Consider the following 72089-nt stretch of genomic DNA (forward strand, 5'->3'; position numbering starts at 1 on the left):
GCCAGTTGGACGAGAAAACACTAATAATTAGCCACACGTCACTTTACACCTGAATAGCTGGCGGACGGGACCAAACAAGAGGGCCCACCTAAATACAAGGTCTAAATAGGGAGCGACTTATTCCTCCTCCAATGTATATCATTTTTATCCTGATTAACTATCTCATCGTACGAACACTTACTTTAAGTATCAGAGTGTCTGTGCAGGAGATCCTAACCGAAAATTGCACTCTTCCTCATAAAACTAGTGCCCAACTGAATACCAAGTATTTAAAGTTGTTTTGATTTTTTTTAACGAGAGTAGTCTCACCATTTCAAGCTAATTTTATCAAATTTGTATTATTAACAATCGTGCTGGTAGAAAGTCGATGTGTCTTAGGTGAACAAACAATTTTCTACTTGAGAAGATGAAGTTTTCTAACCAAATAAGCTCTCCCAGACAAAATTGTGACAAATGTTGTCAATTCAATCAAAAGAATAAATTGAAAATCCTCTTTCTTTGATCTACCATGTAATAGAAGTACTCTCAAATACTTACTAGTAATCTCATCAGAAGAATATTTCTAAGAGCACGCTTCCTCTCCAAGTTTATATCCTCTACAAAGAAAACAAAGGACTTTGTAAAATTTGTCTTTTATCTCTAACAAAAAAAATCTAAAATATTCATAATTGCCTTAATCAATTCCCAAAAATTGTAACCGCAAACAAAATAAATTGAAAAAAATGCTCAATACATAGGACAAATAGATTATAAAAAAAATGAAGAAGTATCATTTTAAAGATGTTGATATCATTTCGATAAAAAAAAATAACAATAAAAGATTAAATTAATCAAGTTCTCCACAATATTTGTCTTAAAAAGTGTATTTAGTTAACTATTTTTTTTTTCTTTAAATAGCTATGTCTTTTTAAATAAATGTTTTTATTTATGAGTACATTATTAAACATACTCGGTTCCTAATAAATTCAAAAAAGAATAGAGAATATTTATCTATAGTTGCAATATTATATAAAGCTAATATTCGAAGAAATCACTTCCTATTAACGTTTGGAGTCCACTACGATCTTCACCTATTCTCTGTACATGATCTAGTCCTAAATAGTGTTTGGGCCCTAATTAAATCCTTAGTCTGAAGATCTAACCCTCTAGTAATACTAATCTTTCACCACCTCCAATTCCAACCACATACCAACTAATAATGAAACAATTATGATCACAGGACTACTCTCACTCTCTCGTCATATAAGTGAACTAACATAAAAAGAACAAAATAATTTAAAAAAAAATCAAAGATGTTAATGTATACTAATAATAACAAGCCATATTGATAATAACAAGAACAAGAACTATTACTAGGTACTACTTACTTTGGTGCAGTGTACATAAACTATAATATATCTCAATCTATAGTTCTAGCACAATGTGTAATGGCACTACATCCACGTCTATAAGGATTGGCCTTTCCTGGTCTTCCACAACCATAGTAAGATCTTCCACGTCTCTTACAAGGTGCTTTATCTTTCTTCAAAGCATCATAACTTATGTACTTTGCTTTTTCACCTATATTCCTTCTCCTTCTTCTGCTTATATTATCATCTTGGTGATAGTTTTGGTGACACTCTCCCAACAATCCATTACATATCTCTGGCTGTGGCGCCGTCTCCGTCGAGAGCTCTTCGACACCGTTAATAAGCGAAAGAGTGTATGAATCTGATGACGATGACTTACTAGAAATAATGGCCATGGCCAAGAAGAATATCAAAAGGAGATTGCCCATGAAAGAAGGGTGAGAGAGGAAGAAGTGGTGAGGTAATAAAGGTTAGTTAGTTAATTTAGTACAAATAATTAAAGATTCTTATGAGATTTAATTAACTTGCTTGTTTTAAGGTTTGGTGTGACATGTGTAAATAAAAGGTCCGTTTTCTACTCCTTATTTCTCTTTTATTGATGGAGTGATCATAGCTTGAACATGAAACTGGAGTTTGAAAATTGCTTATTAGGTTCCTAGTACTACAGTCAAACTCTTATGCTGAGGTAAGATCCAAATCATCATAGAAATAGCAAATCCGTTTTATGTTCTGTTACAGACAAAAAATCAAACAGAAATGATTAATTTTGGGGTTTACAGGGGGCCGCCATAGGCCCAAAATCAGTTTCACACAAAGTGTGTATGTAATTTTTTGTGGTATTGGAGTGCAGTGTGACTTCCATCCACTTTATTTTGTATATGAACTCAACTTTGTTTTCTTAACTCTCAAATATTTTGTTAAAATTATTGCATGACCAAACAAAATTTCAAGATGAGATTTGAAGCCTTGTCTAAGAAGAAAAAGATACTGCTTCACTTCCACCAAGTAATAACATGATATTAAAATTATAGAAAAATATTATTTGTACACCAAAATCAACCACTAATATATTTATATATAAATACATGTGTGGTTTAATTTATTTTCAATGTGTATTTGTATTCCAGCATATATTTTATAGGGTTAAGTACGATTTTAGTCCTTAAGATAAGAGTTGAAATTTTATTTTTTCTCCAGCCTTTTTTTCGCTACAAAATGGTCCCAAATGTTTAACTAAGTTTTAAAACCCTCTTTTTTACTAAATTTTTTATTTTTATTCCAAAAATATCCTTAATTAAAAAAATTAAAAAAAAAAGAAAGAAAAGAAACACGGGTCAAGGGAAAGGGGAGGGTATCAACTGGAGGGGGGTTGGGTTTTGGTTCAGGGAGAAGAGAGGGGGAAGGGAAGGGAAAGGGAAAGGGCCATCGCCGCTCCTCCTCGCCGCTGCCGCTCCTGCTCCTCGTCGTTCAGTCCTCGTCGCTAGATCTCACCGTGAGGGTGGACGTCGCTGCTCCCCGCCCTCGCCGACGTCATCGCCTCACCCTCGCCATCATCGTCGCCTCGCCCTCGCCCTCATCTCGCCGCACCTCCTTCTCATTGTCGCACCTCTTTTTTGCCGTTGCACCTCGTCTCGTCGTTTGTTTTGGTAATTATATTTATGGATTTTTTGGTTTTTGTAATTGAAGATGAATTTGAGAATTTTTTATTATTGTAATTGCATATGAGTTTTGTTAATGAAAGAGGAAGAATTTTAGTTTTGAATTTTGTTGATGATTCTGAGTTTTGATTGTTCTGGTTTTGTGAATTCTGATTTTTTGAGTTCTGGGTGGGAGTGGTAGTGGTAGTGGTGGATTTTGAATTTTGTTGTTCTTCTTATGATTCCATTATCATTGTTGTTGTTCTTCTTCTTCTCATATTTCTTCTTATGATTCCATTATTGTTCTTCTGATGATGATGATGATGATGATGATGACCATGATGATAATGGTAGTGGTGGTGGTAGTAGATTTTGGTTCAGCTTGGATTTCTGTTTTACTTCTAGTTGATTTTGGTTGATTTTGAAGAAGTTCTAATGATGATGATGATGACCATCATGATAATGGTGGTGGTGGTATAGGGTTATGGTTCAGCTTGGGTTTTGTTTCTTAAACTTGGTTGATTTTGGGAAAGAAGGGAAAAGGGTGACGATTTTAAAATTTAGTTAAATTTTTGGAATCATCTTGTAGTGAAAAAAAGATTGGGGATAAAATAATCCTACCTTAAGAACCAAAATGATACTTAACCCTATTTTATACTAGTGGTTGACTTTGGTGGCTAATTTTAATATATACGTAACATAACTCAAAATTAAATATGTCAATAATAATAATATATCATACACTAGAATGGAAAAAAACTCCATTGATAGTTTGATACTAATTAAATCTTGACTTCAATTGGGTCAATTTTTTAATCATATATATATATATATAATCTTGCTTAAAATATTTGAAAAAATGGGTTTAGAAAATTAAAGTAAATAAAAAAATAACTAAAGTATTAAAATTTACCATGAAAAATACACACGGATAAAAGTGGCTACAAAAAATTTAAAATTTAAGTTGTAATCGTAAAAGATAACTTCTTTTAGATAAATTTAATCAGTTGCTATCAATTATACAGTAGCATTTTTGGGGCTTTAAGTTTGAGGAAAAAAGATGAGATGAAAGTTTGGAGCTTTACATTGGATGGTTTACTAAAACCGATATTACACAATTGACAATGGGTTAGATTTATTTAACTAGTCTTTTATTGTTAAAATTTAGTTTTATTGACTATTGGTTAGATATGTTTATCAAGTTTTTATAGTTAAAATTTAACTTTATATCTTTCATGCTCAGATTAGTTATTTTGGTTTTTTTAAAAAATAATTTTGATTCATAATTTATGTATATATTGATCTATTTAATTCAATTTTATAAGTATAAACTCCACAATAAATTAGTTATAAAATCGTTCACTCAGACAAATACTTCAACAATAATACAACAATATATTAAGAAGAAGAATCATATTACAACAACAAAAAATATTTTTACCTTCTAGTAACTCTATTATTAATAAAAAAATAAAAAGGGTAAAAACTCGGAATCTAAACTTATATTGATTTATGAGCTTCACTCAAAGAAATACAATATACATACCATTATTTTAGGTTGTGTTTATTTATAGTTCTAGATTATTGAGATAAAGATATATAGACATAAAATTATATTTGATAAATAAGATATAAATAAAAATATTGTGTACTAAATATGTTTATCCTATAAGTAAAAATATAAAGATACAATTTATTTTTTATGTATACTAAAAATATTGTGTACTAAATATTGTGTACTAAATATGTACTAAAAATATTGTGTACTAAATATGTTTATCCTACACACACTAATGCTACTTGATAAGCATGCAAACTTATTTTAATACTAGATAAACAAGCTTATATAATTTTGATAAATTTTGATTATTTTTTACAAGAATTTGATTTTAATACATTGTTAATATAAAATAATTTTACACGTGCATTTAATTACGTAATGTTTACATAAATAAAAATAATTATCTTTTATATTAATCATTTTGTCATATAAAAAAACGAATATAATTGATGTAAAAAGAAAAATTATGATAATAATATTATGATCGTTAAAAATTTATCGCTAAAAATCTTTTTTTTGTAATAGTACAACATTACATCAAAATTAAATTTCTTTTTATAATTTGACTAACTTTAACTTGTCAAAATTCTATATTTTTTTTCGTAACTTTCGATTCTTACAAATTCTTTCATAAAACTTTCACATCTTTTATCATTGCTTATCCTTATCATCCATGTACATTTTAGAAATCACATTGTCATTCACAAATATTTTAACATTTTTATAGGAGTTTTAATGCAATTATAATTCTTTAACTTAATTATTAGTAATTAATAAATTTAGTTTAATTTCTAACAAATTTTAAGATATAATATAAAAGACATTTCTTAAAAAGTTTAATTTTAATGTAATAAAATATTTTACAATCACATTCGTTTTTTTAAGATAATTATTTACATAATTAAAATAAAAAATAATTATTTTTATTAATATGATATTAATTAATTTTAATTTATAATGTATTAAAATAAAGATAAGTATATTTTATTTTGACTTATAGAAAACACGATTTTTTTCCTTATAATTTTGAAATTAGACAATTAAGTAAAGGAAAGTAACTAAATCAAATTAATGTTGCGTGTTTTTTTTCTAGCAAATCGAGCATAAAAGAACACCAAATTAATAATGTTGGAAATCTCATTGGACTCCCATTTGACTCTCGCTTTAAGTTTTTTATTTTGTATTTTTAAAAAATTAGAGCACTTTTAAAATTATTTAGACTTAATTTGATAAAATTTTTAGTTTTTAAAAATAACTTAATAAAAATTAATTTTTAAGAAATAACTTTTTAAAAAGTATAATATTTATGTTTGATAAATTAAATTAAAAATAATTTTTAAAATTTAAAAATATTATAAAAAAATATAAATTTAAACGTTAAATTTAAAAATTAATTAATATATAAAATTATATTAGACTTTTAAATTTTAAAAACTATGCACATCACACGCCCCTCTTTTAAAATTATATTAGAAACAGCACTCCGATCTTTTAAAGACTATGCACATCACACGCCGCTCTTTGAAAGTTGGTCAAAATTTAAAAGTCTAATATAACCTTATATATTAACTAATTTTTAAATTTAACATTTAAATTTATGTCTCTTATAATATTTTTAAATTTTAAAAACTATTTTATCAAACATAATTATTGTTATTTATATTTATTAAAAATTATTTTTAATTTATTTTACTAAACATAAAATACTACTAAAATACTACGCTTTTTAAAAAGTCATTTTTTAAAAGTTTTATCCTAAGCCTTCTTAGTAATCACTAATCACACAATTTCGATGATAGTAATTTATAGTCACATTTTCAACTAAAAGAGACAATAACGTACCAAAAAAAATTTTAAAAACAACAAATTATGTATTCTCATTCAAAGTTTCAAACAACAAGAATATAAACGGCCATGGTTTAAGGGCATAACCCTGCACTAAATCATGGTAACAACAACCAAGAAAAAAATAACAGAATTTAAAACATCTATTCAAATTAAATTATCCCACTAATAGTGCCCTTTAAACTAATTAAGGGGAAGAAACTTAGATCAATAGTGCCACCACAAAGCTAATTATTCCCAAAGCCACACCAAAAGACCTAGACGAAGCGGCGTTTCCGGCCGGAGCAGGAGCTGGAGCCGGAGCCAATCCCGGAGAATGGACAGGAGACGCTATCCATGGGGAAGCTTGAGGCGGCTTCGATGGTGTTGATGACGGCGGCTGCGTCGGCGGAAGAACGGCGGCGGAGACTTGAACGACGAACTTCTGGCCTTGCTTGCAGTTTTGTTGGTTACCGCTGACGAAGTAAAAGGGACCAGACCTATTCAAGGGGATCGTAGATCCAGATCTTCCTCCTCTGAATCTGTGTAAGGGTTTTTCTGTGTTGCATGAATCGTAGTCTTCTTTACTCACTATCAGCACTGAATCTTTTCCTCTCTCGAACTTGAAATCTGCATTCTCCAAAATTATATTCAATTTCTGTATCCATCAATCTATTTCATTTTCTTCTTAACTAATAATTTTTTATTCATAACTACTCACAGAAAATTGTTTTCAATATAAATATATAATTCTTAAAAGATGTAGAAGAAACGAGAAGGGTTTGTAAAGTGTTTGACTGACAAAGATAATCGTTGACTCGGAAGGTATTTCTCTGAGACCAGTGATTATAGTCTTCTTGAGGGTTGACAACCCATCCACTCTTGCCACCAACGTTGAATGTAGTTGCTGATGCTTCAAATGATGATGAACTCACCACAATAACAACAACAAGAAGCACTACAAGCCCTTTAATTGATGAATGAATTGCCATTGCACACACCTGTTGATCAATATAGTGTATGGTATGTGAGATATATAATAAGATTTAAAAATAAAAAGAAAAGGTGTCTACCTGAGTATTAATATTGTAGAGAGAGATGATAAGATTATTGAAGGAAATGGGGATATGGGGGATTAGGGATAATGACGTATATATATAGAGGGGTTATGAGTTATGCCGACTTATCATCATCATCAACAGCTATATACTCTCTATGTAGAAAAAGCAATTTTGTTTTGATTCTTTTTCTTTTTTTCGATGATTCAAAACGGATCAATTACATTTCAAATTAGTAATTATTGATTATAAATATTAATAATTATTTCTAGTCAAATAGCAAAGCATTTTTGGGGGTCAAGTTGTACAAGTCAATTAAAAGCTTTTAATAATACGTTTTGAACACAGTAAATTGGGGTATTCTTTACTCTCTTAAGGTTTGAATTTGAATACATTAACAAATAAAAAGTTAAAAGGTAAAACTTACAAACCTATATGTATATATATTATATATTAAAGCAATATCTTAAATGAGAAATGCAAAATTATATTGATTTTTCTTAACATAATGATTAATTTAAAGTTATATAATGGATAATTCAATAATAAATTATACATAAAAAATAAGAATAATCCCTCTGTCAAACAATATCTGTTTCAACTTTCAAATAAAGTGATTGTACAAAGCAAGAGAGAAAATTATATAACTTGATACAATTGTTTCAAGAAAAAAACAAAATTCAACTTATACATATTCTTGCTTCTTTTTTTGTTTCTTAAAGTTATATTATCATTAATAAAAATATATTATCACTATTAAGAATAAAGATAAAAATAAACAATACTATCTAAATATATATTGCTTAGAAAACACAAACATATATAACACTTATTCTAAAAAATTGGGATAACAAAAAAATTGTATCTAAAATATACAAAGCTTAATTTTAATATAATTATTTTATATTTATTAAAAAGTTAAAATTCTTTACTAATAATAATCTTTACCTTGTGCCCTATTAGTTAAACCCTAACAAAAATGACCGGGTTGAAAAGATTCACAAAAATCAGAGATTATTAGAGTTTGTTTGAAGACGAATTCTATTTCTTTTAAAAAAAGAATTTATTTTTATTTAAAATTCGATTCTATAATTTAAAATAATTATAATATTTAAATAAAATAAAATAAAATTTAATTTTTTAGTTTAGAATAATTTTTATATGAATTAAGTTTTTTATAATTTTATTATTGACAAAGTTATTTTATTAATTATTAATAAGAATATTTTTGATATTTGATATACTAAGTTTAAAAGGTGTGAGAATTAATTTAAAAATTAGATTTTTTTTAGTCTGATTTATAAATAAAAAAATAAAAATTTTTAAACAAATTTAAATAATTTATTTTTAATTATTTAAAAAAAAATTAATTTTTGTGTGAATTCTAATTTTTAGCCTTCTAATAAAATTCCTAGTATTTATTAGTAGTGAAAATGAGGTAGGCGATGCATGTATCTATACCAACTACCAAGTAATTAAGATTTGATTATTTTCCTTATGTACCCCCTTAGTGCATGTAAGTCCTTAATGGACCTTTTTCTAGTAATGAAATCACTATCTTAAAAAAAAAAAAAAAAAAAAAAAAGATTTGATTATTTTCCTTCCTTGTATCGCTCTAAAAACGCAAATTTTGGATTGACACCGAAAGGTCCGGGCAGCCAGCATGCGCAGTCAAATGTTAATTTAATTTCTAGCTATAACGATATTTTTTAAATTTGTAATCAATAATATGGTTTATTGTAGTAATAATAATTTGAAATATTTTATGTTAACTCCAAAATTGATTCTACTTAAACTTGGAAAGTAGATATCCTCAATTCAAAAATATACTTAGTTATGTTAAATCTTAAATGTATTCTTTTGTCATTAACTTAGTATTCTTGTGAGATTCAGACTATGAATATCTTATCAATTATGAAAATATACATCTAGCACAGTCATGTCAATTGACTAATCGATCTATTTTTAATTAAGCAGGTTATTTACCAACACAAATTGATACAGATGAATGAGGGTCTATATTCCTTAATTATTTTTCTCAAATTTAATACTCATAAAAAAATAAAAATAAAACTTACTTATTTAGAAGAGTCATCCATTTTATTTCTGTAGTATCCAAAAAATTAATCATTAAACTTTTAACATAATAAATACTCTGGTACAAACAAAAAAAAATTAACCAGATTATTTAAAAAGAATTTTACTTACCAGAACACTGATAAACTAAAATATCTCTTGCTCTCCAAAAAGTATAATATGTAAACATATTTAAAAAAATAATTATTAATATAAAATATTTATTAAAATACAAAATACATATTAAACATAAATTAAATTATATATATTTATATAAAAATATATTACGATTGATTTTATCATACAAATAATATTTTTTTAGAAAAAAAAAAAAAAAACTTGCTCATAAATTAATAGTTATCTAGATCTAGAATTCTAGATGGATCGTAAACTAATAGTTATCCAAATGGATCCTAGATGATTTAGAGTCTTATTCACCTAGTAGCTAGATTTGTAATATCTAAGCTTCATGAGACCATATGGAATCAATTCATATATCTTTATTTAGTTAGTAGGTTAAAGTTTTGGGTAATGAAAAATAAAAGTACTATCCGTACATTAAAATTAATTAATAATATATTTATGTATAAATATATATAATTTTATTTAAAATAGGGTAAAGTATACTTTTTGTCCTTGAAGTTTGACAAAAGTTTCAAAAATATCCCTAAGTTTTATTTTATTTCAATTTTGTCCCAAAAGTTTTCGATTTGCATCAAATATACCCCTAACGACTAATTTTTCAAAAAATTTAAGATCAATTCAACAATAATTTCATAAGAACAACCCTCAACACAAGTAAATCAAGCATAATTTTCATGCATTATTGTTAGATTGGTTTTAATTTTTTTGAAAATTTAGCTGGTAAGGGTATATTTGATGCAAATTGAAAATTTTTGGGACAAAATTGAAATAAAATAAAACTTAAGGATATTTTTGAAACTTTTATCAAACTTTAGGGACAAAAAATATACTTTACCCTAATATATATTTTCTATTTATAATTGATTTTGATAACTAATTTTAGTATACATGTAACATAGTCAAATAAAAATATTAAGAAATTAAAAATAAATAAAATCATAAAAAAACATAATATTTTGTCTAAAATCATACTTAAATATATATACTAAAATTAACTATCAATATAAAATACACATTAAAATATAAAATATATATTTAAAATATATAATAACTAATTTAATAGTTAAATTTTAGTGTGTAAATAACATTTTTATTTCTTCCAAACCATATATATGTTTTCTGTTTTAATTAGTGGTTGTTTCTTCACAAATTGTTATTCGTTCTAACAAATAAACAAATATATCTTCAATAGCCATCACTTTTGAGGGTCTCATTGCATTGGCCTTTTGTTTTATGGTTGAGATGATTATTAAGGTCACAAGAGGTTCATTGTCGTTACACATTAACAACTTATATTAATTTATAGCGTTTGCTAATTTCATGCATGACTAATTATAGTAGGAAAAGAAAAGATGAACATAAAAATAAAACGTTAACTAATTATTTAATTCAAAAGAATAAGTAATTAATAATAAGCAACTCATTGGATACCATATATCAAAGGAAAAAATAATGGAAGTGTCAAGATCACTTGTGGTTATGTTCTTTAGTGCCATCATCATGGTTGGGTCTCTTCTTCCAAACAATATTGAGGCACGAACGTCTTTTATCACATATGGAGTATTGAAAAGGAATATTGCCCCCGGATGCAGCCCTAAAAATCCCTCCAGCTGCCGTGCGCCGGCACCAGCAAATCCATATACTGATGCCACAACAAATAAATCACTTACATAATCAATCGTATATAGTTTGTTGTATAGTTCATCAGTGTCACCATTGTTATGTAATGTTTGTAGATTTAGAAGTGGGATGTTTAGAAACATCTAATATGTTTTAATTGTGAAAAAAACCTTAGAGTTTGAGTAGCAAAGTATGTTATAGCATTGATTATGAAAAAATATTTATTCTGAAATAAACATATTTAATTTGTGTGCAATAGTAAAATCCAAACACGACGTATCATATTTTATAGGTTAGGGTTGGATATTTATATGTGTATCATTGTTACGTTCATACACTCTCTTAGGGTCAAAATGCGTCAAACTCATAATCGGTAGGTTCACTCAATTAAATTGATAGATTTTGCTTCTACATCGATTTAAATTTTGGATTGAATAGACTGAGAATTAATCCAGAAAAAAAAAAAGAGTTAAACGAACTAATTTATAGATTAAACGAACAGTTTATTTTTTTTTTTTTGTGACTAAATAAGGAAAGAAACAAAGCAAAAACTATTCTAAATCCGAGCGGATGATTCGTTGGAGATCAACACCAGGCTCAGACCAAATAACATGATTAGAGTTATTCTTGGCACCATATTTAGCCATCTAATCCGCAGCTCTATTTGCTTCTCGGGACACCCATTCAACGTGAACAAGCCAAGGACGAGATAAAAGCTCCTGAATCTTATGAACCAAATCTGTTACTTCAGATGGATACCCACTTGTAAGCTCATACAAGATGGGCAGAATGTCAAGGCAATCTGTTTCACATATAATATCCCTCAAACTGCAATCCCAAGCTAAAAACAGCCCCCTCCAAGCAGCAAATAATTCACATCTGATTATAGGCCAAGGGGGAATGCTTCCAGAGCAGCCCGAGATCCAATCTCCCTTAGAATCTCTAATAATACACCCAAATCCCGCTAAATTTGAATCCATATACAAGCTTGCATCACAATTAACTTTAAAACTATTGCCTACCGGTGGTTCCCAACACAGGCAATTTCGGAGAGACCTAAAGGAATTGCTTCGATTCCTGTAAACCTGTAAGTCCTTGGCGGTAATTCTGGCCAAGGCAACAACCTTATGGTCTGTCCAAGGGTTGTCAGTGTTGAATATGTCATTGCACCTATGTCTCCATACCCACCAAAGTCCTGCACCAAAGGACGCCTCATTGTTAGCCAAGGCCTTCCGAAACTACTCTTCAAGAGCAGTACCAGCCGTCGAGTTCAGGATACTAGGATCCAACATATACCAGATTGCCTTTGATCGTTCACAGTCTCTAAGGCAATGCTCCATAGTCTCCTGCGCCTTGTTACATCTCTTACACATATCTGAAGAAGCTAAATGCCGCTTGAATCGAAAGGTCTCAGTTGGTAGAGCATCATGTAAGCTAAGCCACATAGTAAATTTGAACTTCTCTGGAATGTTTGTGTTCCACAACCAGTTCCAATTACTGTTGGCATTCCAATTTAATGTTTTCTTTAATAACCATCTGTAACCCTCCCTTGCACTATACTTTTTTGTTGCTGCAGGCCACCACTCCCACTGTGGCTCCAACTCAGTCAAACTAGGATATCTCAGACCACAAATAAACTGCTTAATCTCATGCGGAATAGGCGTGGTAAGACTATCAACCTCCCAAGACACCCCTTTCCACAAGTCAGCCACCATGAAATCTGATTCAGAAATATGTACATAAGGAACAAGGTTGCAAAGCTTACCAAAAGGAGTCCACTCATCATACCAAACTGATTTGTGGACATCTCCAATATTCCAATGAAGCCCTTCCTTGAGATGCTCATAGGCACTAACAATGTTCTTCCAGGTAGCCGATGAAGAATTTCTACTGTTTCCGTTCATACCAGATTGATTCCTGAGATATTTATGCTTCAGAACCTGCACCCATAACTTCTCACTATTATTTAGACAATCCCATACCAACTTTCCCATAAGCGCCATGTTAGCACAGGAAGTATCCCTAATACCCAATCCTCCTGCCTTTTTAGGAGTTATGGCGACCTCCCACCTGACCAGAGACAGCCCTTTTCCAGTCACTTGGCCTTTCCACAAGAATTGTCTCATCAAGGAATCAATTTTATTACATGCATACTTCGGGAGAAGAGAAATTTGCATTTCATAAACTGGGATAGAGGCCATAACCGATTTAACAAGACAAAGCCTCCCTGCCTTATTCAGTAGGCGTCCTTTCCAACTGAAGAGCTTTCTCGAAATTTTTTCAATAATCTCCTGAGCCGTCTTCCTGAAAGCTCTGGCATGACCGATGTTAATTCCCAGGTATTTACCCAAATCATTGTAGAACCGGATGTTAGAGACCCCTGAGAGAACCTCTTTTCTCCTCTCCGACACCCTCTTGGAACACTGGGCCTTTGACTTATGAAGATTTACCTTTAAACCTGACGCTCTAGAAAACAAGTCCAAACAATGCATGACCTCTATTACTTGAGCTTTTGATGCCTTACAAAAAAGCAAAAGATCATCTGCAAACATCAAATGAGAGAGTCGTGGTCCATTCCTAGAAACCGCAACTGGGTTCCACAAACCTTGGGAAACTCTATGAGAGATAAAGCAGGCAAGCATTTCCATACAGAGTACAAATAGATAAGGAGACATAGGATCTCCTTGCCTCAACCCTCTCTTCGGATTGAAATTTTGGAGCCTGTTCCCATTCCACAAAACTGCCAACGAAGAGGAAGTCACACAATTCAATATAAGATTAATGGTAGCCTTTGGAAACCCAAACCGGACCAAAGTAGCTTCCAGAAAACGCCAGTCTACCCTATCATAAGCTTTTTCCAAATCAATCTTGAATGCCATGGTCCCTTTTCGAGACTTGGTGTTCCTCATGAAGTGCATAATCTCTTGAGCAATGATAATATTCTCTGTGGTTCCTCTTCCTGGAATGAACCCTCCTTGCAAAGGACCAATGATCTCCGACAGGAAAGGTCTGAACCTGTTAACTAGAACCTTTGTGACAATTTTATAAATTACATTACATAAGCTAATAGGCCGAAACTCCCGTAAGGAAGAGGGAACTTCCACTTTAGGAATTAGAACAATGAGAGTATCAAAAATAGCCGCATTCAATGGCTCACCCTCAAAGGCTCGCTTGACCAGTCTACACACATCGTTGCTAAGAGAGTCCCAGAACTCTTTGTAGAAAATTGCTTGAAATCCATCTGGCCCTGGGGCTTTAAATGAACTCATGGTCATCACAGCTCTTTTAACCTCTTCAGACGTCACCGGTTCCACTAACTTTTGACAAGCCTCAGTACTAAGAGACGGGCAAGAAAAAGGCCCCATGGCGTCCAAGTCAATATCCTCCCTTGTAGAAAAGAGCTTTTGAAAGAAAGAATTTGCCGCCATTTCTAGAGTCGTAGTCTCCGTGGCCCAAGACCCATCCTCCAAAAATAACCCATGAATTTTGTTCCTCTTTCTCCTGATAACTGTCTGCAGATGAAAAAATTTTGTATTTCTGTCTCCACATCTCACCCATTGTTCTCTAGATTTTTGATACCACAACAACTCTTCTTGAAGAAGGACAGCATTCAGTTCCTGATGCAAAACTTGCTCTTTGATCCTAAGCTGTTGATCCTCCCGACTTTCCAGAGTAATCTGAACGTCATTCAAAAGCCTCTCCAACTCCCTTTTCTTAACAAAAATATTGCCAAAAACCTTTTTATTGAAGCTAGTTGCATCTTTTTGAACCTCCAACAAATATTTGACTACATCCGGAGCTCCTCTATTCCAAGCTGTATCAACAACATTCCTAAAAAGAGGATGAGTCATCCACGCAGCCTGGAATCTGAACGGACGATGGCCCTTGGTAGCCCTCTTTGCCATCTTGCACCTAGTGAATAATGGGCAATGATCAGAGTGAAGGCGCGCCAGCACCTCAGTATAAGCCTCCGGAAACATTAGTCGCCAGTCCTGGTTGATGACTGCTCTATCAAGCTTCTTGGCCACCTGCACCCCACCTTTCACCTTCCTGTACCAAGTGAATCTTCTCCCAATAGCCCCCATATCAAACAGCCCACAATCCTCCAATGTTTCCGCAAATTGTTCTGCTCTGGCAAGTCTAAATTGCCCCCCTCTAACTTCACTCTGCAACAAAACATCATTAAAGTCCCCTAACACAATCCAAGGTCCGTGGATCATATTAGCAATCCTTGTCAAGTCACCCCACAGTTCTTTACGCCGATGTATATGCGGATTAGCATACACCGCACTGCAGTAACTAGATGTATTGTGATTTCAAAACTGATACATTGATCAACTACATCCAATACTCTCACAGAAATATTTGAATTAGAACATAGAACCCAGATACCCCCACTATGACCATTAGCCTCAACAATACCAACACCCTGGTAACCTAGATTATTCCAAAAAGATTTCATCCTCTCGAAAGCAATATGGTTTCAAACAGAATGAAAAAAGTAGGATGAAATTTATTCGCTAACTCCTTACTATGAACCCGGGCCAATTTATTAGAGGCACCTCTAATATTCCAAAATAGAAAGCTTAAATCTAAATAATCCATAAAACAATTTGTATTGTAAAAAGGACCAACCTCAGCTGAAGTCCCTAACGAGATGATGAAGATCCACCATCATATCTCCCTGAGCCTTGCTTGTCCTTGTCCGGTTGTTGCCCGGTTTGTCTGTGTCCCTCCACTGACAACCCTTCCAATTTGCCGATTTGCTGCTTGCTGGTGTCGCCAAGGCAGTCCAGAGTCGACGGCGAATTCTGCAAAGAAGAAGGGCGCAACCTCTTGTGTCCGTTTTTGATAATGGCAGTGAAAGTCGGCACCGCAACGGAGACAGATTTGTCCTTCACCCCTTGCTGTTTAGAAGATGCCATGCGTGCCTTAGATCCGCTAACCGACCCGGTCTTCACCCCTGATTCGGCTGCTCTCATACGTAGCCCAAAGTCACGGTTCTGGTCCAATTTCTGATTTGAGCGCACCGTCATTTTATCTTTAGATGTTTGTTGGGCTTTGTTTGATTGACTCAATTTTCCTCTCCTTTTACCGCTGACTTTGGTCCAGCCAGCCTCATTTTCCAAATGTTGGGACCCTACTTCCTTCCCATGCAACGTATCATCTAATTCCTCCCCAATTTCTGCAACTATCACTGACTCTTTGGGATTGCATCCAAATTAAAAAATTTTCTCTTTTAAAGCTTCCTGTGGCTGCACCACCCGGGCCGCCATCTCGGTCACTGATGTTTCCTTTCGATCCACCCTTTCCGAATCTATTGGGGTCATTCTGCAGTCAGTTGCTGGATGCCCGAAACAATTGCACTTGTCATAAATAAGGTGTAAGCATTCATACTCCACTTTATATTCAAACTCATCGACTATCACACTCCGGACCACCGGCAAACCAAGATTAATTTGCACGCAAGCCCGAGCAAATTTTTCCCTTTCCGCCAACTTAGTAGCCAGATCCACCTTGACTGGTCTTCCCACAGCAGAAGCGATTCTCATCATGGCTTTATCCTGATAGTATCATATGCTCAAACCAGAGATTCGAATCCAAACCATAGTCTCCCCGAAAGTGTCCTCACAAGGTTTAAAATCCGGTGTCCATGGCTTGACCGCAATATAGTGACCGAAGATCATCCATGGCCCCCCTAGTAAAACCTTCTCTCGATCGTCCATGCGATCAAATTTAACGAGGAAGTATCCAAAACCCACATCCAAGATTTCATATCCACCGGTGATCCTCCATACCCCTTTCAATTTGTGAAACATGGCCGTGTAACTAAGGTTTTTTCCAAGAACCTTAATCACAATTGCTTCCTTGTATGGTTCAGAAAAGATGTTCCTAGCCTCTTCGGAGAAGCAAACTCTTGGAGGCATAGGATCTCCTTGTTTTCCAGTGACCACTGCCATGGAATCCTCATCTAGAGCTTCAGCCCGATTTATCCCTGTGGCTACCGTAGAACCAATAACCTTGTCACGGAACGAAATCTTGGAAGTCACCCTGGAACTAAGGTCGCCCTTACTTGATCCCTCCTTCACACCTGATGCAAACCCTCCCACACTCTCCCCCTTATCTCTTTCGATGGCATGGCCATCTTCTTCACCGTGTTTCACCCTCAAACGCTCTCTCCCGCTCTCTCCTTCTCTCATTCTCTCTGAGTACGGAGTATGTACTCTTTCTCTGCTAGGGTTTTTTTTTCTATTAAAAACTCACCTATATTTTAACGAACAGTTTATTTATTTATTCTTTTTACATTTTTTAAAAAATAGAATAGAAATTTTACTAATATTTTCTGTAATTCGATTCAAAAATTCGATTTATTGACTAACAAACACAGTTTGTTTAAAATTATTTTATTTAAAAGTGATTTTTTTGTTAAAATATTTTTTTTAAAGTAAAGAGTCAATAGACCAATCTATTTATCCATTAAATTAACTATAAATGGTCCAAAATAAAAATTATAATCTATAAATAAAATAAACTTAAATAAAATAATCTATTTAACCCACCAATTTAAATAAACCAACTATCTCTGTTTTCACAAGTCTAATTAGTCTAGCAGTCTATCTCTCCCTCTTTGGTTTCCCATGTCTTTATCCAACTTTCAATTCTTGGAAATTGGAATTTAACTTTGAATTTGGACAATATTTCATGGAGTACAAGGTTGATGTCCTTATCCCTCTCCGTATATTCACTATAAGGTTACATGGCTAAGGATTCGAAGACTAAGGATTCGATCGTCTGGAACGTTTGGACTATTAAATGGTTTTAGAATAAAATATGTTTTTTAAGTTATTTTAATAACTACTAAATAGTCCTTTTTTAATTTTAATTACAAATTAACTCCATATATTTTATTCGGGCCTGCTACACATACAAGTTTACAAGTTTACAAGTTTACAAGTTGGCCCAGCCCAAATAGAACTCATGCGCATAAAGAGAGATAACATGGCGCGTCAAAATCACGCGCTCAACACTATAACCGTTACGTATGGCAGACTCTTCCACTTCTCAAAGCGCTTCGAAAACAAGGAAACCCTCCCATTTTTGAGCGAAAATCAAAGTTCAAAATATACAAATCGTTGTTCAAAACCTCCATCAAAACCCCATCAAACTCTCCGTGAAGAATCTGAAGAAAAAACAAAGCAACAATACTCAACGTAAGTTCATTAAGATTCCTGTATATTTTACTTTTCTTCTACGTCGTTCTTCTAGGGTTTACTATTATTCTTGCTTCTTTGTTACACTGTTCTAAGTTCTACGTCGTTCTTCTAAGTTCTACGTTGTTCTTCTAAGTTCTACGTCGTTCTACGTTCTTGTTCTAAGTTCTCCTGCTATTGTTGTTGATTTTTGGGGGTTTATTCCGTAGATTGGGGGTGTATACTGCTTAACCTTGTAATGTGGCTTGATATTGAAGCATGGTTAAGTGATATCTGACTGATATTTATATGGATGTATCTGAATAATATCTATGGGTGTATCTCACTGTTATCAATGGGTGTATCTGATTCTTACATATGGGTGTATCTTACTGTTATCAATGGGTGTATCTGACTCATATATGCGTGTATCTTACTGATATCTCAATTAATTTGATATTGAAGCATGTTTGAGTGATACCTGACTGATATATATGGATTTATCTGAATCATATCTATGGGTGTATCTCACTGTTATCAATGAGTGTATCTGAATCATATCTATGGGTGTATCTTACTGTTATTAATGGGTGTATCTGACTCATATATATGGGTGTATCTTACTAATATCTTTGGGTGTATTTTTCGTTTCAGAGAAAATGGCAGCAAGAAACCAAACAAAAGACCTTAAGTGTGCCACACATCTCCTGAGTGATAAGTTCAGAAACATGACTGAGGAGAAGAAGGCAATTGTGAGGGATCTCGGATTCAGTGGGTTGATGCACATCCCACCACTAAGGGTGGATCACCAACTCTTAAGGGAACTGGTAAACAACTTCAAACTTGGGGAGAACAGACTGAAAACAGGATATGGTTCTTTCCAAATAACACCAAAAACAATAGGTGATGCGCTTGGCATCAATGCAACAGGTAACTAGCTCAAAATTATAGGTGTATATTAAGTTGATGCTTGGGTGTATTTAAGGTTGATGCTTGAGTGTATTTGAACCGACTTTGATACTTTGTTGTTTTTCTTTTTGTAGGAAATCTGTTTCCTGAGAAAGTTGAGTATAAGAAACTTTCTGATGATGACAAAATAATTTTTAGAAGATTCCAGGGTAAGACCCTCAAAAGTCTTACCGATGAAATGATGGAAATCGGCGTTGGCAACGAAGAGGAACGCCTGATGTTCAAGAGGATATTCATCCTCTACATACAGATGGCGTTCCTTTTACCAACGATGATAAACAAAATATCACCCATGCACCTGGCCCCAATTTTTAAGATGGACGGCATATCGGAGAGAAACTGGGGGGGGCATGTTTTGACCTTCATGATCAAGGGCATCACAGACTACCAGGAGAAGAAGAAGAAGGCAATTGATAGCTGCCTCTTTGCCCTGATGATAATATACTTTCATCTTTCAGAAAACAAAGGCAAGAAGAGGGCTGAAAGACCACCAAAGCCTTGGATTGCCAACTGGACTAAGGAGCAATTGGTGGAAAGAATGACTGCAGAAAGAGAGGAAATTTTGGTAAGTAAACATAATATGTTGCTTGTATTTTATTTACCTAAATGCTGCTAGCTAAAATATCTAATGTTTCAGGGGATTGTGAAGATGGCGGAGACAAGAGCAAGAGAAAAAATGAAAAAAAAAGAAAAAAAGAAAAAAAAACAATAAATCAAAAAAACAAAAAAAAGGAAGGCGAGTCCAACATCGTCTTCGGAGACAGAAACAGCTACTGACAGTGACACTTCTACCTCTGAGTCTGAGACTCAAGAAGACTCAGAGGATTCAGGAAGAAAACACCCCAGCAAAAAGGGGAAAAAGTAAGTACCATACTTAGGTGTAATTTCTTTTTCGAGTTGGGTGTATTTTGTTTCGCAGGGAGAACCGAGCTGACCTGCGATCGACAGAAGGTCGCTATGTGTCGTCTGAAACGTAAGAAGCTTTATTATTTAATAAAATCTTGTTATCATGATTTGGGTGTATTTTGTGGAACCATTTGGGTGTATTTTGTGGATCAAGTTGGGTGTATGTTGTTTACTAAGTTGGGATATTAAGTTTGTTGTGTTGGGTGTATATTGTCCATTCGGTTGGTTGTATCTTGTGCATTCATTTGGGTGTATTTTATACCTGTATCTTATTTTGTCTGAATAACATGAAATCTGTTTTAGAATACCGGCTGTGAACTTGGGAAGTGATGGTCCTTCCTCTCAAGGGCGCACAGAACAGAGTAGTGTAAACCAGCCGTCACAGAGCATGTAATTTCTCTTTCAAATAACCGTTACTTTTGTTCTTCTATTACCCTTCTACTTCTAATTCTGTATATATTTTTTTTAGAAAAAAAAGCCTTTTATTATTTTATTCAAGAAAAAAAGGCAGGAAAAAAAAGCAAAAACTGCAAGTGTGTAAGTTCTCAAAAAAACAAAGCCTGTCTTCTTTTTGAATTGTTCGGGTGTATTTCTTGAATTTCTTTGGGTGTATTTTAGGTTGAGTCCGGCTGATTCGAATATGATGGTTGTGAGGGAACAGACACCGTCGGATGTGCTTGCAGTGTGAGTTTTGCAAGAATATTTCAACCTTATAAGCTTATTATTTTCAAAGGCGTTGTTAACCTTTCATTTTTCTTCTTGTTTAAAGTCCCGATTCAGGTTTTTGTGCCGGCATCCCAAACAACTACTGAGACAGATTTTGAACCAACCCCTATGCTACAGATTGAAGGGACTACAGAAACGTAAGAAATAGTATTGAGTGTATATTTGTTTAGAGTTTGGGTGTATATTTGCTAACAGTTTGGGTGTATATTGTTCCTGATTAGTTTTTTTTACGCCGTGATTAATTTTTTGAAACTGTGCAGCACTCCTGAAACCCCCAAACAACTTCACGAGACCACACCCATGCTTCCCCCAGCTCCAACTAAAATGTAAGTTCATCAGACTAAAATCAATCTTTGCTTATCATCCGTATATTCTTATTCTTATTCTTATTCTTATACATGACCAGACGCAGAAGACGCTGCTGCCCTGTTGATGATGGCACGGACAGCATCCTATGTTCCTAAAACAGATCCAGGGGTGCCATCATTCAGCCTTGGATTGACTGATTCAAGCCAGGAGGGGGCGTCAACGCAGGAGACAGAAAGGGCAAAATCTCCAGAATCTGCAAATTTGATAGAACAATTGGACGATTTGGTCCAAAAAATAGCAAGCAGTGCGGCGAAGGGAAAAAACAAAAGTCCACAAATTCAGAGGAAGACTGGGGGAGAAAGTTCTGCAAAGTTTCAAACTCCTGGGGGATTATATCAGATTACGGATGATATGAAACAAAAGTGCTACATCTGGGGGACGAGACTGAAGGAAGATGCAGATGGCAATACTAACGAGTATGAGGAGATGTGCACTCTGATTGGCCAAGGAGAATACATTTTGATGAGAATGCACCTTGTATCCCTCCAGGCAAAAAGTGATATAGAATCTCAGGTAATATTAGAATAACATTAATGTTTTTACACCAAAGTCAATTGCAATGCTTATTAATGTAAAATTGATTTCGGCATATATTTCTAGATTGTATCTGCCATCTGCCTCATCCTCAACCAGAAAAATGAAAAGAGGTTTCAAGAACAAATATACTGTCTCCCCCTCCCCCGATATTGTGGTAAGTGTTACTTCTACGAACTTTGGGTGTATTTTTTTATTGATTTGGGTGTATTTTTTATGTTCAATTGGGTGTAAGTTTAGTATTTCATTTCTTGCAGAGCATGGCACTTTCGGATCACCCAAAGGGGGAATTCATATCACCGAAAACGAAAAAGGAATTCAGGGTGGAAGCCTACCCGAGTTTCATTCCCTTCATAGATAGAAAAAAATTAACTTCGCATCCATATGTAAGTTTTCGTTTGCTAATTTTGTTAGTATGCTTATTTACTTATATGCCAAATAAAATAACACACTGTTGAAATGTGGCAATCCTTCAGATTTTTGCTCCTGTTTGCCACTTGGGGCATTGGTGGTTATGGCTGATAAATACAACAAAGCGGAAATGTCATATACTTGACCCGCTACACAAAAAAGCTCCAAGCGATGAGAGAAAAAAGGTTAATAAATTCACTGTAAGTTGCCTCTGTCTTCTTTACTTTAATATTTAGGTCTATTTCGTTAGTTGTGTTGGGTGTATATTGTCCATTCAGTTGGGTGTATCTTGTGCATTTATTCGGGTGTATTACTAATTTGTTTTGCTATTTAAGGAATATGTATTTTCAAGATTGATAACATATGCCGGCGGGGAACCTCTGCAGAAAGGGGAGAACGAGAAGAAAATTAAAGCATCATATGTTAAAATATCAGGCCAAAAAACAAGGTATAAATTTGTGAGTCTGAACATTAAACTTTTGTAAATGAGATTTGTAATTTATTTTCTTCGTTTTCAGCTATGACTGCGCTATCTACGTTATGAAGTGGATGGAGTTAATTGAGCCGGAAAACATCAAAAAGGGGAAGTATGAATGGGATAATTGGCCACAGGTAACTGTCTTTAGAACTATATAACTCTGTATTACTTTACTGAATTAATATTGCTGTTTAAACAGAATATACTTTTTAATTGTAGGAGGATGTGGACCACTATAGAGTGGAGTATGCTTCCCGGATACTATTCAGTGAGATGAATAAAGAAAGAGATCGGGCAATTAGAGAGAGTAGTGCTATAAGGCTGTCGAAGCAATCCTCTGTATTATTGAGTCTGTTTTGTCAGATTAATTCTACTGATATAGAAATTGCGTAATCCAACTGCTGGGTAGTTTGTAAATTGAACAAATGATGTAAATATTTGCCATTTATCAACAACTTCTATTCCATGTATATTTTTTCCCATAGTTAAACTATCTGTGCTGGTAAACTGTCTGTGATGTATTCAAAAACTGTATTACAGGTGGTAAAATATGAAGGAAAAAATCAAGGCATATATAAACGCAAATTATAAACTGTTACACCCAACGCAAGTCTAATAATACACCCAATATTGCATAAAATATACACCCAAACTGTCTGTGCTGTATTCAAAATGTATGAATTACATATACTAAAATATGAAGAAAAATATCAAATCAAATATACACCCATAACCTGCGAATTTTTACAGCTTTTGTTCTATATGTATCTATATATGTGTCTATATGTAAACTGTGAATTAACAAAAATACACCCAAAAGAACAGTGCTTTTACACCCATATTCTATAAAACTATACACCCAAAGAGTTATCCCCTGCTGCTGGTACCCTGAACTGATAATTCATAACGTGTCCTTGATATTGGCAGGAATTTGAATGCGCCGCTGATGCAGCATCAAACAGGTTTATCTGAATATAACATTCACACATTAGCTAACCTATTAACGAGAAAAATAAACTCAATCGCCACAAATTTAAAGAACATTACTTTTACCTCGCTTAAAACTTTCGTCTTCTTCTTCTTTGTGGCATTTGCAATCTGTTTCTCCAGCTTTGAACCTAGCCTGTTTTTTGGACGTCCTCTTGTTCGAATCCTTGGCGGGCTTTGAAGCTCGTTAACGGATTCCAAGTTGGCTTCTTCGTGGGATAAAGAAGATGTCTCCTTCCTTTTGGCTTTTAATGCTTCCATCTCGGCCATGACGTTATCATACGCACGGTGCAGAATTGCAGTCAGCTCCTCCGATTCGGAGGCAAATTTGCAAATATTTTGCGAACGAAAAACCAATTGGTCGAACCTCTTGCTTCTTGGCTCCATTAGTGGCTCGTCGTGGCTGCTCTTGATGTGTGTGTGTCGCTTCTTTACCTTCTTGCTCCATCGTTCCAGTATGTATCTAGGGGACACTTGGCTTACTTGTTCGAAGCTTAACACGCTTAGTGCGTGACGGCACAGTATCCCTCTCGACTCGAATAATAAGCATTGGCATTTTACCTCGGCTGCAACTGAGTCGTAAGTAACCACGAACTTGTTGAATATTGAGCTGGAAACTTGTTCTCCGACTTCGTATACTGAATAGCCTAGAGCGGAATTCTTTAATCTGGTGATACAATTCGCCTTTCCTCTGAATTGTGCTTGGACTTCCCTAAACTTTGCGTGAGTGTACGCATCTTGAAACTGAGCTTCAATGGAGGATTTGGTTGCACACGGTATGACCGTATGAAAATCTGCAGCATCTAATTCTTTCTCTGCTTGCTCCCTGCTTCCGAGGCAATTATCGTATTGTTTGACAAACTGAATAAGCGAGCTGTTCCGGGTGATATACTTGTTAAAAAAATGATTGCATGCTCTCGCTCCTTTGTGTGCTTCTCATCCCTGCCCAGAAGTGGTGATCCAGATAGATAGGAACCCATATGTGACGGTCTTCGTACAGATCTGCATAATACACCAAAACACAGACTATAAATACACCCGAGGGAACATGCATTTTACACCTCTGCTGCAGATTTTAAAAAGACATTACCTGAAAGCCACTTGTTGTCTGCAAGACCAAAATTCAGCAGAAAATCATTCCAATTCCTATCGAATGAGTCTTTGCTATGAGAGTTCCAAACAACTTGGCTCATTTCTTGTTCAATATCGGCATGTCCCTTGTACCCGTTTAATTTGCTTGGAATCTTCTTCATGATGTGCCAAATACACCAACGCTGAATTGTCGTTGGCATACAGGCCTCTAAAGCCCTTTTCATTGATGCGCACTGATCGGTGAGAAACCCTTTCGGAGCATTTCCTCCCATGCAACGAAGCCAGCATTGAAATAACCATTTGAATGATTCAGTTTCTTCGTTCTTCATCAAAGAGCATCCGAGAAGTGTTGACTGACCGTGGTGATTCACCCCGACAAAAGAACCACAGACCAAATTATACCTGAAACAAATTACCATGGTCCAGAATGCAAAATCATTAGGTACACCCTAACAAATGCTTCGTATACACCCAATGAAACAGCCAATATACACCTCTGCTGCGGATTCGTAAAAATAAATTAATTTAGCATCATAAACAGGGACAGTTTGTTACCTGTTTGTATTGTAGGTGGTATCGAATGAAATGACGTCTCCGAAATACTCAAAGGCAGCTCTGCTTCTTGCATCGGCCCAAAAAGCCAGCTTAATCGATTGATCCTCTTCGAGTTGGAGCTCAAAAAAGAAATCCTGATTCTTCTCTTTCATTCTTAACAAATATTTCCCGAATTTCTTTGCATCTTCTTGTTCGGAAACATTCCGCACTTCCCTGGTAATGTAATTCCTCACGTCCTTTTCGATAAAATTTAACTCGCGGTGACCCCCGGCAGCCACAACAAATGATTGGTAGGTTTTGCTTGGTCTGATACTGGCCTCCTCGTTATTCTCTATCGTACGACGAATGGACATGCTTAGTTCCCTGTGCTGTTTGAGCATCTCTGCTTTGCTTGGACAGCAGGGGTGTGAATGATCCAGCACAACCTTTGAAATGATCCAAGCACCGACATCCTTCAATGTGTGTATATAAATTCTTGCAGGACAGTTTAAACCGGCTGTCGGATTGGTCTTCTCGGTCGGAGATATTTTAGATTTCCATTTTTCCTCTCTGCTACATGTAATCAGTTGATTCTTAATCTCGTTTCCCTTCCTATTTGTGCACCGAACTCTTGTAGAGAAACCTGCAGCCTTGGCGTAGTTCCTGTAAAATTTTCCAGCATCTTCAAGGGTGGTAAAGGTCATTCCGACCTTCGGAACAAGCTCGTCATCAACAACCGAGAGAGGCTGCACAATACACCGTGTCAGAACTGTGAATACTCCCATAGATATGATTCAAATACACCCAATCATGTCTAATATGATACACCCGAACCGCAACAACTCAACTACACAATGACCTTTAAAGCCATAAACTGTAAATACACAGGCTGCAGAATACACCATGTCAAAAACTAAAAACACACCCAATCATGTCTGATATAATACACCTGAACAACAACTCAATTAAAATAACAAAACCAGTACTGTAGATACACCCACACTTCAAGCAAGAATACACCCAAAAAAAGACCTGATCTATACCCGAGCGTCTGCTATAAATTCCAGGTAATTAATCACAACTAATACATTGAATCGACAGATTCATGTTAACGTGTTAGTTTCACAGTCAATATTCAGCAATTTTTCAACTACACAATGCTATACAAATTACTGAAAGAAAATTCATTATGTAAATCAAACCTCAGGAACTTCGTTAGATTCAAATTCATAATCCACTTCGCCTGGATTCAGCTGACAATCTGAGGTTGAATGATCCATTATCTTCAAAACGAGTTCAAACTTTGATTTCAGAAAACAACAAATCAAAATAGAAAACGAAGCTCGAGTTGCAGAGAGAGAAAAAGGTAACGTAAACGAAGAACATACCAGTGAGAAAAGGAGAGGAAAAGAACGATGGAGAAGGAGGAGGGAAGACGCGCGAGAAGAAGAACAACCAAATCTCAAAATAACGAAAACGAAGAAGGAAACAAATATTTTAAATTTGGTAGTTAGATATACGCGGGATCTTATATAGCGCGTGTAATCAACGTATGTGGAGGAGCGCGTATTTTGGTTTTATTGTTTAATGAACTTGTAAAGCATACAAGCCCTAATGGCTTGTATGCAGAGCTTTTCCGTATTTTATTTAATCATAAATCTATCATGTTTATTAACAATCAAGAACAAAAACAATAACGAATTAGATCTTCCATTGATCCTAATAAATTTTTTGGCTATTCCAATCAATTAAAAGATTATATTTGATCCGTGACGTTCGTCCAGGATGTGAAATCATGTTTCCCTGAAAATCAATCGATTGGATTATCAAAACAATCGATTAAAATTCCAAGGGAGCATGGTTTTCGCAAAAATCAATCGATTGGTCATATTACCCAATCGATTGAATGATGACTAAAATGTGGGTTTTTTATAATTCAATCGATTGTTTATACTACTCAATCAATTGAATGCTTCAAAATAACTTGAGGTCTCACAATTCAATCGATTGGTTGTGATACCTAATCGATTGAATTCATCAAAACAATATGAATATGCTGCCACAGGTAACAATACTGTTGAGAGTATTAGTCCTGGGGAGAAGGATTTGAAGATAGAAAGTGATGGGAAGGGTGTTACTTCTGATTTTAAAATTGATGGTGATGATAAGCCGGCAGAGGTGGAGTATGAAAGGAATGTGGTATCTTCATCTAGTGTTGCTGTAACTGTAAGTGATGGTGGCGATGGTGAGCTAGATATGAAATATGAAGAGAAAGAGGCATCTGAAGTGAAGACAGATAATGAAAATGGAGGATCTTGCAAAGATAGTGATTTTTCTGTGGTTTCAAGCCAGCCTTCCACACATAGGGAAGAAAACATTGGATGGGACGAAATTGAAGATATTGTTAGCAATGATGAAAATAAGGGGGATGCTAGTGGGTCCACAAGTAGGGGTGATTTGCGGAAGAGGTTGACTGCAACAGACTAAGGGGAGGATCTCAGTTGGGATATTGAAGATGATGATGAGGATGTTAAATCATAAACAAAATGCGAGTTTCAGAATCATTATCATTTATAAACAGAAATTGCTTATTAATTGTATACTTCAATCGATTGAGTATCACACTCCAATCGATTGAATTTGGCATATTCATATTGTTTTGATGAATTTAATCGATTGGGTATCACAACCAATCGATTGAATTGTGAGACTTCAGGTTGTTTTGAAGCATTCAATTGATTGGGTAGTATAAACAATCGATTGAATTATAAAAAACTCACATTTTAGTCATCGTTCAATCGATTGGGTAATATGACCAATCGATTGATTTTTGCGAAAACCATACTGCCTTACAATTTTCAATCGATTGTTTTGTGATAACAACCTGTAGTCCAATCGATTGAGTTATGGAAACCTGAAATTCAATCGATTATTTTGATAATCCAATCGATTGATTTTCAGAGAAACACGATTTCACAACCCTGGACGAACGTTACGGATCAAATATAATCTTTTAATCGATTGAAATAGCTAAAAAGTTTATTAGGATCAATGGAAGATCTAATTTGTTATTGTTTTTGTTCTTGATTGTTAATAAACATGATAGATTTATGATAAAATAATTAGTTATAAAATAAAAAATAGTTTTTATGATTAAATAAAATATATGGGGTTAATTTTTAATTAAAATTAAAAAATAATTATTTAGCAGTTATTAAAAAAACTTAAAAACATGTTTTGTTTTGGGATCATTTAATGGTCCAAACGTTCTGGGACCATCGAATCCAGTGCCAGGTTACAATGACGAAACTAAGCATGTAATTCAGTACTCCAAAATAATATGAAATTTTAGTATTTTTTTAATTATGTATATAGAAAACTTTAGTATTTTGTAACTAAAAAAACATCAAAATTTTGTTTAATTATAATCTTTTTATTTTATTCTTAAGTTGATATCAAATTATTATAAAATTATAATAAAAATAAAAAACTAAAAAGATAAAAAAATATTTTTTATTATTAATTTTAAAAACTAAAATACCTGTTAATATTAAATTTATTTAATTTTAATTAAAAAATTAATTTAATTATAAAAAAATAAAATAATTTTGTAATTAATTTAAAAAAGATAAAAATATTCTTTTAAGATAAAAATGGTTTAATTGTTTGAAAAATTCAAATTTTTATTTAAAAGATTATATTACTTTTTAAAATTAAATAATTTAATTTGAATTAAAATTTAATTTAATTTAATTTTAAAAAGAACACAATTCATTTTAGTTTAATTATAGAAAAATAAAAATATACTATTTTAAGATTAGAGTTGTTTAATTATTTTAAAAATTCAATATTTATATTTAGTTGTTTAAATTTAAATTTTAAACACACCTAATCCATACAAGCAAACAAAAAAAACTAACTCTTATCGATCCAAATCCTATCCGACCCGGACCTAACTCTATCTTTTTCCGTAGCTTGTATCTAGGGGTGGCAATGGACGGATAGGGGTGAGCACGGTAGCGAGTACCTGATTACCCGTCTGAATCCGAACCGAACTAATTAAATTGGTTTTGGTTCTAAAATTAACGGATAATCGGGTCCAACCCGAACCAAACCGATGACTTTTGTTAGTGATTGGTTCGGTATCGGTTTTAGATGCACGGAACCCAAACCAACCCGCGAACCCGATCATATATTAATTAAATAAAAAAAATAAAAAAAATTATATGGCTTTTTCATTAGACAATGATTATTCATTATTAATATGTTTGGATTTTAATGAGTTTAGTTTTTAATGTGTTTAGTGTTTAACATGTTTGGATTATTTCTATTGATGTTACATGTTTATTGTACTTGTTGAATTTTTAAGATAAAAATTTGGTTTTTTTTATGAATTTCAAAGTCATCGGGTACCCAATTACCCGAACCGAACCACTCCGTTCTTAATCGGTTTGGTTTGGTAACAGATTGGTTCGGTTTGGGTACATGTACAAAAAAATACAAATTCGAACTAAACCGAACCAATTATATTTTGATCGGTTCGGTTTTAATTTTACCATAAATCCGAACCAAACCGACCTGTGCTCACCCCTATCTACGGGTTGAGATTTTTATATAAACTCAACTTTACCCTATCCGATCTTAATCTCCGGGTACCCGACCCTACTTATGGGTTACAAAAAGGATACAACATTATTATATAATTTAATGATAATTTAAAATAGAATTGATTTTTATATATAAAAAAATTAAATTATCAATTAATAATTTTTTAGTAGCTAAGAATCTTTTGCATTTAGTGAGAGGTCATTGGTTCAACATTCACTTAAAACATATTTTTATATAAGTATATAACATATACATATATAGAGTGTGGGTTGGTCGGGTAGGATTGAGACTCGACCCGCACTCTAACCGATCCACACGAGAACCCTATCCGTACTCTACCATACCCGCTGTGGATCGGGTTGACAACCCTAGGTCGGAATGGGGTCGGATTGGATACCGCAGATAGGATACATATTGCCACTCCTACGTATGTCTTTGCTGTGACCTGCCATCGCCGGAGCTTGCAAAGACCACACTGCGATGAGGAGACCTTCAAGGACTAGAAAAATCACTGTTATGGTTTTGATCCTCATGGCTGTCACTGCTCATCCATGGTGATCATGACTATCGCTACAGAGAGACCGAAATCGACTGAGAATGCAACATGGCCACTCTTCAAGAAGATCTTCCATCAATCCACCTCCATCGCTATGGCTTCCTAGTTTTGCATTGCTTGCTCTTCCCTGATTTCACCTGAACTCGTCGCTTCTCCTCCTCTTTGGTGGTGTCTTTTTGTTACGCCGTCGTATCTGGTCTTTCTTGACTTCAAACTGCTCCGCATGAGTTCGGGAGTTGATGCCCAAGAATTTGGGTTAATGCCGAAATCAGAATAGCTGGCGTTGTGGCAGGGCATCAGCATCATGGCGAGTAACGGAGCTGTATGGTGGCAGAGACGCGGCATTTTGAGGCGGCAATGAGATAATGATTCATTGACTGAGTTAGGAAAAAAAAAAGACGAAAGTAATTTTTTTTAATAAAATAAAAAAATAAAAATAAAAAAGTTAAAATAGATTTAAATTTTTTATTTTAATTTTTTTTTAAAATTTAAATCTCATAAATTTTAAAACTCGAAACATTATAGAAGTGTTATAAAAGCCACCACAAAACTATGATAATAATTAGGTGCCGTCTCTGGTGGCCCCTTGTGTTCAGTGGCTATGCTGGCTATAAGCCAGAGACCAATAAAAAAGTGACAGGTAAAAGATGGAATTGCAGCTGACCAATGATTTGACTTGGTTAAAGACAGGGTAAATTTTCTAATGAAGAACAGTAAATGTGTTAGAGAGGAGTTAATTATCAGATGATTCTTTTTTTTTTTTTTTTGGAATGTCCGGACTGGGCAGCCCAACCCGAACCAGATTTGGATCAATGACCTGTTGCCTACCCAAACCCACATTGGCAACCCTCTTCTTCTTCAACTTTCTTCATCTTCCTCCTCAAGGTTCCATCACGCTGCCGCCCTGCATGGAGTTCCGGGCTGCCACCTGTCCTTGCACGAAGCTCTTCCACGACGTCGCCTGTCTCTTGTCGCTGCTGTGCTGCTGCAAGATCGGATGAATTGGCATACGTTCCTCACCCGTTGTGGTCTTTCCATGGCTGTCCAGAGCTAACTCCGGGACATATCCGTTGTTTTAATATTATATATTTTTGGAATAAGCTAATCTGTTAGAAAGTCTAAAATCCACACTGAACTCAAAAAATTAAAACCCAAACAAACCCAACCTATTATCTTTTTCAATCTCTTCCTCCAAAAAAAATCTCTTCCTCCCAACTAAGGAGAGGATCACCACCGAAGTGCCATGCATCCTCCTCCTCAAGTCTTAGCCAAAGACAGTACCGTTTCATTCCTTCAGGAACTGTTCAGCGCAGACTCTCAAACTACAACCGTACATTAACTCCTTTTCGTTCCTCAGATCTAGAGATCAGAGTCATAGTAACCTCATTCAAAGTGAAGTTCGAAGACAGAGAGTTGTTGATTTGTTAGAGAAGGATGAAAACTTTATGATAAGACCCATTGTTAGCGGAAGTTAGATTAAATTTCTAGTACTCTATAACAACTGAATTTGTTGGTGCATTGCTTCTTTGGCTTGGGGTTGGACTTGCCCCAAAAAAAAGGCTATCCAAGATGACGGTGGCGATGCAGATCGGTGGCAGTAGCCACAGAAGGATTGGCTATGGAAGGCGACAAAAGGACAACTATAATGACCTTTTTAACCTTTGACCATTCATAAATTTTTAAATTGTTTTTGGTAAAAATATTTTAGTTACTAGTCTTGCATTAGTGATGATGATTAATTTTATAACTACAAACCTAACTATTTTTATAATATAACAAGTGTCATTTTATTATTGGCAGGTCAATACCTAGCCATCTTTAGCTACCACTAACCAAGACACCAGAGACATCCTCTAATAATTAATAAATCATTTCCGTGTCCAAATGAGAGAATCTTTTTTAAAAGAAACAAGGTCGCAGTTAGTTATTAGACTTGATGGGACTGGTAAAGTGTTACATACTTACATAATAATGTTTTAGTTGTTTTTAATTAAATCTTGATTTTGTCTTAAATATTTAAAATATTTTATTTTTATCTTAATAAAAGAAAAAAAATATTTATAAAATAAAATAAAATAATTTTTTAAAAGTAAAAATTTCAATCGTTAAGATAAAATTTGAACCTTTCTCAAAAAGAAATATTATGTAAATACCGAAACAATATTATATAATTTACCCCAAAAAGAAAGTAGAGCAACTGAGAGGGTGAAAGAAACTACTAAAGCCCACATAATAGGCCCAACCTCAATGTAGGCTTTGTTGATTTAAACTTAAGTGTGATTTTTTTCACCAAATAAAAAAAGTGTTTTATCTGTAGATCTCAACCCCTCTATATATCTCTAAAAAAATTCTTTTATGCCAGGAGAAAGCTGCCACAATCTAGTCCTATAAAAAAATAAAAAATAGAAAACTGCCATGATGATTGGCTATATTTAGGAGAGTGCAAAAAGCTCATTAGATTATAAGATTATTAATTATTATTATAAAATTACTTATATCAAATTTTAAATTGTCAGAAAAAATACATAAATAATTATATATCCAAAAATTATAGTTTCAAACCATAGCTTCAGATTTAAGAAATTATAAATTAATTGTTTTTATATTAAATAAAACCATAAAATATTATAAAAGCGTTTAATTCATAAAAAGTTTTTAAATTTCTACGAATTTTACCATATAAGATCATTTCAATCTAAAATTTTTAGTATTAAACTTTAGAAAATATAAAAAAAATTTAATCACCCATCTGACAGAAATTACTTTGTGTTTTTAGGATTATATTCTGATTTTTTTAGTTAATATTTTTAATTTTGTCACGTATGATCAATATAATTGGAATCAAAATGTGAAAGTTATATTTATATTAATATCAAAGTTACTAATATAAAAGTAATTTTGATGTGCCTTAAGCAAAAATTCAAATATAAAGATATTTTTCAGTTTTTTGTTCATCACTCAACAATAAACAATAATCATGCATGATACCCGATACTTAATGAAAATAATCTTTTCTGCCAAAAACGAAAACAGTAACAGATAACAATATATGTACAATCGAATTGCCAACCTCAATTATTTGGAGTCTTTAATTGAAAAACATTGCAATCTACGTTAGTTGAAGATACCCGATAAGTAATGCCCAAAAAAAAAACCCCCTAGTATTTTAGTAGTTATTATTAGTTAATAAACAGAAACAAACATGTTTAGTTGGGGCTTTTAAATTTTTTATTGCTTTGATATCGTAACCATCTGTTGGCAACGTGGCAGGTTACATGCTAGAAAGGTCCATATATAATACTCAGAAACTTTATATATATATATATATATATAGTTGAATTTGTTGGCATGGTTACACTATTCTTTTGGTTGCATGTACTAATACAACACACTGACCCTCACCATACATATTTATTATTAATCCGTTAACTATAATTCGGTCCCGCTACACCTATAAAACAAAATCCGAATAAAACTAAATAAACACATGCCAAATTAAAAAGAATGAGTATTTTCTCTTGACGGACTTATTCGCATAAAGTCAAATACTACTCAGGAGTAGTTATGACAAAATCTGGTTAATATTCTAAACGATTCTATGAATATCAGTAACCATCTATAGCACAACTTTATATAAAAAAAATTTAAACAGAAAATAGGTATCTTATTCATTCTGAATTACAATACATTCATTTCACTCTTTTTTAAATTTGAGCATTAGAGTGTCTTTGCATGTGTTCATTACCATCATTCTTAAGAAGCCGACGTATACCTCATCCAACTTAAGAAAAAGCGAGTTCAAGCATTGAGCAGGATGAACTATACCTTGAAGCCGACTATCTACGCAAGAACATTTGGTGCCCACCATAAGGTCGAAGTTTGAGCTAACCCCACTACCACATTTTCACCTCGTTTTTACATATCGTATGGCAGAAGAACGGAGCAACCCTCCTCCTCCTCCCACCCAGGCCAAACTGTTGGCCATCAATGAATCTCTATGAGCAGAGAACCAATAGATGGCCAATCTGTTGCATCATAGGCAAAACAACCGAAACAAGGGGGAAGAGCAAAAGGATCTTGAAAACAAAGACGAAGAAGATGTTCATACGTCAGAAGCTAAGCCCGTAGTGACAACCACCACAAAGCAAACAGTAAATAGGACCAACTTGTTTTCAAAAGACATCATGGACTTTCAGATGCCCAAGAACTTCACCCTGCTGACAACGTTGAAACCTTATGACGGAATCCGCGACCTTAACATACATGTCACCAAATTCCATATGATGATGTTCATGAACGGTGCATCTGACCCAATAGTCTATCGTACATTTTCTACCTTTTTGGATGATGCTCCTTGATCTGGTTTTCTAACTTGCCTGTAGGATCTATATCAAGTTTTGATGAGTTGGCCGACCTTTTTATCAACAACTTTGCTTCAAAGACTACATAACGAGGTTGGCAAAAGCAACCATGCAGATACCTAACCTCAACCCAGAGGTCCATTTACATGCATTAAAAAGCGGATTACGCCCATGAAAGTTCTAGGAAACCATAGCGGTGACTAAATCGAAGATATTAGTCGAATTTAGAGAAAAAGTAACAAGTCAAATCAAAATAGAAGAGCTCCGACAAACTCGAAAGGCTGAGAGGCCTAATCCTAGCAAAGAAGAAGACAAACGAAACAAATACCTGAGTAATAAGATGGACCAAAAACCATTCAAACCTATACCAAAATTCGACACATACACCTCTTTCAACACCAAGAGAAAGGACATCATTAAAGACATCCTACACTCCAAACTAATTAAACCACCAAACAAAATAGGGACATATCAAGACCAACGATATGTAGACAAATTCAAATATTGTACCTTTCATAAAAAATATGGATACACTACAGACGACTGTGTTATAGTAAAGGATCTCCTCTCGAAACTAGCTCGACAAGGTCTGCTAGACAAATACATTGACGGCCGAGGACAACGATGAAATGCAGAAGACCTTGGCCAACACTCCAAATCAAATGCAATTACAGAGATAAAGGAAAAAAGATAGACAAAAAATCTAACCAACATCGTAGAGTTATTAACTGTATTTCTGGTAGTTTCGCAGGTGGAGGATATAGCAACTCGGCTAGAAAGAGGTCCTATAGGACCATGATGCTAGTTACTGGCTCTGAGCCGACTTCTACCACCAACATGGACATCTCAGGCATCACATTCAGTTCTTCAGACTACAAAGCAATAGATAAGAACGTAGACAACCCTGTAGTTATATCACTTCAAGTTAGCGAGCCATTGGTGAAAAAAGTCCTCATGGACCTAGGCAGCAGTGCCGATGTACTGTTTTATTCCGCATACCAAAAAATGAAGCTAAGTGACAAAACTCTACAACCATCTATAGGGAAATTGGTAGATTTTTCAGGTGAGTGCATTCTAATCCGAGGTTATATATGGTTACAAACAATACTAGGCAATTATCCTAATTTTAAAACTCTAGATATTCAATATTTAGTCGTGGACTGCAAATGCTCATATAATATCATTCTAGGCAGACCTTCTTTAAATACTCTTAATTCTATTGTTTCCACTATATATTTGTGTGTTAAATTTTATTCATAGGATAACAAAATTGTCACCATCCACACTGACCAGAAAGAGGTCAGACTATGCTATAGTACAAGCCTTAAGGAAAATCCTTCAAGACAAGCCGACCAGCAATACGTACAAGTAGTTTATAACTCGGACAGTCTACCTGCTTTAGCAAACTTGGACCCTCGAACAAACCTGCAATTCCAACCTATGTCTATAGACACCTTAACAAAAATAAAATTGGAAAATAATGAAGACAAGCATACCTACATTGGAGATGCATTACAAAGACAAGATAAGGAACAACTTATCACATTGCTACAACAAAATATCGACCTATTCGCCTGGACCCCAGCAAACATGTCAGACATTGATCCAAATGTCATATGCTACAAACTTGCAATCAACCTAGAATTCCGACCTATATCCCAGAAGAAGCACCACCTTGGCATAGACAAAAGGGAAGCATCCTTAAAAGAAACTCAGAAACTACTCAATGTTGGATTCATAAAGGAACTCAGATTTACAAGCTGGTTAGTAAACATAGTCATGGTAAAAAACACAACGGTAAGTGAAGGATGTACGTGGACTATACTAATCTCAACAAGGCATGTCCAAAGAATGCATATTCTCTATCTTGTATTGACAAATTAGTTGATAGCTCATTTGGTTTTCAATGTTTAAGTTTTATAAATGCTTATACCGATTACAACAAGTACTTATGACTGACCAAGATAAGACCGCTTTCATTATTGACCATAGTAATTTTTGTTATAAGGTTATGCCATTTGGGTTAAAAAATGCAGGTGCAACATACCAAAGGCTAATAATAGACAAAATTTTTGCGAACCAAATTGGACGAAATATAGTACATGTAGACAATATAGTAGGAAAGACCAAGTCCAATAACAATCATATCAACGAACTAAAGAAAATCTTTCAACAACTCTGACTATACAACATGAAACTAAAGCCAAAAAATGTGTTTTTGGAGTCCATATGCTAACCTGCTGAGGTATAGAAGTCAATCCAAAAAAATGCTAAGTCATACTAGAAATGAGGAGCCCTAAATCCATCAAAGAATTCCAACAACTCACTGGCCATTTAGTAGCATTGTCATGTTTCCTACCTCAAATCGCACACCATTCACACCATTTTTTCAAAACATTAAGAAAGCAAAAGAAATTCGTATGGTCAGAATAATGCGAACAAGCATTCACCGAGCTAAAAGCCATACTATCCTCACCACCCATACTTTAGAAACCAGAGCATGGTAAAGCACTCTACTTATATTTATCCGTTACTAACTATGCCATTAGCTCTATCTTGGTGATAGAAACAAGTAAGTAATAACAATCAGTATACTTCGTCAGCAAATCTCTTTAAAATGCTGAATTAAGATATTCAAAGCTAGAAAAATGAGCCCTAACTTTTGTCACAACAGTAAGATATCTAAGATACTATTTTCAAAGCCACATTATCATAGTACGAATAAAACACCCACTAAGACAAATCCTGACACGACCTAAATTAGCTGAAAGATTAATTAAATGGTCCATAGAGCTCTCGAAGTATGACATCCAATACCAAACACGATGAGCCATCAAATCTCAAACACTAGCCGACTTCATAGCAAAACTCACACTTGACGAGTCCTCCTCAAATGACGAGATATAGACATTATACGTCGACGGAGTTTCAAACATGCAAGGTTTCGGAGTTCACATCTTACTCGAAAATAGCAAAAAAACAGTTATAGAACAATCCCTACAATTCATTTTTTACGCCAACAATAACCAAATAGAATATGAAGCACTTATAGCCAGCCTAAGATTAACTTATACCCTTGGAATAACACGCCTCATTGTCAAGTGCGACTTCTTACTGGTCGTACAATAAGTGATAAGTAATTTTCAAGTAAGAGACATTCTATTAAAAAATATATTTCAATTGTCAACAATTTTATCTCTTATTTTTTATAATTTGAAATATCCCACCTACTTCAAAAACAAAATTATTGAACTGATATTTTATCAAAACTTGCAATTATTAGAAACTTAATCCATCAGCCAAATTTGTCATAATTAACACGGGATGAATCCAGTGTTACATTAACAAATGTTTTGTATATTTTACAAGAAGAAGATTGACGAAAATCATCTATACAATATAAAATGATACCTGAAAATATTTAAGACAAACAAAAATTCAAAAAACAATCAAACTTTTTCACCATGATTAGAACTGAATTATACAAATGAAAATTCTTGCGACCCTTGCTAAACAACGATAATGCCTAGCTCGTCATGGATGAACAATTACAATATTATACTACTTCGCAGTATGCTTAGTTTTGTCACTCAAACTTTAAATATTATGCATGTATTGTTTTTTGCATTACTTTTTATGTGCTATCGTAATCGTCATAATCTCTCAAAAAATAATTTGTCCCTAGTAAGTAAATGATAGAGGAAACTCTCAAAATATTTCTAAAACATTTGTATATTTAGTAGTTTATATTATTCATTGTGTTCACTGTTCACAAATACTGTTAAAAATTACTATTAAATTAAATAATAGAAAATTATTGTTTTTTATAATGATATGATATAACTTTAAAAAAAAGGATTAATACACAGAATTTAGTAAATTCTATCTAGTCTAATTTAGTTTAAAGTAAATCAATTTTTGGTGGCATGACACCCTTTTAATACATATTTTGAGTTTTTTAATTTTGATATGGGGAAGGTGCTGGTGTTTCGCAGCGTTATGGGGTTTTTGGGTGTTTGACGGAGATGTGACGGCGTTGTGGAAGAAATCGGTGGCACCGATGGGGGGATGGAAATCGGTGGGACCGATTTCAGGGAGGGGTAGGTGCGCAAATCGGTGGCACCGATTGGTGACCCCCTCGCCACGCGTCGCGCATGCAGCTGGGTTCTGGGTGGCCCGTGACTCCTTATACGTGTTTCACCCTCTCAAAACCGGATACCCCTATCTCTTTCACCCTCCAATACTATCTTTTTCATTCTCACAAAAACTTTCCCTTTCTGCTTACTCTCAACCCAACCATTTCATCATTGTTGGACCACTCTTATCTCGTTGGAAAATTTGAATAAAAATGCCAAAAAGAAGGAAAACCAAGGAAGTAAATCAACCGGAGCTTCATATTGTTAATTATCTTGGAGATCCAAATTATGTAAGTTTTTATTTTTTAATAATCTTATTTAATGATAATAATAGTGATAATTTTAGATTTTATTAACAATATATATTATAATGGCACTAAGTAGAAATTAGAAATTAAACATGTATGTATGTATAATTTTATTATTAGGTTGTTAGAAATAGAAATAAAAATAGGAATAAACCTTGTATGTATGTATGTATGGAGATGAATGTTTGTACCGGTAAGGATGAACTGGATTTTTTTTTTATGTATATTATTTAAAAAAAAAAAAAAGAAAAAATGAATGTTTGTAAAAAATAATGAATGAAAGAGAAAAAAAATGAGATCTGTACATATTAGATTGGAATAGGGAGATATTGATATATTGTTATTGTTATTATCAGTATTAGTAATTGAATTTAATTAATTATTATGATTAATAATAAAAATTTTATTAATTATTTTATTTATGATTATTAGTAATTGAATTTTAATTCAATCAAATTTAGACAATATATTAGTAATAACTAAAATTAGATTTTATGCTGTGTTACCTAATAATAATAATAATAATAATAATAATAATAATAATAATAATAATAATAATAATAATAGAAAATTAGTAAACCTGGTATATATGAATAATAATAATAATAACAACAATAATAATAATAAAATTAGTATGTATGCTGTTTGAATAATAATAATAATAATAATAATAATAATAATAATAGAAAAATTAGTATGTAGGCGGTTTGAATAATAATAATAATAATAATAATAATAATAATAATAATAATAATAATAATAATAGTATTAAAAAATTAATACGCTGTTTTTTGTATGAATAATAGTAGTAATAACAACAATGATAATAATAATAAAATTAGTATGTATGTTGTTTGAATAATAATAATAAAAAATTAGTATATTATTTATTTTATATAAATAATAATAATAATAATAATAATAATAATAATAATAATAATAAATTAGTATGTATGCTGTTTGAATAATAATAATAATAATAATAATAATAATAATAATAAAAAATTAGTACGCTGTTTTTTGTATGAATAATATTAATAATAACAACAATAATAATAATAATAAAATTAGTATATATGCTGTTTGAATAATAATAATAATAATAATAATAATAATAATAATAATAATAAAAAATTAGTATGTTATTTGTTTTATAATAATAATAATAATAATAATAATAATAATAATAAATTAGTATGCTTTTTTTTATATGATGAATAATAATAATAACAATAATAATAATAATAATAATAATAATAATAATAATAATAATAATAGAGGCTGATTTACTGTATAAGGTTAATTAATTTCTGTTATAAGGTAATGCATATGATTGAAGGATTTTTGTATAATTGTGTTTTTGAATAATATAGTTATATTATACTTGTTCTTATATTGGAAAATGTGATATTGTAGGTTTCAAGGATGTTGATGTGCGATCATTTACACCCGCCGGATCCATATAACCAAATTGTTGAGGCACAGTTACGCGAGACTGGATTTTATTATGTATCCCAAATTGGAGTTATTAAAGGCCAGTCAGCAATGATTAATGCTCTGATTGAGAGATGGCGGCCCGAGACTCACACTTTTCATTTTCCGGTTGGTGAGTGTGCCGTGACCTTGGAGGATGTGGCGGTAATTCTCGGTCTGCCAACAAATGGTCTTCCGGTTACAGGTCCGACCATGAGTAGCTTTGAGGCATTGGAAGCCGAGTGCTTGCACCAATTTGGAATTGCACCCAGCAAGAATGACTGTAGAGGGAGCTTTATAAAATTAACGTGGTTTAGGGGTGTGAGAGATCGTATAGTGTTGAATGATGATGTGCACATGCAGATGTATGTAAAGTGTCACATAATGTTGTTATTTGGGAAAATTCTGTTTGCAGATAAGTCGGGTGCAGCGGTGCACTGGAAATTTTTACCTTTGCTCCGCAACTTCGGTGGGAGCATACAGTTTAGTTGGGTTCGGCATGCTTGGCACACTTGTATAGATCATTGTATAGGGCAACTCGTGTCGACTGCAAGGAGATGGACGGTCCACTGACACTGTTGGTCAGTTGGGCTTGGATCCGGCTACCATTTCTAGCGCCGATTCCTGGCAATCCCCGAGTGTTTCCAATTGCAAACAGGTAATTTTGATTAAAGTATGCATTGAAAAAATTGATAGAAATTGTATTCTGTTTATGGTAAGATAAGTTAACAAATGAATTGTCCGTCTGCAGGTGGCATAACTGGGACCGCTAAAACTATACCTACCGATATAAAACGCTTGCGCACTACAGAAGGTTGTTGGATGATCTACAAGAAGGACAAGTATTGTGTAAAATACAAGTACCTTATGTAACTTCTTAAGTGAATTAATTGTTGTGTAATCATCTGACTGGTTCGATGTGTCCAGTTTGTTTGGCAGGCTTATGGCATTGGATACATCGACCCAGACGTAATTCCTTTAGCCATCCGTCATAATTCGGTTATGTGGAGTGCCACAGTGCCACTTATATCTTTTGAATGCATCGAGTGGCATGCAACTGATAGAGTCAGGAGGCAATTTGGATTGATACAGGGTGTTCCTAGTGAAGAGCGGGATCTAGGTGCATCACACGGCGAAGTTCTAACTGGGCCTAAGAATCAAGATTGGGCCAACACCCACTCGCGTTGGGTGATGCAGTGGACCAATCGATATAGTCACACTCTATCTGAAGACTTGGAGCATTTACATTATCCGTTGGAAATTTACATGCATTGGTACCGAGAAGCATATGGTGACCACTTGCAATTGTCGAACCTTGTTTTTGAAGAGAATCCAGAAGGTCCTCCACCACCACCACCACTGGCACCAGAACCGGAACCGGAACCGGTAGCCATACCTCCACCACCACCGCCACCGGAATCGCCACAACAGGGGGTTGAGTATTTTGCATCATATGTTCCTGACACGCATCCGTCTGATTATTACTCAGCGTCAGTCCCGTCACACCAACAGTTTTGGGGTGGTTTACATTTTGAGTATGGAGAGCAACCTTCATTCAGTCAGCTGCTTGGTTTCATGGCATCGGGGTCGCACTAGTCACATTCAGGTAATTATATTGACATTCCCACCGACCATCAAGCACATTTGGGTGGTATTACTCCAGCTAGGAGGTCATTGGATTTGAGATCTCGGGTTCGCACTTCATCTGATAATTTTGGTGCCAGAATGTCTGTTGACTCGAGCAGAAGTACTGAAGCGGCGGGAGGGATCATACAAAGTGGAAACCCTAGACGTATTCCGATGACTATGATTCATGAGAGTAATAGAGCAGTTCATGATGAGACTGATAACTACCTAGTAGACTATCCAGAGGATGCGGATGAGGATGAGGATGAGGATGATGATGAGGATGAGTCTGAGGATGAGGGTGATGATGAGGATGACGATGCTGCTGACGAGGATACAGCGCCTAGTGCAGGTAAAATATACTGTTAGTAATGATTTAGGGCTTGAATTTCTATTAGTAGCTTCATGATGAACTTGTATTTATATATGTATTTGTATTCCACAATGAACTTGTATTTGTATTTGTTGTGTTTTCATAGGTACGGCCACAAGTGAAAAAGGTAAAGGTTACAACCTTAGAGCTGATCCTCCACGTCGGAGTGCAAATCGGTATACACCATCCGCCTTTAACAGGATTGCAAAGAAGTGCAGAAAGTTATACAAAGATACGAAGTGGGCACCGAGGAAGTGAAGTTGTAACTATTTAATTATTGAGAATGTTAATTAGGTTCTTACTACTATTTAAGAAATAATGTGTACTATTTACTTATTGAGTATGTTAACTAGGTAGTTATCGTTGACTATGTTAATTTGGTTATTAGTATTTACTTATTGAGTATGTTAACTACGTTGTTATTGTTGACTATGTTAATTTGGTTATTAGTATTTACTTATTGAGTATGTTAACTAGGTTGTTATTACTTTTTGCCTATCGAATATGTTAATCAGGTTTGAAATGAATATAAGCAATGGTTGGTCAATTCAAATGTCAATGTGATACATAAATGTAAATCCAAACGAAATGTAAAAAAAGGTAACTACTACTCTTCGACTGGACCTGCACTCGGTCCACCACTTTGACGACATCTACTGCGACTATGGCCCTCGGCACCGCATTGCTTGCATCGCCTCGGGCGACGCAACATACGAGTGTCCATCTCATTCAAGAAGCGGGTCATCTTCGGCCGGCCTTTGGCTACCCGTCTGAGGAACGGGTTTCCAACGAATCTAGGTCCATGATAAGCAGGCCACGTTGCCGGATTTCCCAGTGGTCGAAACCTAGCCCTGTATACTCTTCGAACTTGGTCCATCTTGTAAACGTCATTAACGTACACTTGCCAATCCAACCTCTGATTTGCACAACACGCAAACACGTGTCGACACGGAATTCGGTCAACCTGGAATTCACCACAGTCACACCGATAGTGGCGTAGGTCAACTGCATACTCAACCCCACTAGGCATCTCGCGTACTTCGAAGACTTCATTTTCTCTATCAAAACAGCTAACCTGTATGTTACCTGATGCTCGTTGATTTGCATGCAGCTTGGTTGTCACCATCTCAGAGAACACAAGTCCAGCACTGATTCGGGCTTCTGCCTCAGCTCTTTTCCTAGTGAACAACTCATTCAGTCTGTAAAATGTAGCCTTAACAAGTACAGTGACTGGGAGATTGCGTGCACCCTTTAAGACGGAGTTGATACATTCCACAAGATTAGTGGTCATATGACCCCATCGGTAACCACCATCAAATGCCAAAGCATACTGCTCACGAGGGATCCGATCAAGCCAGTTGGTGTAAGCCTCACCCCGTTCCTTTAATCGTTCATAGCGCATCTGGTACTCCCTAGTCGTCCTCGAGTATCCTATGAAAAACATTCAGTCAACTATGAACACCATTCTATTTGATCGTACTTACAATAAATTCAAAGTTCATTCTATTCAAACTTACCAATGTTGACGATAAGCTTCTGCAGGTAAGGTGCTTTGAACTTCCTCAAGAAGTTGGACTCAATATGTCGGATACAAAACATATGGAAAGCTCTTGGAGGAGACCACACCCCATTACTTCGTTCAATAGCTGACCTAATCGAATCGTGTCGATCAGAGATTAGTCCGACACCATCACGTGTCACCACATGTTGACGCAGGTTGCTCAGAAAAAAGTACCATGCATCAGAAGTCTCTCCCTCCACTATGGCAAATGCAATAGGCACGATGTTGTTATTACCATCTTGTGAGACTGCAACCAATAAACAACCCTTGTATTTTCCATACAAATGAGTCCCGTCCACCTGCACCACTGGCTTGCAGTGTCTGAAGGCCCTTATACAGGGGTAATAACTCCAGAAGACTCTATGTAGAATACGTATATCAGGAACCAAATCATCCCCCTGGTAAGCTGGCATTGTTTCAAAGTGAACCACTGCTGATGGCTCTTTGTGGCACATGGCCTCAAACCATATCGACAAAGCTTCATATGATGCTTTCCAACTTCCGAATATTGACTCGACCGCCTGCTGCTTTGCTAACCAAGCCTTGCGATAACTGATGGTGTAGTTAAACTTTGACTGGATATCAGCAATTACTGATTTCACCTTTATAGACGGGTCAACCTCTACCAACGGCTTTATTGCTTCTACAACTGTCTTGGAATCCAGCTTCGAATGGTCTTGAGAAATAGTAGACCTGGTACAAGTATGACTTCCATTGTACCTCCTAATCTCCCAACAGTACTTCTTCTGCATTTTGGTTACCCTGATTAACTAGTCACAACCATTCCCATATTCTGTACATTTGGCATAGAATGTCGTCGGTTCCGACTCATATACCCGATAGTCCACACCTCTCCGGATGGTATAATCTTTCATTGCCTTGATTACTGTCTCCCTTGTACTGAATTCCATCCCCACTGTGAACTTACCATCCGCCACAACAGGAGGGGCTGCATATATCAAAAGTAATAAATGCTTCATTAGGTACTCAGTAAGAAGTCTTTTATTACAACTCAATTAATAAACACACTTTACTATGTAAGATCGTCATAGTCTTATTTTTCGCTATTCCATCTACGTAAACAACAACTAAATATCATTCACAACAAAGAACTATTAATTAATAAAAAAATCAAACGCTATGGTCACAAATGACCAGTCACATATCACATACATTACTCATCTGACTTATCGATCTGCTATTTCAGAGATTCACATAGCAACCTAGGTTTACGCACCTGGATTCATATATTGCGGAAACTCGGTGCGTGCATAGCCTCCAAATCCAACGACCGCATGAAAGAAGGCTCCTGAAACGGATGCGGGTTTGCTAGTGCATTTGCAACTTCTGCCACATCTGCGTTCATGGCGCCGCCAGCTTCTTCTTCGTCCTCACCTGGACCGACGATCTCATAGTTACTTTCAAATTCATCTTCGCTTTCACTATTATAATCTTCCAATTCAATGTTACGGTCCGCTTCAGATTGCTCAAACTCAATATATAACTCGATGCACGACATTCGGCGGCGATTTTCCATGTACATTGAAAACATTTCCTGCATACTCGCTTCGTCCATCACATACTTGGTCTGAAATTGAACAAACCCACCAAACACAGGTAAAGGATACCTGTACAAAATACACGATATTCTCCTACATCTTTGAGAATCTATCTTCTCACAAATCACACCTTTCAACTCCTCAAATGACAATGTGAACGGAATAACAACATCTAATGGATTTTCACACACAAATTGAATTCCCTCATATGTTTGTAATAAGATTTGTCCGTAATAATAAATCTTCAATACAACTCTATCATCCATAACACTAACTATTCTCAACCTCACAGGGATTTCTTTTACAAAAATGAAGGAGAAGAATCAGAAAAGAGAAGAGAGGAAAAGAGGATGAACATTAGCTGACGAAGAAGAAATGGGGCTTCTGTGATACCACCATCCGCTTTTTGTATGGACTAAGGGCAAATCGGAGGGACCGACCGCTGCACCCCCAGATCGGTGGGTCCGGTTGGTGCACCACGGATTAAAATAAAATTCTCTGCCTCCAGTAATCGGTGGGACCGATTACTGCACTCTTAGCTAACGTCTTCCAGCACCCACAAATCGATGGCACCGATTTAATACCCATTAGCCTCTCCCTAGCACAAATCGGTGGCACCGATTTCATACCCATCAACCTCTCCCTCACACAAATCGGTGGGACCGATTCCTCCCTGCTTCAAATCGATGCCTCCGATTTCTTCCCCCAAAATTCCAAAAAAAGCAACGCCGTCATAACAGTGTAAATCACCCGTAATCATCATATCCCAGCATAACTCACACCCCAAATCATATCTAAAAAAATCAGCCACATATTTTCCTATCCTATACATACTTTTCTTTTTGATTTCTTTTTCTTCTAACTTTTAAGCTTACTTAATAAGGGAGATAAATATCTATTACTATTATCTTTTAATATATGATGTTTTTTTTTTTTTTTCGTTTCATAACTTTAAAATTTACTTAAGGGTGATAATACTTTTTTACCTAGAATATCATCTGAAAAACGTAAATAGAAAAATTTTAAAATTTTTAATCATACTACGTGAATCAGTAACTAAATTAGATATTTTTTTATTATAATATATATTTAAATATAAAATACAAAATATATAATATAACATATTTATTTATTTACAAATATATAATAATCTAGTGAGTGACACATAATATTTTTAAATATTTTTAGTTTAATGCACGTGACAACATGCATATATTTTCTTTTTCGTAAATATTATCCAAATTACAAAAAAATCTTATTGAAGTTATAAATTTCTTATATTTAATTTAAAAACTAAAACAAGTATCAATCTTAGACAACTCCTCCAGAAGATGTCAAGATAAGATTTCTTTACTTTAATTATCTTGGCATGTATATCTATATACAATAATAAAAATCTGACTCCTAATTATTGTTATATTATTATCTACGATGTAAAAATACTGATATAAACATAAAATACAATATAATATAAGACACATAAATATATAAAATTTAAATTTTTATAAGATATAAAATATAAAATATTTTTTTAAATAAATTATAATAATATTTTAATAAATAATAAAATATATTTTTTAATTTATTTTAAAAATATATTTTAATTATTCTAATAATTAATAAATACTAAATAAAATAAATTTTAATTATTTTTAATTAATTTTATTTTTTAGTTACTCACTATATTTTTTAATCTAATAAATTAAAGGCTAATTCATCATCAATTAAAACTTATTTAAAGATCTGGCGCTTATTGTTAGCTCATCGTTAACTTATTGTTGGTACTTGATAGATTATTAGGTAAGAGCTTCCAATCGCAGCCATAATAATGAGAGTTTCAAGTTTCAACTGAAAAATTCAAATAAAAAATGAAAAGCTACTGCTAATTATTTATTTGTTACTATTATTTTATTCAGAGCTGAATGGAGCTACGTAATGAAGCCTGATTAACCTATAATCTAGTTTTCTCTCTCCTCTCTCTTACAGGGCAAAGAGGGAGAAGGAGAAGGAGAAAGAGAAAGAGCCATTGCGACTTCCGTTTACCAAAAAAACAAGGACACTCTGAAATTGTCAACAAACCTTTGCTAACAAATAAACACACAAGAAAATCGCTGTTCCAAATCCAACATCATAATTGTGCTCTTCTCTCTCTCTTTTTTTTTTTAATTGGATTATTGATTTGTACGGCGGAAGTTACATTTGTTTGTATGCTGATGCTGTTGAAGGCATACCTTTTGGAATTTGCTCCCAAAATTTCTTGTGTGTGACCAATTTGAGTTCGTTGGCCTTTCACTTTCTGTATCTGAATCAACGTGGGTTCTTCCCTTTTGACTCATTCTCAAGCAACCGTTTTTCTCAATTTTTTGTCTGGCTTCTTTGAATTTGTCAAGCTAATTGCTATTTGATATGATTGGTGTTGGGTTATTTCCTTGGGTTCTCTCTAATCAGCTCCAACGGAGAATTGGGTCGTTGAATTTGAGCTGAATTTTTGTTTTTTCTGGGATGGAATTGAGAATTGACATGGTTGCTATTGAAAGATTGGAGCTTTGGTTGTTTAAGAGGAGGAAGGGACTAGGGATTTTGTTACAGATTGCATTTGGTTGGTGGATTTTTCTACTGTTTCTTCACCCTGTGGCTGCTCTGAGACCCTTGAGGGAGAGAACTCGTTCTTGGGGTGATGAGGTTTGCCACTTCACTTTGCTTAAAGAACCTTGTCTTTAATTTAATATATTGACTATGGTGAAAATAAAATGTGTGTTTTTATTCTATTTTCAAAAGTAGTACCTTTTAATTATTATGCTGTGCTTCTATTATATTTGATATGAATCACAACATTCCTCTGTAATGCCATTTTTTCCATGTAGATGACCCTAGCTAGTTGGGAGCACTTAATTGCCTTGCTGCTATTATAGTTGTTGTCAGTTAAGCTGTGAGAGAGTTTGCTATACTTACTACTGTAGCTTTCTGTTGTGAAACTAGAAAGTAGAAATGTGGGACTTAGTTTAGTGTTTTTATGTTAAAAAGATGGCAATGCTGTTTGGGGAAAGGGATGAAGGTGTTTGAAGTTCTAAACATTAGAGAAGAAATAGGTGATGATATTTAATCGGTTGAGGATGTTTGTAAGTTTTGTTAACTTCGTCATTAATTAACTTAATGAGAGGGTTGAAGAAGACACACTTCTGAGCAAGATAAGGAAGGTAAGAAATTGTAACAAAAAGCCGGTTACGAACATGCTACATTTTCCAAGTTCCATAAACCAAGAGTCCCACTAGTATTAAAATTGATCAATTAAGTGGCTTTTAAACAGCCACTTTGGCAATGGACCTTTTGCAAACTATTTTCTTCTTATCCAAATAGTTCTCTGCTTCCCAAATTTGTAGTGGCATACATTTTCAAACCTGTATTGGAAGTAGCACAAGCACATTGTGCCTTAAAATGGAAAACAAGTTAGATCATTTGTAATTATGTTTATTGTAAAGGACTACTCATTTTGTGATGTGATTTTTACTAATTTGTTAGTACCTCGAAGGGCTTAGCATTTCATCGTAGGACCATTGGTTTGTGTTTTTTTTATATTTAACTTGCACAAACACTGGCATGTGATTCAAAATTATCTTAATTGATAAATTGTGATTTTACTATGATTGAGGAAAATCTGTTGAAAGGAGAGCTAATCAAAATTGGTTTTAATTAAAAATTTAGCTAATCTGTGTTGAGGAAAAACTTGCCCCATGTACTAATTGATCATTGGTTTTCTCAGTGGCTATTTACAAGAAAAGAAGAGAGTGATATTGGTCCATTTTCACAATGGAACATTACAGGAACTTACAGAGGTTTGTATTCTTTAATGCTTATGATTGTATTCGGGGTTTCATGTTATCTTTTGAGTTGTTGTTTTGGTCTGTTTTTCACATGTTTAATGTATCAAATCTTGCTTTATTTGTAACTACTTCATAATTTGAACAAGTTCATTCTTCAGTAGATTAAATTGCTTTTTTATGAGGACAGAACAATTTTGTTAAAGGCTGATGTTACACACCCTGAGGTAGTAGTGAGACCAATTGAGAGAGGAAGAGAAGCTTCTAATGCTAAAAGAGAGAAAGAGTGAAAGTGATAATATCCCTGTAACTAGCCACCTGGCACAATCAGTAGGAAGGTGTGAATGAGGGTGAGAAAGCTTGACTCTTTAGGTGTGGATGGAGTCATGCATTCACCCTCATACACATGAATGGTGGTTATATATCTAACGGTCAGATCATGTAATTCTAATAGCTTCACTTTGAAACAGTGTGTGCTATGTTTGAATAAACTTTATTATTTTATTTGTTGTAGAATATATTTGTAGTCTTTCAGAGTTTGAGGATGTTTGTGTTAATCTCTTGAATGCAGGGACTTGGAAGTTTCTGGATACGGCAAATGGCTCTTCTAGATTTCCAGATATCAGAAAAACACGCGGTAGTTCCGTAATTGAATTAATTAGTACGCCCACAAAGATAACTGGAGTACATTATATCCAGGTGAGATTTGAACTGTGAAGCTAATTTCAGAGAATTCAACTTTCATATGAAATATAGTTTCTTATTAATTCTATCACATGTCATCCTTCATATAGCTAATTTATTAACTTTTGAATTCTCTCTTGTCAGGGGGTCATTATATACCACGATGTTTTCGACAGTGAATATGATGTTGGGGGTGCTCAAATCAAAGTAGAAGGTGTATATATTTGGCCTTTTCGACAGCTTCGGTTGGTGGCCAACAGGTTAGTTTCATATGTATAATACCATCAAATATGTAGATCAAATTATAGTAACCTTTAGTTCACAAAAATGACCATGCTTCTGTAAAGTTTAAATTTCTTTTCATTCTAGTTCTGAATTTCACTTAAATAAGTTCTTTAATACTCTGCTGTATTTACAAAGAAATACTCATAATCATTAGACTAACCGGTATTATCTAGAATCAGAATGTGCTTAACACTTTCTTTTCCTCCTGTTGCAGTGGAAAAGAGGGAGACTCAAGTCAGGATGATGACTATATTTTTTCTAATCCATATCATCTGGTAACCATCTTTCTTGACATTATCTTTGTTCTATATTTAGTTATGTATTTTCTTTTACATGCATATCATTGATCTTTCACATTGTATAAATTGGTCTATGTGGCAAAGACAATAGGTTTATCATCCAAAATGATAGGGAAGAGAAAAAGTATGTAATCATAGGCTTCAAGCAGGAGGATGAAATAGAAGGGCGTCCTAGGTGTTATTTATGATAATTGATAAGAAAGTGTCATTCGAGCTTTAATAAAATGGTGAAATTAAAAAAATTTGATAAAAGGTTTATTATTGTTTCCCCTATTTCGCTGCTATTGATTCTCTTTCTTTTCACTATGGAGGATTAATTAATGTAAAAATTCCTTGTACTTTCCTTCTTTTCATCTTAGTACCACTAAGCATGTTTACTTGCTATATACATTGTATGCAGCTTGGGGTTTTCTCTTCTCAGGTGCTTCAAGATTCTTCACGAGATAAGATATGGAGAAGAAAACACTGTAATTTATCTTTCATTCTAGTGTATTTTAAAGGGATCCCCCCCCCCCCTCTCTCCTTCCCCTTTTCCTCTTTTTCTTCTTCTTTTGTCTATTTATGTTGTACTATTGACTTGCTACTTTTTTACCTTATTACAGCTCCAATGCATGAAATGGATAAACATTGTAATATTGAAATCGCTGCACAGATTTCACGCTTGCCATCCTCAAAAAGTGGTACTTGTGTTCTCTTAGCATTTGAAAACTTTCTATTCCTTTCTCTACTTCAATGTGAAATTGGAATGTTTCTATATGCCTTCGTTCATGTTTCTTTTACTATATCTTTTTGAGTTTTTCCATTGCAATGCCAACATGAAATCTATGATCACATTGAATATTACCAAATGTTTATTGTTTGTTACATTTAGATTGATTGTAGAAGAATTATATGTATGTTACAATGTATTTTTCCATCATTTATGTGCTACCTGGGTGCATTCTTGTATATTTTTGCCCCAATGGTTTACTGATTTGTTATATTATTTCTTATAGACGGCGAGCGTGATCGTTTTCACCTAGAAGGGTTAATGGAGAGTCCCTCGGTGGATGATGATGGGGACTGCTTCTCAGCTTTACTGTTAAATGCAACTTCTGTTAACATTGAGGTCTATTACAACAAAGCAGTGAACTATACCTTGATGGTTACTTTTGTATCCTTCAATCATGAATGGTTTACAGCTTTATGACACTTATTTTCTGTTATGTGTGAGCTCCTTAATGTGCATATACCAGATCTCTTTTGTGCAAGTTCTTCTATTGATTCGTCAAATGGAGCATAGCAGCACTCAGTCTATAAGAATTTACTTCGTATTTTTATTTTTATGTCGTAGATTTGACAAATGGAAATAATATAAAACTTTTCAATTTATGGCTTAATGTACCAAACATTATTTGTCATAAGTTTTCATAATTTTGTGAATATATTTGTAGAAAATGAATTTGATTAAGATATGCCTTTACAGGGTGCTGCTAAGGTTTCAATATTAATGATTGGCCAGCAGGCGATAATGGATGCATATCTCTGCCTTTTACACCTTACTGCAGGAATACTAGTTGGTAAGTTGAACCGATAATTTTTTTTGTGGGGTCACATAATTGGGGAAGAATATGTGTGTTTAAAACACAGTGCTCGGTTTTCAAATTAATTGTGTTATATATTATCATCTTAAAATAGAGTGGACTTGTGTGATTAATGTTTCCATAGTAATAGTAAGAAAGCATGGCTAATGCAGCACTAATGATTTGTGCAGCTTCATCCCATTGATTTGTAAACTGTATACCATACATCACTCCCCCTCCCCCTGCCAAAAAAAAGAAAAATGACAAAGAAAGAAGCCAGATTCTTAGCTGAATAATTGATGTTGCTTCTTGACATGCAGAATCCTTGTTTAATGCTTTTGCAACTGCCGCATTTTTCAAGTTTGTTGTCTTTTCAATATTTGAGATGAGATATCTTCTCGCCATCTGGAAGGCTAGTAGACCTTTGAGTAATGGGGAAGGTTGGGAGACAATGAGGCGTGAACTTTCCATGTTATACAGTCGTTTCTGTAAGTACTCATAAGAATTAAATTTTGTTGGTGCAATCTGATTTTGCGTGATCTTATCAACTAGGGTATTCCTTGGAGTCATTGATTCCATAATATTTGTTATCAAGTTGTCTACTGTCCCGAGATGAACTACTTTTGTATCTGTTTATCAATCTAGAGTCAATCTATTTATTATTAAGTTTTTTTCCCCGTTTATTCCACGAGAGGAAACTATGTTGTGTGCTTGAATTTATTATGGGGTTTGATTGACTTCATTTGAATAGCTCTTCAAAATGCTGCTAATAACTTCGAATTTCATAGCATTTACTGTATTTCTTTTGGGGCAACATGAACCTTTGAACTTACATGCATCGAGTTTTATGTTGTATGAAGAGTGGCTGAAATTTAACTTCTTAACTTTCTTTTGCAGATGGAATCTTGTTGGGAGGCATTCTTTTGATGTATGAGTTCCATCATTATTTAAGACCAATTCTTCTTCTTATGTACTCTTTCTGGATACCTCAGATAATCACCAATGTTATTCGCGATTCACGCAAGCCATTGCATCCTCACTATATCTTAGGGATAACCATTACTCGGTTAGCAATCCCCTTGTATGTTTTTGGTTGTCCTAACAATTTCATGCGCATAGAATCAGATAGGAGCTGGTGTCTTTATTTGGCTGTATTTATTGGGCTTCAAGCCGCAGTTCTTCTTCTTCAGCATTATCTTGGGTCTCGATGGTTCATTCCTCGTCAGGTTAGGCTCAACTGTCTTCTTGATGCTATGCAAATACTTATGCATTGATATAACTTCATCCTATTCCTTTGAATTAGTTGAATGTGTGGTTGTATTTACTTGTATGGCATTGTTTTAAGCTTTAACAAAGATTTACATACTCTTTCTGTTCCCTTTCATTGATAGATACATTGATCCAAAGATGTATTTAAAAAAAAGGGTAACAGTGATAAATACAAGGGAACTGATGGGGTATATATGAATAGTTTGTTTATTGACAAAATTAACGTAGGACATTTTAGCGTCTATGTCTATGTAACTTGCCGTACCTAGCGGGGAAAGACTCGGCGATCCTTTATGCATCTTTGGTAATTTTGCTCCATAATGTTGGTTATCTTGTACAAGCATGATTTTACAGCCTACTAGTTCTCATTCTTTCTGAATTTGCAAAATTTTCATGAATGATTCTTTCCGAGTCATCCTATATCTATATGATTTACAGATACTACCTGAGAAATATAGCTACTATAGGAGGTTTGATCAAGATGCAAGACATGCTTCGGACTGTGTGATTTGCATGACATCCATTGATCATACTCAACGGTCTAATGACTGCATGGTAGGCCAATATAAAATGTTACAACCTTTGCATTTTTAAACTTCATAATCTGGATTGAAGTCTAAGGGCACTCTCTTACACAGGTGACACCTTGTGATCATTTCTTCCACTCTGGTTGTTTGCAAAGATGGATGGATATAAAGATGGAGTGCCCAACTTGCCGGCGCTCTCTACCTCCGGCATAGCGAGAGACTTTTACAGTGTATGTCCATAGGATCAACTGACCCCGGCTCATCTTCGTATTTTTTTTGGCATTATATGGTTAATGGCATCCAAGTGTTACATTGTTATACTTCAAACATTACAGGAGAGAAATGAAATTACACGGGTCTGGTTACCCTTTTTCTTATGATATTAATGACGGGTTTCAACCTCTAATAGAAACAATTTAGTTTCAGATGCTATGTTTTCTGTACATAAATTTGGGGAAGCAATCAACTCAATTGTAATATTTTTCCCCACATAGGAAGAATACTTTTATTCTTTATATTTTAATTGCGTTCAAGTTAGAATTGCAGTATCTTAGATTTTAAAAATTGAAATCAATATGCAAAAGTGCAGCATTATTTGGTTGAAAATTCCTCTTGATAACTGCTGTTTCTGATTCCTTTGTGAATAAGTTGAGTTTTGACTGTCCAAAAGATTAGTCATGAAGTAATCAAGGATGTTTATATTTTTTATTTTGGGATTGGCTTGCATTTTCACCAGAAGTTCCCATGTACCTAATTTCAACCCCCAAAATCATGCTGGCTATCGACATGGATATGTTTGGTTTGGCGTTTGGACTAGGGGTGCACATGGGCCGGGTGAAGCCGGGTTTGATGTGACCCAGACCCGACCCAAAATATACGCCGGGTCTATTTATTAGACCCGAACCCGGCCCTAGACCCGATGAAACTAATACACTTTCGAGCCACAATTATACCGGATGAAAACCGGGTGAAAACCGGACCGTTAACATTACATTACGTTGATACCTTCTTGTAAGTTAGCATGTAAAAATATCCAAATTTCCAAGACTCCAACCATTATTTAACATGGTAAAATTCACTTAGAAAAATATAATAAGAACCAACCCTTCTTCAAAATTAAAGTATAACCACAATAAATACTAAAGTATAATCACAATCAATACTAATATTGTCTAATAATACCAAATATTTAAATCAATACAAATAACATAATATTATGCATTAGTATAAAGTCTTATGCATTCTAAACATAAAACATTAACTTATAGTCTTATAATGACTAATAACACAAAATATTAAGATTTACAATACTTAAATTCCACATAAGAATAGTCATGATCCATCACTAATAACATAAAATATTAATTGTGTATGATGACCGGGTCACCGGGCCGACTTCGGGTGACCCGAGCTATGGCCCGGACCCGAACCGAAATAATGACCGAGTCTATTTTTGAGACCCTTACCCGGCCCTAAACCCGATAAAATCACATCAAATTAGCCCCAAAAGTATTCGGGACCGGGCCGGACTTCGGGCCGGACCGGGTCTGTGCACCCCTAGTTTGGACCATGAAAAATATTTTAAACTTTTGCTTGGTTATTTTTTTTATTCTAAATGCAAATGTTATTTCACACTATGAACTCGAGTTTTAAGTAAAACTAGAATGAGACTCGCGCAATGCGTGGGGTGGTAAATTAATGATAATATATAATAAATATTAAAAATTATTATGTTTTGTAGAATTAAATTAAATATGTGTAAAGTAAAGTTAAATTTAAAAGGTGTTCTATTTAAAATAATTTGTAGTACAAAAGATTTGGATGGTGGAGTTGTACAAAGTGACATTTTTATTTGGTGCTTGATTTTTACATTTGTTTTAGTTGATGGACTTAGTCTTTTTATGTGGCGCTCGTCCTCCTTTTTTTTATTGGTTGTTGTTAGAGTTGTTGCTTTCTTCGTTTTGTCTCGTAAATTCTTGTGAAGGCATATTTTTTATGAATTGTTGAGTTGTATGCACTTTTAAATCCTGCAAGTTCTTGTGAAAACAGATTTAATTGTATGCACTTTATGAATTGTATGCACTTTTGAATTGGTAAGTTCTTGTGAAGGCATATTTGAATATCTTGGTAACAGTTTATTGTTGAGAACTTTGTTTGATATTAAAATTATGGGAAAAAGACAGATAAGTCCCTTACTTTTTAAATTTTTGACAAATACATCACTGACAAAATTTAAATACAAAAAAGGTCCCTGACTTTAACAAATAGAGGACAATTTACTCCTTCCTTCTATTTGCCTCTCATACACCAAATGGAACTGGCTGACGTGGCTGAAACGGTGTCCAGGTGTCCGTTACCGTGCCACACTGAAAGGAGAATAAAGTTCGAAGGACAAATAAGTCTTTGACGTCATTTTGCAAATAAAGTTCGAAGGACAAATAGGTCCTTGAGAATTTAGTTCATTATGCTTCTATATGTATCACATATTACTATCTAATTGAAATATACCTATATTATGTATTATATATTACTATCTAATTTAATAATCAAATGTGTCACATGACACTCTTATTAAAATTGAGAGAAAATATTTTTTTTTCAAAATTAATAAACTCCTTTCCTAAATTCTCTCATCTACCTCTCTCCATCTCTCTACTATTTTTACTCTATATATAATTATATTTTATATTAGTAATTTGACAAATCAAAATATGTCATCCGATATTTTTTTACAATTAAAATATTTTAAATGTAAAAGTATACACATTAAATTATTTTAAATTTTAGATAACAAATGTTAAAATTAATTACTAATAAAAAATTATATTTTTTCATATAAAAATAATAACTAAAAATCTTATTATTTAATTTTTTATCTGCAAATATCTTGGTCTTCTTAGCTAGAGACTTTTGTCAACTTACGACTTTTTTGTAAAAGTAGTTTGATTATTATTATTATTATTATTATTATTATTATTATTATTATTATTATTATTAAATGCTAAAATAATTGTCAAAAACGTTGTCTACGTAACTTTAATTAGTTAACAAATTTAATTTTGGTTGCTATATTTTATTTTCTACATAATTATGTTAATTGTCATCAAATTAGCATTTAATACATAATTATGTTAATTGTCATTATTTTTTTTATAACTATACATCAAATCAACATTTAATACATAATTATGTTAATTGTCAATAATTTTAATTTTCAATTATTGTAATATAATTTTAAATTAATGGTAATTTTTGACAAGTTGATATTGATATCTACTTTAAAAAATAAAAATCTATGATTTTAATTATGATAAAAATATATATGATATGATAATGTGATTTATTCAATCACGGCAAATATATGATGTATAACATAAATAATAAAAAATTAACTTAATAATAACTAATTTATATAATTATTTTTGTTCTAATAAAGGCTATATATAGTGTGTTTTGTGGTTCGCGAGCTAAATCTAAGAGTCAACTCATTTTTTTAATTTATTATTTTTCATTGACTACTTCGTAGAATAAGAATGTATTCTTCGTTTTTCATCGAAGTTGATCTTTTTAAGGTACAATTTATAATTTTTTATAGCATTTTTTATATACTCATTCTATTATATTATTCTTTTGATAATTTAATGATTGTTCTTATTGCAATTTATTCTTTTCGTCTAATGTTCCAGTGCGATTGTCTTTTATCACAATCGTTTACCATGCACCACATCTATTAAATACCATCTCAAGTTGTATTCACTGATTCGGGTTCTAATTATATGGATGTAAGCGTCCAATGAAGCCTATGAAGGGGCAGTAAACTCTATTTTACCGAAGGATGGTTGGATCTACTCACATATTATGACCAACCTAATGGAGTGTGGGTAAAGTTTGTTTTCTTGGAAGGAACTCGATTTTTGATTGAGGAATTGTTTGCACGGAGCTTTGTAGGGCAAGTTCAAGTTTCATCCCCTCCAAACTTTCTACGTTTGCCTGGAAGTGGAGCACATAATGAGATTAAATTTTCTCAATTTAAATTCAGTTTTGGTAAATTCGTGTCAAACTCGGAGATGCAATTTCAACGATTGGTAATATATTCAAATTTTCTTATTTTAAACTTTTTGTAATTAAAATAATTTTGTAACATATTGTGATTTTTTCAGAAATTACAGGCCTTCTTTTGCCATTGAGGGGAATAAAAATAAGTTTAGTTTCACGGTGTGGCAATTTTATACTTTGCCACATTACATGGATAGCGGATGATGAAGCTTATTTAACAACAGAATGGTCTAAATTTGCACAAATTTTAAATGTTCAAACTTATGTTGTTTCAATTGCAATTGTCGTTACGAGAATGACTCGAATCTTAACGTGTCTAAGGACTAGATTAGATTAAATATTATTTAAGCAATTTAGTTCTAATATTAGTATTTGATTAAATTAATTTTAGATTCATTTAAATTTAAATTATTATCTCAATTTATATATTACGACTATTCTTTTTTAATATATTATTTTTAAATTTTTAAATATGTTTCTTTTTTTTTCGGTTTTTAAGTTATTTTTATTTCTATTTTTATTTGCTCTTAGTATAACTAAGGAAAAAATAGTTAAGTTAAAAAACTACAAGTAATAAACATTATTTTTGATATGACAATTAGTTTAATCCACTATATAAAATTATTGTAAACAAATAATAAAATAATTAATAATTGGGTAAGAATAAATTAACAATAAAGTTTTACATGTCTAATAATATTTTTAGTTGTGTTTAAATTTTGATAATATGTTTAACTTACTTATTTATATAATGAATACATTGGAGATTATATTATCCTTTATATAATACGAAATTTTTACACTATATTATTTGATAATTATTTATTTATTTAGTATTATATCTTTTTTCTTTTCTTTAATTCTTTTTTCCTCCCAAATAAATTTATTATAATTATATTTTATTACAATTAGCATTTAACTAGCATTTAATGAATAATGCATGATTATACTAATTTAAAAATATATCTTCGTTATAATTATATAAAATCAATATTCAATGTATTATTAAACTAATTATCAATCATGAATATTTTAATTATTTTAATTATATTAATTGATATAATTCTAATTCTCATTCATGTGCAATAATTTTATTAGTAAATAGTTGGTGCACGTGTTAATGGTGATCCATTTAATTTGATATCAATTAGTCAATAATAATAATAATAATAATAATAATAATAATAATAATAATAATAATAATAATAATAATAGAAAAAGTCTATACAGTACATATATTACACTACTATGATTCATAGTATCACTGTGAAATTAAATTGTATGGATATAAGATTAATTAAAAAGATTAATCATTTAGCAAATTATTAGGCAATAGATAAAAATAATTAAAAAGTCATTGATCAATCTCATTACAAAAAAATAATTTTTTATTAAATGTTAAAATAATTACCAATTGTTTATCTTCAATAGTTAACAAATTTAATTTTAATTGATATGTTTCATTTTTTACTTATATTTTTATTTATTAGTTATTATATTTTTTATATTTACAGTAAATATTGAGTATAAAAGAATAAAAAATAATACTAATTATTATCTATTTTATTTATTTAGGATCATAATTAAATTTGATATAATTATAGCAAGTATCAACAATTAATAGTAACACAATATTATAATTTTAAGTTGTATAATATAATGAAAAAAAAATTATATAGTATAGAGTGATAATAACCCAATTTTTCATTTTTATGTATTAAGATTTGAGAAAATAATTTTATGTAATTTTTGTGAAAACATCTAATAATAAAATCTACTTCTACTTAATATACTAAATTAAATTTTCTCTCAACTAATGAAAGTGAAATATCAAATTTTCATGAGCTCTTTTTTCCTCCCAATTGGAAGTACTCTTTTTCGATATAATAATAACATTTATTATTATTTATCAGTTTTTTTATTTTTATTTCTCACATTTATTAAAAATTCCTTTCAATATTTTAGGTATTAATTATTTTTATTTAATTAACTTATTTTAGGTATTTAATTATTAAAATTTTAGGTATCAATTATACTCCAGTTATGGTATTAAAACTTTGAACATGAACTCAATTCAATTTTAGACAATATCGAGAGCAAATATATATGATATTTTAGGTATTAATTATTGTTATTTATTAACTTATTTTAGGTATTTAATTATTAAAATATTAGACATTAATTATACTCGTTTACAGTGTTAAGACTTTAGACATAATCCCAATTTAATTTTGGACAATGTCAAAAGTAAATATATATATGATATTAAATTAGGAGAGCAGAGTTTAATTTTACATAAAATAATATAATATAGTATATAAATAAATTTATTTCACAAATATAATTGTTTATAGTGTGATATTTTACTATGATAACATATATTTTTGTATCTGTCCCTATATAGCAATAATATATATATTCTCTTTTAACTCATTATTTTTCTATCACATGACATATTCATTATTATATTTCAAACTTAGAATTTTCTGGATCTAACATTAAGATAAAGGAATAGCAAGCAAAAAAGAATAAAACAAAAACACAGGAACATTCCAAACGTAATTACTGCTAATTCTTTTTTCTTTAGTTTTCAAATATATTATTTATTTTATTTATTTAGAGTAATAATTAGATTTATTATAATTGTAGTACAATTATCTTTCAACTATTAGTATTATTAGTATATTTTAAAAAATATTGACATATTATTAGTATATATAATAAGTAATAGTAAATTTTCTCTCATGTTTATTATTTAGAAAATTTATAATTTTGACATAGTCTTTATTCTATTTTTTTTCTTTTTCATACCGCTACTGTCTACGATAATATATATCAATAGTATCACATATAGTAGATTATACAAAAGAGAAAGTATGAAAAATAAAGACAAGAATTATAAAGCTATAAAAAGTCTCATCCAAGTTTGACAAGAACAAGATGACTTACATAGAAATAGTTCTAATAGATGATAAGATTAGTTGATTCTTTTACTAAATTTTTTCAAGTAATGAGTTTATAAATAGAGTTTAATTTTGATGTACTGATACTGTTAAGTATTTTACACAGTCGTGCAATCACATTCATTATTTTGGATGACCATTCATGCAGTCAATAATGTAAAAGATAGTTATTTTTACTGATATGTTATTACGTAATTAGATGCACGTGTAAAATTACTTTACACTGTCAGTGCAACAAAATTAAATTCTTATAAATATTTGTAGTTTGTATCTTAAGTTAATTTTATAAGTACATCATTTCATAAGTCAAAGACAATTCTTTTTAATAGCTTTGTAGATGCTAATAGCTTTTATATTTAATTTGTTTTGTAGTACAGTACAATAAAATATAATTTGTTGTTTAATAAAGAATTATTTGACAAAAATATTTGAGAATAAATTGGTAGAAAGAAAAGTCTATATCTTCTCAAATTTTAAGATTGAGGAATCAAGCGGAATATATCTTTCGACTGCGCACACGTGCAAAATATCTTTTAAAAATGAGTCACGTATAGTACATACGATCTATGATCGTAAAATTCGAGATAATCATTTTAATTTGCTTGTCGATGATATATTGAAACAAACAAATGAACGATTCTACTTATTTGGTACGTAGTTAATTTATATTAAACCACACAAAACTGTTTTCCTTTTAATTTTAAGTTTTACCAAAAAAATTGTATAATAGTATCATTTTATCGATAACAAAACTTTAACAGTTTATTTATAATAATATTTGAAATTGTATTGTGGCTTTTTTTAAGGTATATCCTTCTATTAATGTACTACCGTTGGTTTTATCATTTAACATAAAATAAATTAGTAAATTCTCTTTATTTTATACTCGTACAAAGTTATAATATCTTATATTATTCACTCATTTGACCTTAATTTGGTATTTTTAATTCAATTTTTTGTTCAATTAGATGTTATTAGACTCTTGATGGGAAAAGAAAAATTTATATTATAGTAAAAAATAAGGAGAAGTGACCAGTACATTGTGATTGATCTTCATGATTTGCAATATGAAAAATTTTAATATTTTAATATAAATATTTTGTTTGGTAATAATTATGTGTTGTGGTGCAAAATTTTTTTTTCTTTATGTATTACTATTTATTTCTCTTAATTCTCGCTTTCATTCAAAAATGAGAAAAAATAATATACACACAGTGGGATCAATTTACAATCCAATTACTTAATTCTCTACGTGATCACCAAGCAATCGAATACATAATTATTCTCTAATACATAATTTAATACACCATGGTAAGCATATTGATTTAGTATTTATTTATATATTTTATTTATTTATAATATATTTGTAATTATATTATATCTATTTTTATTAATATATTTTTAAAAAAAAAATTATTAGTGTTAGCACATAGTGTATTAAATAAATTGAATGATAGATACAAGTAACTATTTTTTTTTCAGTCAAGATTCAATAAAATACTATAATTTAGACTTGCAATATCAATCTATTAATAGTGAAGTGGAGGAAAAAAATGTAATATCATATCAAAGAAATTTTTTAAATTATAATTGTAATTTATGATTGAAATCGTAGTTTAAATATTTTAAACGGAATAATTTTATTTAGAGAATTTATAATTCAAACATAGTTCTTATACACTTAATAATTATATTCGAGTTAATAAATTTAATATCATATTTAAAAAAACGAATAATACACATCATATTACTTATTTATTAATTAAATTATTATAATTCAAATTAATTTTAATAGAACAATTTAAAATTATAATTTTAATCTTATTACGTGTATAACACGAGTTATTACACTTGTTATAAAGTAATAATAGAGTTATAAGTAAATAAAAATTATAGTCTAAAATAATACTAAATAAAAAAGTATTTAAAATACTAAAAAAGTATGGAATCTATTTTTTTTTACTTTATAAGATTTGTCATTGTAATTCTTATACACGGTTTGTTATTGTAAATTTTTTATAATTTAAATTATTAATATTATTAGAAACGACAAATTAAATAAAAAATTAATAAATAAAAAATAATAAAAACATAATCGAGTATTATAATCCAAAATAGTACTTAAAATATGAGTATTGAGAGTATTAAAAAAAGAATACGATAAAAAAAATATTGAAAAAATACAAAATTAACCTTCTCATGTATATATCTAGAATAAAATGATAGCATAATATAAAAAGTTATTTAAATTTATATTTTTTAATAATTTTTTATCTAAAAATAATTTTAAATAGTGTAATTTAAACAATATTTATTTTATTATAATCTATTTTAATATAAAAATTACCAAATATAAATTATATTGATACTAACTTACTTTTCATAAAAACAAGTTTAGAAATTAATTTGATTAAAACTTCCTTTTGTAAATCAATTTTACTACTATCATACTAGCAAACTATTAAACTACTATGTAGACTATTTGGCCCTAAAAACTTCAGTTTCTTGTAAGTTCAGTTTTTTTTTTTTTTTTGGTTAAAATTCAATAGACTAAAAATTAAATTATTATAGATTTAAATTTTATTAAGGGTTTATCATTATTTAATGAGTTTTTACCTACACAAGACAAAATTCAAACTTTCATTATTTAAACAGATAAGTGAGTGAGATGAGTGAGCTAACCATTTGACCAATCTAAATTTGTTTATTTGATAAAAGAGTAATTATCCAAATCAGTCCCCGAGAATTTTAGAATCGGACATTTTAGTCCCCAAGAAAAATTAATACACGGATCAGTCCCCAAAGTTTTACTCCGGTAGACAAATCAGTCCCCAGTTCATTTTTCGGCAGAGTAATTACCCAGATCAGTCCCTAAAGATTTTAAAAATGGACATTTTAGTCCCCAAGAAAAACTAATGTACAAATCAATCCCCAACGTTTCTCTCTGTTAGACATAATAGTCCCCCATCCAAAAATAAATAAAATAAAATAATTATTATTATTAATTGCACAATAATATTGTACTATATTTTTTGTATTTTTTAGACAAAAATAATGATAAATTTATTCATTAAATTTTTATATATATATATAGTCACTCAACAACAATAACAATAATAATAATAATAATAATAATAATAATAATAATAATAATAATAATAATAATAATAATAATAATAATAATAATAAAATGATTAGAGATTATTTTACAAGAAATTCAAAATTAAAATCATTTGATATTTTTATATTTAATATAATCAAAAGATGTCCTAGGTAAAAAAAATTATATATGTTTATATTAAAAAATATGTATTAAAATAAAATATTTTAATTTGAATTTATATTAAATACATATTTTTTTTAATACAAACATATTTTTTAAAATAGTACATCTTTTGATTATATTAAATACAAAAATATCAAATGATTTTAACCTTGATTTTTTTAAAAATAATCTCTAATAATTTTATTTATTATTATTATTATTAATTACATAATAATATTATACCATGATTTTTTGTATTTTCTAGATAAAAATAATGATAAATTTATTCATTAGATTCTTATATATATATATAGTCACTCAATAATAATAATAATAATAATAATAATAATAATAATAATAATAATAATAATAATAATAATAATAATAATAATAATAATAATAATAATAATAATTAATAAAATTATTAGAGATTATTTTATAAAAAATTTAAGGTTAAAACCATTTGATATTTTTGTATTTAATATAATCAAAAGATGTACTATCTTAAAAAATATGTTTGTATTAAAAAAATATGTATTTAATATAAATTCAAATTAAAATATTTTGTTTTAATACATATTTTTTAATATAAACATATATAATTTTTTTTACATAAGACATCTTTTGATTATATTAAATACAAAAATATCAAATAATTTTAACTCTGAATTTCTTGTAAAATAATATCTAATAATTTTATTATTATTATTATTATTATTATTATTATTATTATTATTATTATTATTATTGAGTGACTATATATAATATATATATATATATATATATATATATATATATATTATATAAGAATTTAATGAATAAATTTATCATTATTTTTTTCTAAAAAATACAAAAAATATAGTACAATATTATTGTGCAATTAATAATAATAATTATTTTATTTTATTTTATTTTTGGACGGGGGACTATTATGTCTAACAGAGAGAAACGTTGGGGATTGATTTGTACATTAGTTTTTCTTGGGGACTAAAATGTCCGTTTTTAAAATCTTTGGAGACTGATCTGGGTAATTACTCTACCGAAAAATGAACTGGGGATTGATTTGTCTGCCGGAGTAAAACCTTGGGGACTGATCTGTGTATTAATTTTTCTTGGGGACTAAAATGTCCGATTCTAAAATCCTTGGGGACTGATTTGGGTAATTACTCTTGATAAAATACATTTAATATAAGAAGATACACTATGCAAAACAATTAGATATAGGATTTTAATTTGATCTTTTGTAAATATGTTTGGAGAAATTAAATTAATTTTCTTTCGAATTAAGAGTTTGTTTAGGTAAATTTCTAAAAAAATATATTTTTTAAGTTATTTTTTTAAAAAAATTTTATAGAAAAATTTTTTTTATTTATCAATTATGTTTGAGTATAACTATATAAAAGTATTTATTTATTTATTTATTATGTAAAAAACATCTTTTTTTAAAAAAAATCTTTTAAAAAAAGATGTAAATTGTAACTTCATAAAAAAAGATAATTTTTTTATTTTTTTAGTGTTTTTATTTTTAATACTAGAAATTTATCAAATATACAAAAAAAATTTATTAAAATTTTTTTTTTTATCAATTTAATAGCGTTCAAACAAACACCTAGTAAGCAAATCGGTAGACACTAAGTGACTTTGGTACTTTTTATTTACTTGGATGGCTGAAAATTTGGAGAAAAGTAGAAAACAAATAAAAAAAAATAAATCAAAATTTCCCTTGTATTTTACCTATGTGTTGTAAATAATTATCGAAATATAAAAAAAGTTGAATCAAATGCATTAATGAAAAATATGTAGATTTCCGTATTCAGAGTTAATCTAGAGAGAATTACAGTATCATTCATTTGTTTTGAAAATTTCATCAAAAGTTATTTTTCCTTCGCCCGAAAAAAATGATAGTTTAGTCTAGAGAATAAGGCACGATGAGTTCACAATCCAAAGCACAGGTAGCACACTCCTGACATTTGTGTGTGTCACTTCCTATTGCATCACATCCACGATTTAGCAAGGCTGTACCAACAATTTTAAGAATGTTTAAAATGGGGGCTTTAAATGGAAAACGATAGGTACTAATATATTATCTGTCAATTTATTGTTAATAATAATTAATTATTATATTTTAGTATATATAAAAAAATACATCTAAAAAATATATCTATAAAAATATTTTTATTAAACACAATCATAAAAAAGACATTTTTATTAGACACATTTATAAATATATTTTCATTAAACATCGGTATAAATAAGAGTTAATAGAAGTTGGCAGAAATACTGTTGGTAACGTAGCGAAATTGTTAATTATAATCCGTGTCCATGGACATTAAGATTACGTTTAGAAAGAAGATTAAAACTAAAAGATTGAGATTGAATTAAATATTTGTATTATATTTAATATAAAATATATTAGATTGAATTACATTTTAATATTATATTTGGTTTAAAATAATATGGAGATTGGAGGATGAATTTAGAATTTAAAAAGTTAAATAAAAATTTTTTGATTAAAAAAATATTATAAAAATTTCAGTTTCTATTCTTAAAAATTTTAGTCACTTGTGTTTTTATTCTCTGAGACTGTGTTTAGAGCAAAAACTAAGACTGGGAGACATTTTTGAGACTATATTTGGAGCAGAGACTTGGGAGATAAATATTGAGAAACAGAAATTTAATTAAGTCTCTATATTATGTTTAATATAAAATATATAAGACTAAGTTATATCTTAATATCCTATTTGATTTAAGATAAATACACAGGCTAAAACAAACAAAATCACCTAAATAACCCTTTTTACCTATTCACCCTCACCCTCACTGCACCCATTCTTCCCTGTCCACCATTGGAGATTGCCCGCTGTGAGATATATTTTTAAAATATGTGAAAATCTATTTTGAAGAGTTACATCTCTTCATAGAGTTGTGACTTATTTAAAAGTTATGCCTGTTAAAAGGTTGCAACTATTTAAAAAGTTATGTCTGTTAAAAGGTTGTAACTATTTGAAAAGTTGTGCTAGCTGCATGCTGCATGTACTTCGTATCTATAAATTTTTCTCATTTCATTATTGCTAGACAATCCATCTCAACACTTTCTTTATGCGCAAAAGGATGAATAGAGAATATTATTCTGTAAATTATCATTTAGTGTAAAGCTTGATAGTGTGAGTGCATAAACAAGTCAAGTATTCTTCATTGTATTCTACAGGAAATTCGCCAGTAACCCATTTTGCATACCATTGTACATTGGTGGGGCGAATTAAGCCTAAAGGAAAGTGTGTGTAACACACGCCTTGAAAAATTGCGCTATTTGATTCACTATCCCCTTCTCTCATAATTCACAATCTTTTCCTCGCATTCATTCCTTTTCGTCGCGTTCTTCCTCTCATCGCCCTTCCTCACGTTCATCCCTCTTCATCGCATTTTTCCTCTCGCCACCGGTCATTCTCGCTGCCTCGCTGTCAATCATTCTTGCTGTTTTGCATTCACTGGAGCCGTTCGTCAGCGCGTCCCCTCCATTCCTTGTTCGGCAGTGACATTCATCATATGCATTTATGTGACATTGTTTGGGTGTGTATATTGTAATTGGTTTGTCTATGTAAATAATTATGTTTAATTGCTAATTGTTATACTTGATGTAACTGTTTTGATTGTGTTTGAACTTCTTTACTTGTGTTTGTGACTGTAATTGGTTGGATGGTAGTGGATTGGATGTTGATTGAGTTGTTTGGGTCTGAGGCCGTGATTGCTTATGTGATGGGCCGGAGGCTGTGATTGGATTGTTTGTGGTTTAGTAAAGTATGAAAAATCAGTCTGGTTCATTATAGACTTAATGAACCTATGTTTGGAATAGGTTGTTCATTCATACTGTTTAGGAAAAATTTTTAAGATTTTTATAACAAGGAAAAAGGTTTCTAAATTTTTGGGTATTTAACTGATTTCTCTTTTAAAAAGGATTTTGGATTTTGAATGTTGAACATTTGGTTTTTGAAAAGGTATATAAGACGAGCAATGATCACTGTACTTTGAAAACAGTTCTATTTTACGTATCTTATTATAGCAATTCTTTAGCCCTCTAGTGAGAACCAGCGAAGACGATATTCTCACTCCTCTACAGATTTTTCCTTTTCAATATATGGACGAAGAAATCATAAAGAGTTTATTTTATCCTCTATTTACCTAATATATTGTATTGTTTTAAATATTATTTCTTTTCCTTACCTCTATTCTTGTAATTTTGTAAGAGGGATAGAAATTATGATATGCAATATTTTTGTAAGTTAATACTATATATATATATATATGATTTGTAAGTATTGTACCTGGATTGTATGCATATATCTATGCTTTTAACAAAAGAAAGTCTTTCTGTACGAGTTATACGGTTTTAAGTTTTAAACAGACTCTAAGCATGTCATTTTGATACATCTGTCCCCAATTCTTCTCTTCTCTTTTCTGATTTTAAAATCCTCTTGTTTGAGATTATTGAAATTATTGAATCTGATTTTAGAATTTGTTTTTGAGATTGTTGTTTTTGTGAGAAATGATAAAAGATAAACTTAAAATATAAAATTTTTTATGAAGACATTTTAAGAAAGAAATATTAATAAAATTTTCTCTATTTTATGAAAGTACTAAAATGATTAAAATCTCATGTCTCTATTTTATGAAAGTACTTAAATGATTAAAATTTTGTCTTTTAATTCCAACCCAATTCTCTAGTCTCAATCCCAATACCCAATACCAATACTACCTAAAGGTACCGAATAAATTGAAATTTTATGTTCCGAAATTAATTTCAGTCTCTGATCACCAAATACAATACTCATCAAATACAATACTCAGTCCTAATCCCGTCTCTAGTCTCCAGAGTCCTAAGAAACAGTCAGAGAGCTGGTCACGGAATTTTGGTCAGACATACTTTGCATGGCGCATGTCTGAATTCAGATGCACAGACCATCGGACCAAGTCACCCCATACAATAAATAAATAAAATAAATCTGTAGAGAAATCGAAGTAACTTAGGACCAGGTAATACAAATTTGGACAAAAGTAATTTTCATTAGAGAGCAACACATTGCAACCAAGCATCAAGCAAAAACAGCGGTCTTCAATAATTTCAACCAAATGGTCGAGCAAAAAACTAGACAAATTATAAGCTCCAGAAATATAACAACCAATTTAAAATTAAGTCTGCGAAACTATGATTTCTAAATACCGGGTCCTTATCTTGGGAGGAACCTCAACCACAATCATTTCTTCCAAGTTATTCAATGCATAGGAAAACCAACATAGTTGCTCCATATCTCCATATAGTTCTTTTCATCATTATCTGTATATTAGCCTCCGCCAGATCCGTATTTCTTTCCGAACAGGATCAGCTGTAGCTTATCGTAACCAGCAAGCACTCCAGCACCTGCCACAGCACGTAGTATATTCGCACCGGCACCTTTGAAGAGTGACTTGGTACCCTCTTTAGCAACAATCTGTTTGAATGCATCCAAAGAGCTGTTGTATTTCACAGCTTCTCCTGATGTCATCATCATTCTTCTACGCACAGTATCAATGGGATAAGAGGCCAAACCAGCACCTATTGTGATTCCCCAACCCAAAAGGAAACTAGCGAGGAAACTATCCTGTTAACAAGAAGTATAACTGAAGTAAGTAAATGAAAAAAATACAATCATAATCTAAGTAGAATGACGAAGAATCCCAATTTGAATTTTAATAAAGTTTGTTAGTCATGATAAAATAACTTCTAAACTATGTTATTAAAAAAAATTATTAGGCCTAAGTATCAACGACAGTAGCAAAATCACAGGGCACTCATGTAGCAAATATATCTAGCTAAATTATCTATATCACACAAAACGAAAATTGAAAGTCTCAGATGAAGTGTGGCGTAAATCTATAAAATACAACAAACCAGATATTAAAGACCAATTTTTACAAACCTGCATACCACCAACCAGAACCACTGGTTTCAGAGAATCATACATTCCGAAGTAAAGACCACGGTACACTATAATTCCAACACATGAGATGTTGAATCCACGATAGAGACCAGCAACACCGTCAGACTTAATGGTCTTCCTGTAAACATCAACCAATCCATTGAACTGCCTCTCCCCACCCTTCTTAGCAGCCTTAGCATCATTTGCCAGACGTGTTCGGGCATAGTCTAAAGAATAGACAAACAAGAGGGAGGAAGCCCCAGCAGCTCCACCAGATGCCAAATTCCCAGCAAACCACTTCCAGTAGCCATCTTTGTCTTTTTTAAAGTTGAAGAGCCTCTTGAAGTAATCCTTGAAAGCAAAGTTCAATGCCTGGAAGAGGAAAACAAGAAATAAGATCTTCAAAATAAAATAACATTGTATAACAAAGTTACAACTACAAAAATGGAACAAAATAAACCACAATAAACAATCTAGCTAGGCTATATTTTGTCGTTAAGTGGAGATAAAAAACCACCTGTGTAGGAAAGTATCTGATAACGTTAGCAGTATTTCCTCTCCAAAGGGAAATAATTCCTTCATCCTTCATAGTTCGAGCAAAACAATCACCGATTCCCTTGTATGGTTCAGACAACCGACCAGTTTTGAGCATTTCATCCTGATTTTGAATGAGCAATTTAACTCGTTCAATTGGAGCAGCAGCCGTCTTAGATACAGCAGCAGATACTCCTCCCATGAGAAAATCCACTAAGAAACCAGATGCTCCCTTTTCAGCCGGAGCGTGCACAGTAAATGGATATACAGGTGCAAGAGAAGCCAAGCCTGGAGCCTGCATGCCCCCATTGATGTGACTACCACTGTTGGAATAGTTTCTGGATGCAAGCCTGGACACAAGATAAGATTGTCCAGCTAACTTCTGAACTACTGATGGATGCTGCAGCTGCTTCTGCTGTGGTTCCGCCATGATTACAGTTTACACGGTGACCTATAATTCATATACAATTAACCATAAGTAACAGCAAAATCGGAGGGGGAAAAACTAACAACACGAACACAAACACAAGAACAAATGCATCTAGCCTTGAAAACGTGCAATGCTTCATACGCAGCATATGCACATATATATTATAAGTAGTTATACATAAATTCCACATCATTAACAAATTAATATTAGTATTTAGTAATAACACGTAAATATAAACAATTCTCGTTTCATAGAGCTTTACCATGATTAATACGCTAAGCTTATGAATTATGAAAGTATTATATACAAAATTCAAAATCACTACATAAGAGAAACTGCAGCACAATGAGAGAATTCCAACGTCTCGATCTGAAACTAGAGATTCAAAATTTACAAAAACTAACATGGCAGAAGCGA

The 72089-nt window shown here is 32.2% G+C and overlaps 6 protein-coding genes across 7 annotated transcripts in view; 1 reads left to right on the forward strand and 5 right to left on the reverse strand.

The window, feature by feature from the left end:
- Nucleotides 1–1399: 1399 nt before the first annotated feature.
- On the reverse strand, nt 1400–1744 carry LOC112769566 (protein RALF-like 19). The gene has a single exon (XM_025814073.1). The coding sequence runs from the start codon at nt 1742–1744 to the stop codon at nt 1400–1402; it is 345 nt and encodes a 114-aa protein (XP_025669858.1).
- A 4654-nt stretch (nt 1745–6398) lies between these two features.
- Nucleotides 6399–7645, reverse strand: LOC112771776 (mavicyanin). The gene is made up of 3 exons (XM_025816594.3): nt 7445–7645; nt 7174–7372; nt 6399–7001 (listed from the first exon to the last, which is right to left on the reverse strand). Exons 2-3 carry the CDS (start codon nt 7361–7363, stop codon nt 6595–6597), a joined length of 597 nt encoding a protein of 198 aa, XP_025672379.1. The 5' UTR covers nt 7364–7372; nt 7445–7645; the 3' UTR covers nt 6399–6594.
- An 8846-nt stretch (nt 7646–16491) lies between these two features.
- LOC112769568 (uncharacterized) lies at nt 16492–17229 on the reverse strand. The gene is made up of 2 exons (XM_025814075.1): nt 16876–17229; nt 16492–16833 (listed from the first exon to the last, which is right to left on the reverse strand). Exons 1-2 carry the CDS (start codon nt 17227–17229, stop codon nt 16492–16494), a joined length of 696 nt encoding a protein of 231 aa, XP_025669860.1.
- Nucleotides 17230–43513: 26284 nt separating this feature from the next.
- LOC112769569 (uncharacterized) lies at nt 43514–45219 on the reverse strand. The gene is made up of 2 exons (XM_025814076.1): nt 44424–45219; nt 43514–44337 (listed from the first exon to the last, which is right to left on the reverse strand). Exons 1-2 carry the CDS (start codon nt 45217–45219, stop codon nt 43514–43516), a joined length of 1620 nt encoding a protein of 539 aa, XP_025669861.1.
- Nucleotides 45220–47828: 2609 nt separating this feature from the next.
- On the forward strand, nt 47829–54985 carry LOC112772113 (transmembrane E3 ubiquitin-protein ligase FLY2). 2 transcript variants are annotated; one of them, XM_072224716.1, is made up of 15 exons: nt 47964–48338; nt 48475–48708; nt 49787–49859; nt 50416–50543; nt 50673–50788; nt 51028–51088; nt 51513–51579; nt 51715–51792; nt 52108–52265; nt 52348–52422; nt 52578–52671; nt 52995–53162; nt 53572–53900; nt 54382–54498; nt 54582–54985. In XM_072224716.1, exons 2-15 carry the CDS (start codon nt 48529–48531, stop codon nt 54681–54683), a joined length of 1746 nt encoding a protein of 581 aa, XP_072080817.1. In that variant the 5' UTR covers nt 47964–48338; nt 48475–48528; the 3' UTR covers nt 54684–54985. The 2 variants fall into 2 exon arrangements, with proteins under 2 accessions (XP_072080818.1, XP_072080817.1); XM_072224717.1 differs by lacking the exon at nt 52348–52422 and having other exon boundaries at nt 47829–48708; nt 52108–52220.
- Nucleotides 54986–69795: 14810 nt separating this feature from the next.
- Nucleotides 69796–72089, reverse strand: part of LOC112772114 (ADP,ATP carrier protein 3, mitochondrial) — a 2912-nt gene continuing 618 nt past the window's right edge. The window contains exons 2-4 of the mRNA XM_025816997.3: nt 71226–71693; nt 70709–71080; nt 69796–70390 (exon numbers count right to left, since the gene is read on the reverse strand). Coding sequence (XP_025672782.1) covers nt 70094–70390; nt 70709–71080; nt 71226–71672 — 1116 coding nt within the window. The 5' untranslated portion in view covers nt 71673–71693 and the 3' untranslated portion in view covers nt 69796–70093. The remainder of the gene's footprint in view (nt 70391–70708; nt 71081–71225; nt 71694–72089) is intronic.

The sequence above is a fragment of the Arachis hypogaea genome, chromosome 18 (genome assembly GCF_003086295.3).
Source record: "Arachis hypogaea cultivar Tifrunner chromosome 18, arahy.Tifrunner.gnm2.J5K5, whole genome shotgun sequence".
NCBI classification, from domain to species: domain Eukaryota; kingdom Viridiplantae; phylum Streptophyta; class Magnoliopsida; order Fabales; family Fabaceae; genus Arachis; species Arachis hypogaea.

Coding starts and splice junctions, on each gene's coding strand:
- LOC112769569 (XM_025814076.1), bottom strand. CDS start 45,219: ATGCAGAAGAAGTACTGTTGGGAGATTAGGAGGTACAATGGAAGTCAT. Junction 44,338..44,423: donor GAAGCTTATCGTCAACATTG/GTAAGTTTGAAT, acceptor TGTTTTTCATAG/GATACTCGAGGACGACTAGG.
- LOC112769568 (XM_025814075.1), bottom strand. CDS start 17,229: ATGGCAGTGGTCACTGGAAAACAAGGAGATCCTATGCCTCCAAGAGTT. Junction 16,834..16,875: donor ACACTTTCGGGGAGACTATG/GTTTGGATTCGA, acceptor TGATACTATCAG/GATAAAGCCATGATGAGAAT.
- LOC112769566 (XM_025814073.1), bottom strand. CDS start 1,744: ATGGCCATTATTTCTAGTAAGTCATCGTCATCAGATTCATACACTCTT.
- LOC112771776 (XM_025816594.3), bottom strand. CDS start 7,363: ATGGCAATTCATTCATCAATTAAAGGGCTTGTAGTGCTTCTTGTTGTT. Junction 7,002..7,173: donor CCGAGTCAACGATTATCTTT/GTCAGTCAAACA, acceptor TGGAGAATGCAG/ATTTCAAGTTCGAGAGAGGA.
- LOC112772113 (XM_072224716.1), top strand. CDS start 48,529: ATGGAATTGAGAATTGACATGGTTGCTATTGAAAGATTGGAGCTTTGG. Junction 50,544..50,672: donor CTGGAGTACATTATATCCAG/GTGAGATTTGAA, acceptor CTCTCTTGTCAG/GGGGTCATTATATACCACGA. Junction 50,789..51,027: donor CTTCGGTTGGTGGCCAACAG/GTTAGTTTCATA, acceptor CTCCTGTTGCAG/TGGAAAAGAGGGAGACTCAA.